The sequence below is a fragment of the Leptosomus discolor genome, unplaced genomic scaffold, assembly GCF_034619465.1.
Source record: "Leptosomus discolor isolate bLepDis1 unplaced genomic scaffold, bLepDis1.hap2 HAP2_SCAFFOLD_35, whole genome shotgun sequence".
Lineage (NCBI taxonomy): Eukaryota > Metazoa > Chordata > Aves > Leptosomiformes > Leptosomidae > Leptosomus > Leptosomus discolor.
In genome coordinates this window covers 541,450-611,284 of record NW_028237764.1, presented here as the reverse complement: position 1 = coordinate 611,284, position 69,835 = coordinate 541,450, and the positions used below count along the sequence as shown (strand labels likewise).

The 69,835-nt window shown below is 50.7% G+C and overlaps 4 protein-coding genes across 4 annotated transcripts in view; 2 read left to right on the top strand and 2 right to left on the bottom strand.

Moving 5' to 3' along the window:
- Positions 1–916: 916 nt before the first annotated feature.
- LOC147412897 (olfactory receptor 6E1-like) lies at positions 917–3,631 on the bottom strand. The gene is made up of 2 exons (XM_086480773.1): positions 3,468–3,631; positions 917–1,904 (listed from the first exon to the last, which is right to left on the bottom strand). Exons 1-2 carry the CDS (start codon positions 3,629–3,631, stop codon positions 917–919), a joined length of 1,152 nt encoding a protein of 383 aa, XP_086336899.1.
- Positions 3,632–7,380: 3,749 nt separating this feature from the next.
- Positions 7,381–8,349, bottom strand: LOC147412896 (olfactory receptor 14C36-like). The gene has a single exon (XM_086480772.1). It carries the CDS (start codon positions 8,347–8,349, stop codon positions 7,381–7,383), a length of 969 nt encoding a protein of 322 aa, XP_086336898.1.
- Positions 8,350–25,773: 17,424 nt separating this feature from the next.
- LOC147412895 (olfactory receptor 14A16-like) lies at positions 25,774–26,739 on the top strand. Its single transcript, XM_086480771.1, has one exon. The coding sequence runs from the start codon at positions 25,774–25,776 to the stop codon at positions 26,737–26,739; it is 966 nt and encodes a 321-aa protein (XP_086336897.1).
- A 39,834-nt stretch (positions 26,740–66,573) lies between these two features.
- LOC147412894 (olfactory receptor 14J1-like) overlaps positions 66,574–69,835 on the top strand; it is a 4,779-nt gene continuing 1,517 nt past the window's right edge. Inside the window, exons 1-2 of the mRNA XM_086480770.1 lie at positions 66,574–67,552; positions 68,683–68,752. Of these exons, the coding sequence (XP_086336896.1) occupies positions 66,592–67,552; positions 68,683–68,752 (1,031 nt within the window). The 5' untranslated portion in view covers positions 66,574–66,591. The remainder of the gene's footprint in view (positions 67,553–68,682; positions 68,753–69,835) is intronic.

Sequence of the window (69,835 nt, the reverse complement as noted above, 5' to 3'; positions counted from 1 at the left end):
TTGTAGCCCCCTCCCTACTGAACCATTCTGTTCTATAGAGGTACCTGTACAGGGTGGATCCCTCCAGCACCCGGGCTTTGACACTCAGTCTCCTCAGTATGAGCCCCTGAGGCTACAGTCCCATTCCAGATGTTGGTACAGACCACCTCAGTCTCACACACACACCCACATGCAAACTCTGACGTCCATTTACTCCGGTCTCTCGGTTGCTGGCACAAATGACACAAGGGCTGTCTGACCCCCTCGTCCTGCTGCAGTTGCTGCACTCACACCCCTGTGCTCATAGATTCACACAGAGGAGAGATTGACTCACCCAGGAAAGAGTTAGAAATAAAGTTTCATGAGAAGACAGAACAGGTTACACTGGTCGAGGGCCTCCCCTAAACTTCCCATAATACGTCCTGTGCAATCCAAAAATGCTCCTGCCCTGCATCCCAAAAGGTGTCCTCCACCTCCAGGCAACAGTCCCCTTAGCCCAAGTGGTGATCCAGAAAGCTGCTCTCAGTGACTCCTCTTGATGGGTTTGACACCTGGAAACGGGGCTGATGGCTCTCCCAGGGCAGCCCTGGAAGGAGCTGGGACAACTTGTTCATGCCTCAGGAGCCTGTAATTTGGGTTCTCATCTGCCACTGTGCCTCTGTGCTCTTCTTAGTTTGCAGAGAAGGGCTCTTGATGAGCTGGTGGCTCTCCTGGGATGGGTCTGGGAGAGCTGAGGCAGGGTATTAGCTGAGCTACTCCTTCTGCCGTTGGTAATGCTTTCTTTGACTGTACAGATGAGCTTCGTATCACTTAGCCTGACACAATCCCACAAGAAATTCAGCCTCCCAAGGCATCTGTGTTTGGAGGTCACATACATATGCACATGTATCATTTAAGAGGTGACAGCAGGTCGCTGGAATCACTGTCCAGAAAGGCATCATGACGAGGGGAAAAGCTGTACTGTTGCACGGGCAACGGCTTTGTTCAGGGCCAGCATCACAGCCTTGTTTCTAAGGCTGTAGACGAATGGATTTAAGAACGGGTACAGGATGGTGTTCAGCAAAGCTACGATTCTGTTTGTCTGCAAGGAAACATCTTCGGAAGGACACACATAGAGAGCAATGCAGCTCCCATATACAATGGCCAAGGTGGTGAGATGGGAAGAACATGTAGTAAAAGCTTTTTTCCTCCCAGAGGCTGCTGGAAGGTGTAGAATACAGAGAAGGATGCCCATGTAAAATGCCAGAGTTAAACATAAGGAACCCAGTACGACAAATGGCAATAAAAAAGAGTCTAGTTTCCAAAGCAGGCTGGTGTCAGAGCAGGACAATTTGAACAAGGGGGAGTTGTCACCAAAAAAATGGTGGATCTTGTTGGAGCCACAGAAAGTCAGCGCGTAGAGGAGGACCAGAAGGTAACTCATGAGTGTGATGCTCATGACCCAAGCAGCAACAACCAGGCGGATGCAGAGCTGAGGCTTCATGATGGCAGCGTAACACAAAGGCTGGCAGATGGCAACATAGCGGTCAAAGGACATGACAACCAGAAGAGCAAACTCTGTGCAGCCCAGGGCAAAATAGAAATAGGATTGGGCAAAGCAGCTGCTTAGGGAGATTCTTCTCCTCCCAGAAGCCAGGATCACAACGAGTTTGATGCTTGTGGAGGATGTAAACCAGATCTCCAGGAAGGACAGGTTGCTGATGAAAAAGTACCTGGGGGTTTGCAGGCGGTGATCCTTACACACCAGGAAAATGATGGTCGCATTCCCCATCACTGTTGTCAGGTAGACGAGCAGAAGGACCAGAGAGAGAAATAGCTGTAGTCTTTGGTCAAGCCCTGAGAAACCCTCTAGGACGAACTCAGTAACTGCAGTTTTGTTTTCTGCTCCCATGCTCAATTTCAGTTCATCCTGAGGAGACAGGAACCTGGCAAAAACCAACTGTGATAATTTCACCCTCTGAGAGAAAAGTTCTGTCCTTCCTTCTCTGCTGCTTTCCTTTCTTGCAGTCTTCCTATATGACACAGACAGAGACAGTCCTTCAAGCATTTCTCCCACCTAAATTTTTCTGTTTCGCATTTCAGTGGGAGTCCTCATAGAATTTGTTGTCTCTTTTCTGCCCTTTCCAAACACTCACAAAGGATTTCTTTCTCCAGAACACATTTTAAAGAGGCTGTTAGCTATTTCACTCCGTTCCTAGGTAATCCCAAATCCTCCAAACGTCTGTCACACTTATGTGCCAAACTCTCCTCTCCTATTGCACAAATACTAAACAATCAAAACAAATGAAATCAAATCAAATCTGTATGTTGAAAGCTGTTCTTTCTATTTTTCCATACTTGCCTTTTTGGGCTAGGAATCCCCGAGAATCTGTTGATTTTAAAATAAGTAATATCAAGTATCTCTTCTGTAATCCCCCACTATCTTCCATGGCTTCTTGTTCTCTGTTTCTTCAGGAGAGGACAGGGGTGGGAAGGGGGAACAAGGACCAAGTCTAACTTGTCTTCCTTAGTACTCTAAATAGTGACTGAAATTTTCTGTGGTTCCACACAGTCTCATCTGACATCCGCCTGCACTCAAATGCAGTTGTTTCCAAACAGCTGCTCATTGCTATTACCCTCAAATGTCCTGACCTAAACACAGAGCAAGGGTGTCTGGAAGAGATTTGTAAGCTTTGTTTTGCATGCCAGTTATAGGCTGGGAGGACCCAGCCTCTAGTGTTTTCTCTTGTCTCCATTGAGTATAGAGGGAGCCTCTGGGAAACAAGTTCTCACAGGCACCTGCAGCACAGTCGAAGACACTCACTGTTCAAGTCTCAAATCTCGGATGTACCCAGTTATTATTTTTTAAAATCAAAATACGAATCTAACAGAAGGAAGCACAAGAAAAGTATACATAATAACGACCAATGTTTTTCCCTTCATCTTCACCGTTATTTTTAGACATAGAAAGGAGCAGAGCAGATGAGACCAGACACAGGATGATTCACAACGCAAGGGGAGGAGAGTGAGGGGAGGAGCTGGTGGGTTTGAAGCAGTGAAACAAAAGTTCTCCACAGGCTGTGTTGTCCCCTCAGGCTCTGTCCCAGGGCAGAATGGGTAGCATTACCCAAGGAATAAAATGGGAATTTCAACATAGGGTGGTGCTCCACGTTGGCACGACATTTCAGCTTGGGGCTCAGGCTAGTCTTACATCCCAAATGCCCGGCTTATTCTTTGCCTCTAGTCTGGCAGAGGGGAAGCTCTGCACTGGGTTTGTCTGGAAAACTTTCTGAGGTTGAATCACCGGCTGCATTTGAGCAAAATCTCAAGCTCAGTCACCTCCAGCAATTTGAGCGTGGTGAAGCGGTGAATCAGACGTGGCCGCCCCAGTTTCCATTTTCTGGGTCAGTTCACACACTCAAGGGCTGGTGTCTTCTTACTCTGTTGGGTGACACCTAAATTGTCTAAAATTATTCTTCTCCTGAAGGCACCTCCTTAGGGGAACCTACAGATTTGCAGACAGACTCTGTTCAGGCCCTGCATTGTCCAACACACAGCCACCATATGAGATACAGAGTGAAGAAACAGAGGATATGCAGGCGAAGGATATCCGGGTGAAGAAGGCCTTATTGTGGCTTTGCACAGAGGTTATCCTCAGGATGGTGCCTATCATGGAGGCATAAACCACAGCAGTCCCTGTGAAGGAGCTCAGCAGCACAGCGGAGGAGAGAGCAACGCTCCTGGTTCATAGTAGCTGGTGCCCGTGCGGGCTCCTCTCAGCAAAGGGATGATGCCCCAGAAGAAGCAGTCTCTGCACTGGGCACAGAGGGTCGGGTGGCACACAAGATGGTGAGGCTGAGCATGGGCAGAGGAGCCATTCCCCAGCAGGTGAACACGAGCACAGAGCAGAAGCAGGAGTTTGCAAAGACAAGAGCAACGCGAGGGCTTGCAAATGGCCCTGCAGCCATCGAAACACATCGCAACACCTCGGTTAAACTCAGCCGTGCCCAGGGAGACAGAGAATGTCTGCGGCTCGTGAGCAGCCACAGAGATCTCTTAGTCTGCAACACGGGACTGACAAACATATCAGGGGGAAGGACCAAAGTGAACCAAATCCATGGGTTGATGCTGCAGGGGATGCAAGGCCCCTTCATGACCTTCACCCCAGATGAGCCTGAGAGGGGAATGGGATGGGACCCACTGTCTTCCCAGCTGTGTATGTGCTGCTGCTGGTGTGGTGGCTTTAAAGGAGAGAAGGGATGGAAAGAGGTAACAGGATTGAGGCAGCTCCTGCCCTGAGCCTTGAACAAGAGCAAAGGAAGAGAACAGGGAAGTAAATGGGTGCAGACCATTAGACACGAGAAGAACACAAACCTGCAGGACAGCAGCCAACGGGGCTAGCGGTAGTGGCCTGTGGACAATGCCTGTACACCAACCACAGCTTTCTTAGTGGCGCGTATACTAGTAGAGAAAAGTATATAATGATGCTGTAGCAAACAATAAAGGTCTTCGATTCATCCTCTATCGGATTCCATGCCCTCAATCTCCACAAATGGCGCCCGAACAGGGACTTGAATCGCGGCAGTGAGCGACCGGTGGAGAGCCCAGCCGAACGAATAAAGCAGCGGATTGAGAGCTGCCGTCCGGACAAGTAATCACCTAGGAAAAAAGGTGAGCGGCTGGGTATGTAACTTAAGGAGTAGCTGATCCAGTGGCAACCCCGTTGAACTCCCCAGGCTGCTGAAAGGAAGCAGGATCGCGGAGTCACATTAATCTTCTCTGCAGGACAGGGGTGAGCAATGGGGCAGAATGGGTACCTCTGTGTCTGGGGAGGAAAAGACTGTCATGAAGATCTAAATAATCTGAAGGAGCAGCTGGATAAACAAAGCAAGAATCTCAATAGTTTAAAAAGTGAATTGGAACGAAATGTGCAGGAGAGAGAGGCCAAAATTGAGTCCCAACTTAAGTGTATCTTGAAGTGGGTCAGGATCGCAGGCCCCGGAGTGGACTCATGTACTATCTATTCCCCTGAGATATGGGACGAATTTCGCCCCAAGGCTTGGGAAGAGGGGGACTTGGAAATGTTGCGTGCCTTGCTGGTTAAGTACAGGCGCCAGATGGACCCCCTGGAGTACCCCCTCTCCGAGTACCCCTGGTTCCATGGGACGCTGTCACGGCTGAAGGTGGCTCAGCTGGTGCTGGTGGCGGCGCCGGCTCCCACGGTGTCTGCCTGGTGTGGCAGAGAGAGACGCGCCCAGTGAGAGCGTCCTCCTCTTCAGCTGCCAGGGCCGGCCGGCCCCGACCCCTGCGGCCCCGACACCCATGGCCTGGCTGAGCACCTCCCATTGCCCACCCCCGGCGAGGAGGAAGGAGGACAAGGACGATGCCGAAGGCTCATGGCGGGGGAAAGGGGACCCCCGGCATCACACCTGGGGTCACCCCAACCCTTCCCCCTCCCCCCAAAAATGGATCTCATCCCCCCACCCCCCAAAAAACGACCTCCCCCCTCCCCTCCAAAAACACTGCAGTATGGACCTGCCCCTCCCACCCTGGTCAATTTTCGGGGGGCGGGAGGGAAGTCTGTTGCTAAGAAAATTGGGAAAAAAAAAAAGAAGGAAAAAAAAAAAGAAAAAAAAAAGAAAAAAAGAGAGGGAAAAAAAAGAAAAAAGAGAGAAAAAGGGTAAAAAAAAGAAAAAAAGATAAAAGGAAAGATATAAAAGCCTTTGACAGATTTCTAGAAGTGGATTCCTGCTAGCTAGGAATAGTCTGAGTTACAGGTGCTGAGCTTGTTTTCCTGTGTTTGCTTTACTTTGCCTTGGTCACGTGTGTTTCCTTTGATCTGTAACTGGTCACTCAGAGCGAGCACCAGTGCAGTTGTTCTACAGAAGCCTGTGTAATAGTTGGGCATGTCATGCTGCAAAATCGTACAGCTATTGGTGTTTTGCTTTTAGCACAAGTCATGGATGTGAGGATTTTGAAGGAATGTGTTGCATGAATTTATCAGATCACTCCGAGTCAATCCATAAAAGTATCCAGATGCTGAAGGTCGGAGTTCTCAAGCTATGGGTTGATGAAACATGGAAATGGCTGAATGAGCTTTTAGAGGGATGGGGTTTTGTTAGCTGGTTTAAATCACTTATTAAGTTGTTGTTAGTCTGTCTGCTTCTCTTCCTACATATCCTTCTCTGTATACCATGTCTCCTGCAATGTATTAAGCGTTTAACATATGACTGTCACAGCTGTCTTGGTTGTAAGCAAAGGAGGGGGAGACATAGGAGTAAGTCAGAGGCGACCTTTGGAAGCCGGCCAGGCACTGTTGCACTGAGGAGGAACAAGGAGAGAAGGGATGGGAAGAATTAACAGGATTCAGGCAGCTCCTGCCCTGAGCCTTGAACAAGAGTAAAGATAATACAAAAGTAAAGAGATCCTCACCGTTAGATAGGAGAGGAACTCAAGCCTGCACGACAGCACCCAATGGTGCTAGTGGTAGTGGCGCATGGACAGTGCCCGTGAACCAATCACAGCTTGCTTAGTGGTGCGTGTGTTAGTAGAGAAAGTATATACTGATGCTGTAACACACAATAAAGGTCTTTGGTTTATCCCCAATCGGAGTCCGTGCCCTCAATCTCCACACCGCTCTGCGCATCCTTCACGACCCAGAGCAAGAAATAGGCCACTGAGAACATTCATCCAGCCGGCATGCTGAGGAGATCCCCACCGCGGGCACTTTGCAGCCCCACGTGCCAAACTTGCTCCCCAGGACAGCAGGAGACAAGTGGCCCGGGGGATCCTCAGGAAGGTCCTTTTGCCCCAGGGAAAGGGCAGCCTGACCTGAGCTGCCACCCACACCAAAGGGTTTCTCTTTCCATGTCCCCCCTGCACACACACACATGGTGCCCTGCTCTTCTCCCGGGACAGCCCATCTCCCCACAGAGACTTTTCCCTACAGAGCTCATCTCTGCTGACCTGGACGGCCATTCCTGCACCCCCTCCCCAGGCTCCCCACAGACCCTGAACTGCTGGTGCTGCTCTGCAGAGCAAGTGGGCTGTGGTGGCCATAGCCACGCTGGTGAGGCTGAGAGGCAGACCCAGCTCAGGGTGGCTACTGTCCCCTCCACCTCAGCACACAGATGCTTCCCCTGCAGCTCCACAGAAGATCTTGCAGAAAGGAACTCAGACAAATAAGTCAGTGCAGGGTCCTTTATTTGGATTAAACACACGGAGAGCACAGCTCCTTATTTACACAAAGTCTCTGGAGCACACAAGACAGGCAGACACTGACATAGAAATAGGACGAGGAATGATAACATTTTCTTGGACATTAGTTTAATGAAATATTTCATACCGCCTAGAAAAGCTAAAACGCCAAGAAACCAAAGCAAACAATTCATCAAAGACAGACTGGGCCGGTAATGAGTTCCATTACTGGTGATAGGCAGAGGAAGATGGGCAGTTCATTGCTGCTTTTGCAAAGAAACCAGTCATCAGTTTCCTCAGGGCGTCCTTGAGCTCCTGGCTCCTCATGCTGTAGATGAGGGGGTTCACTGCTGGAGGCAACAACGAGTACAGAACTGCCATCAGCAGGTTCAGGGATGGGGAGGAGATGGAGGGAGGCTTCAGGTAGGCAAACATGGCAGTGCTGACTAACAGGGAGACCACGGCCAGGGGAGGGAGGCAGGTGGAAAAGGCTTTGTGGCGTCCCTGCTCTGAGGGGATCCTCAGCACGGCCCTGAAGATCTGCACGTAGGACACCACAATGAACACAAAACAACCAAAGGATAAACAGACACTGACCACAACAACCCCAGCCTCCCTGAGGTAGGTGTCTGAGCAGGAGAGCTTGAGGATCTGGGGGATTTCACAGAAGAACTGGTCCACAGCATTGCCTTGGCAGAGGGGCAGTGAAAATGTATTGGCCGTGTGCAGCACAGCATAGGGAAAAGCAGTGCCCCAGGCAGCTGCTGCCATGTGGACACAAGCTCTGCTGCCCAGGAGGGTCCCGTAGTGCAGGGGTTTGCAGATGGCAACGTAGCGGTCGTAAGCCATGACGGTGAGAAGATAAAACTCTGCTGCAATAAAAAAGAGATTGAGAAAGACCTGGGCAGCACATCCAGTGTAGGAGATGGCCCTGGTGTTCCAGAGGGAATTGGTCATGGCTTTGGGGAGAGTGGTGGAGAGGCAGCCCAGGTCGATGAGGGAGAGGTTGAGGAGGAAGAAGTACATGGGGGTGTGGAGGTGGGGGTCACAGGCTACAGTGGTGATGATGAGTCCGTTGCCCAGGAGGGCAGCCAGGTAGATGCCCAGGAAGAGCCCGAAGGTCAAGAGCTGCAACTCCCGTCTGTCTGCAAATGCCACCAGGAGGAATTGGTTGATGGAGCTGGCATTGGACATTATTTAATTGCAGGAATGAGGGACTGCTGAAAGAGAAAAAGTCATTGATAAGTGAGGGCAGATTGCGCTGAACCAGTCTTATCCCTTTTCCCATAGATATCTCCCACAATGGCTTCATTTTTGAGGGAACTTCAGACAGTCCCTTTTTGTGAGGTCAGCATTGACGAGCAGGGACTCTACCCATGGGCTCCAGAGAAGTCAGACCTGTGCTATTGCAGTGGTGTCAAACAGCCCGTGCATTCAATAGCTGTTCCTGGCAATGGGTGCTTCACTTGAGTGAGAGGTATTTGCCTCGGTGACCGTGTGACAATTGTCCCTATTTATTGCAGTGTGATGGAGTCAGCACCCAGACTTGCTGTGTCTGAGAGGGAAGAGCCCAGGGAGGGACCCAGCCCTTCCAACTCTGCTCTCCTGAACAGCAAAGTCTGGGAAGGAATCACTGTAGACTAAGAGAGAATATTTCTCACCATCATTTTCCGTCTACAGGCTCTCTCCTGACATGATAAGAGCAGCGTGCCTGTGGGGGAGAATGGGCCTGTCACTGGGTTCCCATCCCTGCTGCTGAAGTGCTCCCAGCATGGGGGAAGGGCACTTCAAGCTCTTCAGCCCAGGGAGTTGCTCACTTGCTCGAAAGACAGTGCCCAGCATCTCCTAAAGAGAGACTCACCTTGTTTCAGGTTACTGCACTCTACATTATCCAAAGCCCCCAACGTTGAGTGTCTCAGAATGCATCTAAGACAATCCCCTGACGTCCAATGCCCAAAACCCAGAGCTTTCAAAAGCAAGAACAGGAGCAGCAGGAATTGGAGAAAAAACCACAAAGCAATACCCTGATCCTTCTGCAAATGGGGAACAGGAGAGGAAGGCAGCTGGCACTCGGGAAAGCCTTCTCCTTACACAGCAGAGCACAGCACCTCCATGTTGGTGACATCCCAGGCATGTTGCTCTCAGTCCCTTTTATCTGCAGAAGGAAGAGGTTTATGTGTCAGGAGAGATGCAACTTTGCTGGGGATTTCTCCTTCCACCCACAGCTTCCCCCACAGATCCGTGAGGAACTCCCTGGCAGGATGAGTGCTGATGCCAGCTGGTGACAGAGTCCATGCCCCAGGTAACAGCCACCTGAGGTGAAGAGACACAGCTTGGAAGGACAGCCCTGGGCACCCCTGGCTGCACACCCACCTTCACACCCCACAGCCATCCCCACTAGAAGGCAGCCGTCATGCCCTGTCCCTCTCACACTGCACGAGGGAAGCCCTGCTCTGCAGCCCGGCTTCCTCTTCTCCATCACAGACAGATCCCAGAGGTTGCACACATTCAGGAGATCCTGCAAGGAGCCACCGACACATCACCCTGCACCCAGAGACTTACTGTGTCAGAGGCTGGGAAGAGTTCTCCTCCAGTGAGCTCTCAGCCATCCTCCCCCTCTCCCCTGCCTTCAACCTCTCTCTGCCCCGCTCCTTTCTCCTTGGTGCCCACAGGCAGCCCCCTCAGCCCTGCTGCGCTTGGCAGAGCAGCTGCTGCTGGGCAGAGCTGTCTCCCTGCAGCTCTGCCTGCTTGCTAGGAGCTCTCTCTGTCCCAGGAGCCCAGCCCAGATCAGCAGCACAGCAACAGCCCAACAACTTTTTAATCATCTCTCTGGTGGTTTAGTGTGAAGTTCATAAATCACAGAGACTGTGAGGAAGTTGAGGAAACCTCTCGAGGAGTCAAAGTCAGATGCAAACTCTAAAGTTTCTTGGAGTGCTAATGGTTTCCTCTGAGGGAGGTTACTGACAAAGTCTCCCTGGGGGCTGGTTAAAAAGGAAAATGTGAGGCAGTGATGACAGGTAGGCAAAGGCAACATGAAGGTGGCTCAGATGATGAGTAAACCTTGCTGTGCTTTATCAAGACAAAAGACCAGGCCCTGAACCCCAGGCCCTGCAAGGCAGACCCTGTCCCTCAGCCATTCCTCACGGTTCTTCCTGGGGCAGGGTGATGTGGGGATGTGCAGTGCCAAGGGCAGGGCCAAGGTCCTCTGCTTCTGAGATTGTCCTGGGTGGGCTGAGGAGGCACTGAGGTGCTGGTGCCGTAAGGTGAAGGAGTCTTCTGGTAGGCCTTGGGGGTTGAGACAACAGCCCTAGCCAAGGGGAGAAAGACCTCGGCTCTCTTGGGGGCTTTTCGTCTTGCCAGAGCCCTTGAGCGTCTCCACCACAGGATGTCCTACAGTGTCCCACACCTGCGCTTGCCATTGCACCGTGCAGATCAGACTGTGCCCAGGAGAGGCCTGAGCAATGCCTGAGGGACATGTGGCAAGAGGACAGTGCTGCCAAGAGCTCTGGTGTGTCACCCTGTTCCCAGAATCACAGAACCAAGGAGGCTGGAAGGAAGCCACCCACCACCTTTTCTAGGCTTCCCCTTCATGCTTGGTTTTAGCCAGCAGCTCCTTTCTCAGCCATGCCAGCCTCCTGCCACCTTGATGTGACTTCCAGCATGTCAAGGTGGACTTTTCTGGATTGTTAAGAGGAGATCCTTGAGTATCAAACAGCTCTCTGGACCTGTCCTCTCTGCTTGGCTGTAGCCCATCCGTTCTTCTAAGAAGGTCCATCAGCAGGACAAAGTCTGCCCTATAGTAGCCCTGTTCTTTCTTTTCTTCCCTTTTTCTCAGTATCCTCAACTCTACCTTCTCCCCCTGGACTTGTCCATTCCTAGCCAGCTCTTCCTTGTTTGTAAATGTTGTGTGTTAAACCCAGCAAGAATTTAGGCACAACCCTGCAGCTTGCACACCTCCCTCCTCCAACCTCTGTGGAACAGCGGAAAAGGAAAGAAGAGTAAAAGCAAGAAAACTTGTGGGTAAAGATGGTCACTTGGGGTCATTGCCCTGATTGTGTCCCCTCCAAACCTCTTGTACTCTAACCCCCCCAGTCTATTCACTGCTGGAGCACAGTCAGAAACAGAGCAGGCCTTGACGCTGTGCAAACACTCTTCAGCAACAGCCACAACATTACTGTGTTCTCAGCATAGTTTTGGTCACAAATCAAACGCAAGACGCTGGGATCTTCCATGAATAAATGTATCTCCAGCCCAGCCAGACCCAGTCCAATCTCCACCCCTTCTCCATCCCCTTACTCTCATACTCAAGTCCCACACTGTGCAAAAGCACCTCATCTGCCACCACCCCTTCCCATCACATGACTGACAGCTATTATTGCCTTATCTATGGGTCATCCCTCTCACATGTCCATGAAAAGATCCATAAAGTGTCCACTGATTTAATGTTGTCCATGACTTGGGCTCCATTTGGTATGGCGGTTACTGAGGACAAGAGAGGTGTGATGTGTGGAGTTACTGGTCATGAAACCAGCTCAGGTTGGATCATTGCTGCACTTGCTCAGGTTTTTAGAATGCTCATTTAGGTGATATGTGCTGTAGAACTTTCTAAAATGTACAACTCAAATAGGGAGTTTTTTTCTACCCAGGTTAAATCTACTGCAGGTACACATCAGATTTTCCAGAAATAAACCCAGTGCACCCACATCTTTGAGAAAAGAAATCCCACAATCAGGTTGGCCTTTTCCTGAGGAAGGAGCAACCTGTGCTGTCTTTCCCGGACAGTTCCCTACGTGCACTATAGGGACATTATCTCTTTCTGCAATAGGCAGGTTTTTGTCTGGGCAGGGCCAGGTCGGTCAGTCGATCCTCTCGTATTAACTACGCAGGTGGCTTCTGCCCACTCTGCATCCCACCGCTTGTATTTCCCAGCCCCCTTTGCTCTCACTCTTGTCCTTAACAGTCCCTTCTCTCGGTCAATCATTCCAGAGGCTGGTGTGTGACAGGGGATGTGGCACACCCAATCATTGCCACATTCCCTGGCCCAGGGGCTTCTGAGGGTGTTTCAGAAAGGAATCCTGCTCTCTGCCTCAGGTCTTTCTGGGGTGCCACAGCACTTGCTTTTCAAGGCACAGGATGGTGTTTTGGGCGGTGGTTTGCGTCACAGGCCATGTTGCCAACCATCTGGTTGTCACTTCCACCACAGTAAGGACATGTCACTTGCCTTGGCAGGTTCGTGGCAGTGTGATATAACCCATCTGTGAGGCCTCTCTGGATTGATATCGCACCCACCATCCTTCACACCACAGAGGCTTTGCTCGCTTGGCTCACTTGACTATGGCGCATGTGTCACACTCCTGAATAACACCTGCAATGGCTTCAGTGGTCAAGTCCACCCCTCCATCTCAAGCCCATCTGGACATCTGCTAGGGTGATTACTGAATTGGGGCTTGTCTTCCTGTCTCATCCCTGGTTCCCTCAGGTGTCATTTGGGTTCCCATCCCAAACATGGTGTACTCCATTGTTATGTCAATGTCACAGTCATGGCATCCTCAGAGGTGGCTTGGGTCCATATCTCAACCATGTTGTTCTGACAGCACCAAACAGTGACTAAATGGGTTTCACTGGGTTAGGCAAGACACCCTTCTGTTAGGCAGTGTGTCCATGGAGCGGGATTACCTGCCTTTTCAGGCTTCAAAGCACAGGCACTGGGAGGTGATAACCACCCTAGGGACCTGCCCACACACCCTGACACCCAGAGACTGGTTGCCTCAGGGCATCTCTCAGGATCTCCTCACCGCTAACTTCTCTCCTCTGATGCCACAATTCCACACCAGATTGCACAGGCATTAGGAGACAGGAACAATGTTCCCATAAAATTGCTGCATCATTATCTGGAGACCCAAGACTTATCACCTCCCCTTTCTGAGAAGAACAAGTGGGCAACAAAGAAAAGGACACCTCTGGTCTCCCAAAAGTAACAGATGGATCCACATTGAAGAGAAACACCAGTTACTAATGCCCAATGACTTTGCAGAAGTCAATGATGTAAACATAGTATCATAGAATCATGTAATTGTTTGGGTTCAAAGGGACCTCAAATATCACCTAGTTCCAACCATTCTGCCATGGCAGAGACACCTCCTACTAGACTAAGTTGCTCAAGGTTCCATCCAACCTCATCTTGAAGACTTCCAGGGATGGAGCTGAGGCTGACCGGTCTGTAGTTACTTGAGTCCTCCTTCTTGCCCTTTTGAAGACTGGAGTGACATTTGCTTTCCTCCAGTCCTCAGGCACCTCATCTGTTCCCCACGACTTCCCAAAGACGAGGAGGAGTGGTCTAGCAATGACTTCCGCCAGCTCCCTCAGCACCCATGGGTGCATCCCATGAGAGCCCATGGATTTGTGTATGTCCAGCTTGCTTAACTGATCCCAAACCCAGTCCTCATCAACCAAGGCAAACTCCTCCTTTCTCCTGATTTCCTCTGGGGCCTCAGGGGTCTGGGACTCCTGAGGATTGTTCCCAGCAGTATAGACAGAGGCACAGAAGGCATTCAGTAGCTCCACCTTCTTTGTATCCTCTGTCACCAGGGCACCTTCCTCATTCAACAGTGGGCCTGCATTGCCTCTGGTATTAGTTTTGTCTGTAGTGTATTTGGAAAAGCCCTTTCTGTTGTCCTTGACCTCCCTTGCAAGGCTTAACTCCAAGGAGGCCTTAGCTTTCCTAGTTGCCTCCCTACATCCTCTGACAACACTCTTACAGTGCTCCCAATTGGCCATCCCCTCCTTCCAAGATCTATAGAATCTCTTCTTCCACTTGAGTTTGCCCATCTCGTCCTAGTTTTGACATGCAAGTCACCTGGCTCCCTTTCTTGATTTCCTACCCACTGGGATGCTCAGATCTTGAGCTTAGAAGAACTGGTCCTTGAATAAAAAACAACTCTCTTGGGCCTCTTTACTTTCTAGTACCCTGTCCCGTGGGAATTTCCCTAACAATTGCTTGAAAAGGCCAAAGTTGGCCCTGCTGAAGTCCAGGGTTGTGATCTCGCTTGGTATTCTGGTCCTACCACACCAGATCCTGAACCCCACCATCTCATGGTCGCTGCAGCCAAGGATGCCCTCGACCTTCACTGCTTCAACCAGACCCTGCTTGTTAGTGAGGAGGAGATCCAACAGTGCTCCCCTCCTAGTTGGCTCATCCACCAACATTGTATCAAGAAGTTATCACCGATGTACTGGAGGAATCTCCTGGGTAGTGAATGGCTGGCTGTGTAGGCCTTCCAGCAGATATCTGGGGAGTTAAAATCCCCCATGAGAAGCAGGACCTGTGATTGTGAGGCTGCTGTCAGCTGCCTGTACAAGGCCTCACCAACTTCCTCATCCTGGTCAGGTGGCCTGTAACAGACACCCACAACAGTATCTCCCATGCTAGCCTGCCTCTTGAGTCTCACCCAAAAACTCAGCTATCTCCTCATCCACTCCTGGCCAGAACTCCATACATTCTAGTTGCTCTCTCACGTAAAGAACAACTCTTCCACCTCGCCTTGTTGGGTTGTCTTTCCTAAAAAGGGCACAGCCATCCATGACCACATTCCAGTCATGTGAGCTGTCCCACTATATCTCTGTAACTGCCACCAGATCATAACCTCTGGACTGCACAAGGGCACATTGCTGGCTCATGGTCATCCTGCTGCCCACCAGGACCCCTGCCTGTCTTTCCTAAAGAGCCTATACCCATCTGTTCCTGCATTCCAGTTACAGGAGCTATCTCACCACCTCTCACTGGTACCTGTAACATCACAGCCTTGTAGATGTGCACACATCTCTCACGCCTCTTGTTTGTTCCCCACGCTCCATGAGATGCATAGAGGCATTTATGTGGGTCCCTCCCCCTGTTGAAGCCGACTTCCCAGCTGGAGTGCTTGCTGGCTGGAAATCATTCTCTTACACTTGATGTGCTCTCTCGTTGGCCTGGGATCCATCTCCAGGGAGAGGGCATGTATTTCTGGCACATGGCCTTGAAGTGGGATGGATTGAGGATCCCCTCCCCCAGCCAGTCTAGTTTAAAGCCCTCCTTCCGAGATTGGCTAGGCTTTGTCCAAAGATGTTCTCCCCTTCTCCGAGAGAATGTCCTCCAGCAACCCCCAGGAGACCAGGCTTCTCAAAGCGAGTCCCATGGTCTAAGTAGCCAAAGCCCTGGCTGTGGCACCACTCCTTCAGCTGTTCATAGATTTTCATCAATCTGATGTCTCTTCCAAGCCCCTTGCCTTTGACTGGGAGGACTGGTGAAAAGATGACCTTGGCCACCGAGTCCTTCACTGCCTCTCCTAGGGCTCTGGAATCCCTCTCGATGCTCCTGACATTGCTTCTGGCTGTGTCACTGTTGCCCACGGGAAACAGCAGCGATGGAGAGTGCTCCATGGGAGGTACCAGGTCAGACAGACTCTCTGTGACATCCCTAATCCCAGCCCCTGGTGAGCAACAAAACTCTCTAGACAGCGGGTCAGCAAATGGGCGCCTCAGTACCCCTCAAAAGAGAGTCTCCCACTACTGTTACCCGTTGCATTTTCTTGGATGCAATTGTTGTAATTCGGGGAGCTGATCTATCCGCCTTCCCCAACTCTGAGGTGTTGTCTATCTCATCATCCTTCTTTCCCTCCTCATTCTGCAGAGCCATGAAGAGGTTCTGTAGGAGCATCTCAGGCTTTGAGGAAGGCTTCTTCCTCCTTCTAGATCTTCCCTGCACCAGTTCCCAATCCGCACTAGGGTTGGCTTCCCCCTATTTTGGGTGTGCCAGTGGAAGAGTTTTGGCTCTTTGGCCAGAGGGAGCGGTTTTGGGTGTGCTGGTGGAAGAACCTCAGGCTCTTTGGCCAGAGGCTGTGGTTCCGCTGCTGCGTTCCCCTGCATCCAGCTCGCTCTCTCCTTCTCTGCCTCCCTGGTGCTCCGCAGCCTTGTGACCGTCTCCTGCAGCTCAGCCACCTGCCGCAGGAGGTCCTCCACCTGAGCACAGCTTTTGCAGCTGCGTTTGTTCCCCACCCCTTCCCCAGGAGGAAGGTCTAGGCACTTCCCCCAGGCTGAGGGCTGAACCGCAGCCTCTCCCTTCAGCAGCTCCGTCTGGCTGGAGGCACTGGTCCCCGCCGGGGCCGGTGGTGCAGAGTGTCCAGCCAGAGCTGCAGCCTTGGCTCTGCCACGAGTGCCCACCCTTCTGCCTCGAGGGTCAGGGAGGATGAGCGCCCTTGGCCTCTCCAACTGGCGGAGCTTCAGCGCCCTCCCCGCACAATGCCGCGGGAGCTGCTCGCTCCGCTCCTTTGCTCCCCACAGGCTCCTGTTGTGGGCAGGCAGTGACAGCCGGTGACAGCCGTTGCTCTGGCCATGCCGACGGCCCCTCCGCCTCTCCCCGCAAGAGCTGCCGGCTCCAGGCGGGTCTCACCGTTCCCCTGGCGTTTCCCTACAACCGGAAAAACCTCAGGAAACCTCCTGAACACTGAGATCCGCTGCTGGGCCCGTCCCCAAGCAGCTGATCTCAGCGACTGATGTTTAATATGTTTAAGTTTCCTCTTGAGAACATGTCATGTTCTGTGTAACCAGACTCACACTTTCTGTATCTGCCTTCCTGTTTGTAGGGACTGGATTTGTTGCTGACAATATCTATTTCCTGAAATCCTCGAGTGTGAGGTTTTTTTGGTTGAATTTTTTTTTTTAAAGACTACTCTAAACTTTCTATTAAACTGAGGCAGCTGCTTCTTTACAGTTTCTTCATATATTTGTTGGTAAGAAATGGATCTTATGAATCAGAAATCTTGGAGGAAAGCTCTGCTTTATTCAGTATAAGCTTGCTTCTCAAATCCCAGTTATATGGAGGATTTGTCAGCTTTCTTTTGTAATGCTTTTTATTATACAGAAACTATGTGCGTGTTCCAATTGGTAGCAGAGCGCGTTTTTAGCCTTAGTTCATCCATCCAGAAAGTGTCAAATTCAGTAGTAAGAGGGGAGGTTACAGGCAGGGCCTTAATCATTCCTCAATGTGGAATCTTTCATCCTAGTCAGGTGTCTGCTTGTTATGGAGTGTCTGCGTTTGTGGGGCGTGTAACAGTGGTCAGCTCGTAACCTTTGGAGTGAATCACTGACATGTGACGCACCGCAATGAAGTAAAACATCCCGTGAGCTGCCTGAAGAACTTCTCTGGGGGAAAACTCACCCCCATGACTGCTCTGAAGAAGCTGCGGTTGGCTGAGGCAGACGTGGTAACGGGCTCCGTAAGGTAGTGTCAGTGTCAAAAGTGCAAGTGGAGCATTCCCCACCTCTGGTTTTTTGAGTGAGGTACGTGTGAGTAAACTACACTCGCAGCTCAGACATGAAGGCTTTTATTGCCTGGAACAGGCTGCCGGAGGGCTAAAGTACTGCATGGGTCGCTGAGAGCCGCCAGACTCTCTGGAGTGCTCTGAGGTTCCTTTGTGGTAGGAAAATGAAGAATATTTGGGTCAGTGCTACCCCTGCTGTTCTTGCTTCACATTAAAACAGGACACTAAGCTAAATGGGTCGTGCTGGGTGACGTCATAGGTGGCTGCACAGGTGACAGGTGAAGAGCAGCCCCTGCCTTGTGCAGCTCCTCCTGCTGTCCCTGATGGCTCAGGAGCTGCTAGGGCAGGAGTGTGCAGCAGGCTTGTGCCGCTGCTGGGGATGTCACTGGAGGCTTTGTGTCAGTTCCAGCAGGAGCAGGCAGCTGGCTTGTTCTGGTGCTTGTGATGTCCCCTGTGCCTGAGCAGGAGATAGGGCAGAAGCAAGGTCCTGGCAGGTGGAGGTGCCTGTGATGTCCAGGGGGTTGAGGAAATGGGAGGCCAGGAGGCAGCCCCTGGGTTTGCAGCTGCTGCTGAGGTCCCAGGTGCCTGGGGAGTTGGGAGAGCAAGAGCTTGGAGCTGGGTTGTGCAGGGGCTTGGGATGGCCATGGTGGCTGAGGAGGTGTGAGGCCAGGGGCCAGCTGGGTCTTTGCCAAAGCCATGGTGATCTTCCTCTGTACCTGCATTACCACTACTCTGCCTGTCACACGCTGTATTTGATTTCTCTGCCTTTTCATGGATTTTCACCTGTCCTGATAAAATGACCATTTCTAAAGTCACCATTTCAGATGACAACTGCCCAGGCAAACGCCTTTTCCATCATTCTCCATGTTTCTCCTTCCTGTCCATTCAGACAACTCTCACCAGTGCAACTGCTTTGAGATTCAGCAACTAAAAGAATTTCAGTAGTCTAGTTTTCTCTCACCAGCTCTTTTATTAGGTTTATACCTACCTTTGTGTATGTATTGATCTAAGACATTTCTCATAGTATTATCCCTTGTCGAAAGGCAACCTCATTAGAGACACCTTGTACTTAGCACACGGTTGAGGAGTGTGTTTTATTGTTGATGAGACTTGGTCCTGCTTTCCTTTCCTTTCCTTGCCCATGGGAGAAGGCCTTCTGAGCCTGTGTGCAGGCAGTTCTCTAAGGAAAGCAGGTGGGAGATGGTGCAATGGAGATGTAACAGTTGTCTGCAGACTTGAGTGGAGAAGTCTGAGGTAAGACAGGATGCAAATCCCCGTTGAACAAAGACAGCAATGAGGAGGTAGAGGAGGTGAGGAGCAAAGCTGTCCGGACAGTGTCAGACCTCAAGGGACTGCTGTTCCTACCTGTCCAGACCTGCTGAGGAGACACTCTGCATCTATACCAATTACAGAATCCTACTATCACGTCTTCCTTAAACTGAAAATTGATTAAAAATACACTTTTAAATTAATTTTAATTAGGTGCACTTTTCAATTTTCCTCTGTAACTACATTCTGAAAGAGCTACAATTAGCTGTAGAAATCTCGAAGACTTGAAAAAATGAAAGGAAGAGAAATATCTCCTTAGGGCTTTATGTCTATTAATGAGCCCCATGGGGTATTTGGCCTTAAGTAAAGGAATCTCAGCTACTGAGAGGAAACTGAGCAAACTGTTCAAGTCGTCAAAGTCAGAAGCAAACCCCAAAGTCCCTTGAAGGACTGTTTGGCCCCAATGAGGGCCACTGCTGACAAAGCCTCCCCAGGGACTCGTTACAGCAGAGAACTGGAGGCTGTGCTTGCAGGTAGGCAAAGGTCCTGTGCAGGGGGCTGGAGTGCTGAGAAAACCCTGGCTTGGTTTCACCCAGCAGAAAGTCCAAACCCTGACCTCAGGCCCTGGGCAGGCAGATCCTGCCCCTCATATGGGGCTCAGGGCTCTTCCCGGGGGCAGTGGGGCATGAGTGGGAGCAGTGCCAAAGGCAGGGAAACTGGACAAGCCCTCCCGCCTTCCCCAAGCAACGGGGAAGGAGAAACGGAAAGTTCTGCCTGGGAGGCCTTGGTGGCAGAGGCCACTGCCATAGCCAAGGGGCCCAAGGCCTTGCTCCTGTTGGGCCTTTGAGCCTTGCCAGAGCCCTCGGCCATCTCTGCTGCAGGCTGTCCTGCACTCTGCCACGCCTGCACCTCTTCCCTTGCAGGCTGCACTCACCCATCTTGCTTTCCCACACAGCTCTGCCCTCAGCATTTCTAGACCTTTACAGATGTCTCTCCACCCTCACTGCCTGTTCCTTGAAACACAAAGCCATGGGCTGATCCAGACTCCCTCTGGGGGACCTCTTGCACCACAAGGCTGCCCTTTGAGGGAGAGTTCTTTTTCCTCACATGCAGTCTGAACCTTCCAAGCGGCACTTTGTGGAGGTTTCCTTCTCTTCCCACTACCCAGAAAAGCTCCATCATCTCTGGAACCACCCTTCAAGCAGTTATTATAGAGCCCTGGGCGTGCACTTCATCAGCCTAAAGAAGCCCAGGTCCCTCAGCCCTCCACACAGGCCCCAAACCCCATCCTGGCAGATCCCATCTAGAGCCTCTCCAGCTCCTGCCCATTCCTCCACAATAGAGCGCCCCACATGGAGACACACTAGTCCAGATGTGGCCACACCAGTGCTCAGTCAAGGGCCATGATAACTCCTGTCTGGCTGGCCATGATGCCCCTAATACAGCCCTGTGTGCAGCAGGCCTTATTCCTGGTCAGCATATGCCACTGGCTAATGCAGCATCCCTCATCATGCCCAGGCTCCTCTCCTCAAGGTCACAGAATCACAGAATCACAGAACAGTGGGGGTTGGAAGAGCCCTCTGGAGGCCCTGGCCACACTCTTCTTCACACACCCCAGGATACCACTGGTCTTTTTTGCCACAAGGGCACGTCTGGCTCATGGTTAACTTGCTGTCTACTACAATTCCCAGGTCTTCCTCTGCAGAGCTGCTCTCCAGCAGGTCAACCCCCAGCCTCTACTGGTGCAGGGGGTTATTCCTCCCCATGTGCAGGACCCTACTCTTGCCATTATTGAACCTCATGAAGTTCCTCCCTGCCCAGCTCTCCAGCCTGTCCAGGTCTCGCTGAATATCACACAAGGCACAGCCTTTGGGTTTGTCAGCCACTCCTCCCAGTTTAATTTCAACAGCAAGTTTTAGTTGTATATTTTAGCAAGTACTGCAGCAGATATCACCTAAATGAGAGTTTCAAAAAAATCTAGGCAAGTGCAACAATCATAGAATCATGGAATTGTGTTTTTTGAGAACCTCCAGGGATGGTGACTCCACCACTTCCCTGGGCAGCCTGTTCCAGTGTTTGAGAACTCTTTCAGGAAAGAAATCTTTCCTCATGTCCATTCTAATCTTCCCCTGGTGCTACCTGAGGCCATTTCCTCTTGTCCTATGACTTGTTACTTGGGAGAAGAGACTGACCCCCACCTCACTACAACCTCCTCTCAGGTAGTTGTAGAGAGCGATGAGGTCTCCCCTCAGCCTCCTCTTCTCTGGACTAAACAATCCCAGTTCTCTCAGCTGCTCCTCACAAGACCTGTTCTCCAGACCCTTCATCACCTTTGTTGCCCTTTTCTGGACACGCTCCAACGCCTCAATGTCTTTCTTGGAGTGAGGGGCACAAAACTGCACACAGAAGTTGAGGTGCGGCCTCACCAGTGCTGAGTACAGGGGCACGATCACCTCCCTGCTATTGCTGGCCACACCATTGCTGATACGGACCGTGATGCTGTTGGCCTTCTTGGCCACCTGGGCACACTGCTGGCTCACGTTCAGCCTCCTGTCGAGCAGTACACCCAGGTTCTTTTCTGCCGGGCAGCTTTCCACCCACTCATCCCCAGCCTGTTGCAGTGTGTGGTGTTTTTGTGACCCAAGTACAGGACTCGGCTGCTGGCCTTGTTGAACCTCATACAATTGTCCTCAGCCCATCGATCCAGCCAATCCAGGTCCCTCTGTGGAGCCTCTCTACCCTCAAGCAAATCAACACTCCCACCCAATTTAATGTCATCAGCAAACTCACTGAGGGAGCACTCAATCCCCTCATCCAGATCGTCGATAAAGATGTTAAACAAGACTGGCCCCAACACTGAGCCCTGGGAGACACGGCTTGTGACCAGTCACCATCTGGATTGAACTCTGTTCACCATCACCCTGTGCTTGACCGTCCAGCCAGTAACCTCACCCAACCTGAGCTACTTGTCATGACCAGTAACTCCACACAACACACCTTTCCTGTCCTGTGTAACCACCATACCAAATGGAAAAGAAGATATTGACGAACTCAGTTGACACTTCACGGACAATTTCATGGACATTTGAGAGGGGTGGCCCACAGTTAAAGCAGTGATAGCTGTCTGTAAACAGTATGATTGGAAGGGGGTGGTTGTATATGAAGGTCTTTTGGATAGTGTGGGACCTGAGTATGACAGAAATGGGATGGAATAACGGGTGGAGATTGGACTGGGCCTGGCTGGGCTGGACTTACTTCTCTTCATGAAAGCTCCCGTGGTGCTATGTCTCAGTCTTGTGACTAAAACCATGCTGAGAATACACAAATGTTCTAGCTGTTTCTGAAAAGTGTTTGAAAAGACTCAAGGCCAGCTCTGTTTCTGACTGTGTCACACCAGTGAATAAAGGGATGAGGGTGCAAGAGGTTGGGGGGAGAAACAAGAAGGCCATTGACCGCAAATGGTCACCTTAACCCGCAAGTATTCTTGCTTTTACTATCCTTTAGTCTTCCCCTGTCCCATAGAGGTTGATGAGGGATGTGAGCAAGCCACAGGGTAGTGCCTAATTTCTTGGGGTTGTTAATCCACAATACATACAAAACAAGGAAGAGCTGTCTAGGAAGGGAAATGTCAGGGGTGAGAAAGCAGAGTTGAGGATCCTGAGAAAATGGGCAGAAAGTAAAGAACAGGGCTTCTGGAGGCCCTGCTGAGGGACATCCCTAGAAGAACCCACGGCCTCCAGCCCTGAAGAGAAGACAAGTGCAAAGAGCTGTTTGATGCTGAAAGGATCTCCTCTTCATGACCCAGAATGTTCCACCTTGACATGCTGGAAGTCACATAAAGGTGGCAGGAGGCTGGCACGGTTGAGAAAGGAGCTGCTGGCTAAAACCAAGCATGAAGGGGAAGCCCAGAAAAGGTGGCAGCTGGCTGCCTTCCAGCCTCCTTGGTTCTGTGATTGTGGGAGGAGAGGGATACTCCAGAGCTCTTGGCAGCACTGCCCTCTTGCCAGGAGCTCCCTTCATCCTAAGCAGGCAAAGGCACGGTCAAGGTCGCTCTGATGGTGAGGAAACCTGGGGGTGTTCCATGAAGGCTACAGTCCTGAACTCCAGCCTCTGGGAAAGGAGAACAGGTCCCTCTCAGGCATTGCTCAGGCCTCTCCTGGGGACAGTCTGATCTGCAAGGTGCAATGGCAAGCGCAGGTGTGGGACACTGTAGGACATCCTGTGGTGGAGATGCTCAAGGGCTCTGGCAAGACAAAAAGCCCCCAAGAGAGCCGAGGTCTTTCTCCCTTTGGCTATGGCTGTTGTCTCAACCCCCAAGGCCTCCCAGATGACCCCTTCACCCTATGAAACTGGGACCTCAGTGCCTCCTCAGCCCACCCAGGACAAACCCAGAAGCACAGGACCTTGGCCCTGCCCTTGGCACTGCACATCCCCACGTCACCCTGCCCCAGGAAGAACCCTGAGGAACAGGTGAGGGACAGGGTCTGCCTTGCAGGGGCTGGGGAGTCAGGGCTTTCTTTTGGCTTGATGAAGCACACCAAGGTTTACTCAGCATCAGAGCCACCTTCACCTTACCTTTGCCTACCTGTCCTCACTGTCTCCAGTTTTCTTTTTTAACCAGCCCCCAGGGAGGCTTTGTCAGTGACGTCCCCCAGTGGAACCCATTAGTGCTCCAAGAAACTTTACAGTTCGCATCTGACTTTGACTCCTCGAGAGGTTTCCTCAACTTCCCGTCAGTGTCCGAGTTTCACGGACTTCGCACCAAAACCTTTAGAGAGATCATTAAAAAGTTCTTGGGCTGTTGCTCTGGTGCTAATCTGGGCTGGTCTCCTGGGACAGAGAGAGCTCCTAGCAAGCAGGCAGAGCTGCAGGGAGACAGGCACCAAGGAGAAAGGAGAGGGGCAGAGAGAGGTTGAAGGCAGGGGAGAGTGGGAGGATGGCAGAGAGCTCACTGGAGGAGAACTCTTCCCAGCCTCTGACACAGTAAGTCTCTGGGTGCAGGCTGATGTGTCGGTGGTTCCTTACAGGATCTGCTGAATGTGTGCAACCTCTGGGATCTGTCTGTGATGGAGAAGAGGAAGACGGGCTGCAGAGCAGGGCTTCCCTCCTGCAGTGTGAGAGGGACAGGGCATGACGGTTGCCTTCTCCTGGGCATGGCTGTGGGCTATGGACCTGGGCATGCAGCCTGCGGTGCCCAGAGCTGTCCTCCCAAACAGGTTGTCCTCACCCAGGGGGCTGTGACCTGGAGCAGGGACTCTGTCATCAGCCAGGATCAGCACTCAGCTTTCCCACTGAGCTCCTCATGGAGCTGTGGGGAGAAGCTGTGGGTGGAAGGGAGATTCCTAGCAGGGCAGGGCAAGGATCTTCTGCTGTTCAAAGGGTGCTGTGCTGCTCAGGACTTCTCACTGCTCCAGATCACCCCCAGAACAATGGCAGAGGCAGCTTCTCAAGAAACACATCAAGGCAGTGCTTACCTGAATGGGATGGAACCTGTGCTTTCAGTCTTCTACTCTTAATCACCTCAGGGGTGGAGGGAGGGTTTGGACATGGAAATTATTCTCTCCGTTTGGGAGAAGGCACTGAAACTCCAGATGTGTTTCACTTGGAGCATTCTAAATCCGGGAGTATCAAAAACAAACCACCTTTGGATTACAGGCCTTCCCAGCATCAACTCTCCATCCTCATCAGCAATGAACTCATGTTCCCATCAGAGCCTGGTGCCACGGAGGTGCCCCTGGGCAGTTCTTGGCTGCCAGGAGGTGTATGCAAGGCTGAGCTGCGTACACAGAGCATGGGATGGGGTCTGTGGGTACTGCCGGGGAGGAGATGTGGGGACAGAGAAAGAGTTCCTGACAGGGACAGCTCCAGGCAGCAGAGACCAGGGCAGAGAAAACTAGAAATGTCATGGCAGTGGGAATTCAGAAAGCTCCTGATCCAATACAGAGAGGTGCTTCTGAGCAAGCCTCCCTAGTCAGCTCTGCCCCACAGCAGACCCTCTGCCCTCAAGCTGAGGGGGGTCCAGGGCAGATGCTGTCTCTTCTGCAGCAAGAGCTGCAGTAGAGCAAAGGTGCATCTCTCCTGACACATAAACCTCTTCCTTCTGCAGAGAAAAGGGATTGAGAGCAACCGGCCTGGGATATCACCAAAGTGGAGGTGCTGTGCTCTGCTGTGTAAGGAGAAGGTTTTCCCATGTGCCAGCTGTCTTTCTTTCCTTTTCCCCATTTGCGGAAGGATCAGGGTATTGCTTTGTGTTTTTCTTCTTTGTGCTGCTGTTTTTTCTTGCTTATGGAAGCTCTGGGTTGTGGGGATATCTCAGATGCACTTTGAGATACTGGCCCTGGGAGGCTGTGGGCAACGCAGCGTGTGGAAATTACAAACAAGCTGACTCTCCCTTCAGGAGAAGCTAGGCAGAATTTTGCAGGCACTTGAGCATCTCCCAGAGGTAAAGGGGTTGAAGTGCCCTTCCCCCGTGTTGGGGGCACTTCAGCAGGGGAGGATGGGAACCTACTGACAGCCCCATTCTCCTTGACAGGTATGCTGCTGGTATCATGTCTGGAGAGAGCCTGGAGATGGAAAATGGCTGTGAGAAAGGTTCTGTGTTGGCCGTGAGTGATTCCGACCCAGACTTTGCTGTTCAGGAGAGCAGAGTTGGAAGGGCTGGGTCCCTCCCTGGGCTCTTCCCTCTCAGATACAGCTGGTCTGGGTGCTGACTCCATCGCACTGCAATAAATAGGGACAATTGTCACACGGTCACTGAGGCAAATACCTCTCACTGGACTGAAGGCACCCATTGCCAGGAACAGCTATTGAATGCACGGGCTGTTTGACCCCACTGCAATAGCACAGGTCTGACTTCTCTGGAGCCCATGGGCAGAGCCCCTGCTCATCAAAGCTGACTTCACAAAAAGGAAATGACTGAATTTACCCTTAAAAAAGAAGCCATTATGGGGGTTATCAGAAAGAAATTGCATAACACTGTCTCAGAAAAATCTGTCCTCACTTGTCAATGTCTTCTCCTCTTTCAACAGTCTCCTATTCCTGCAGTGAAATAATGTCCAATGGCAGCTCCATCACCCAGTTCCTCCTCCTGCCATTTGCAGACAGACGGGAGATGCAGCTTTTAACCTTCGCGCTCTTACTGGACATCTACCTGGCTGCCCTCCTGGGCAATGGACTCATCATCACTGCTGTAGCCTGTGATCACCGCCTGCACACCCCCATGTACTTCTTCCTCCTCAACCTCTCCCTCCTTGATCTGGGCTCCCTCTCCACCACTCTCCCCAAAGCCATGGCCAATTCCCTCCGGAACACCAGGGCCATCTCCTACGCAGGATGTGCTGCCCAGGTATTTCTGTTTGCCTTCTTGCTCACAGCAGAGTATTGTCTCCTCACAGTCATGGCCTACGACCGCTACGTTGCCATCTGTAAACCCCTGCACTACGGGACCCTCCTGGGCAGCAGAGCTTGTGTCCACATGGCAGCAGCTGCCTGGGGTACTGCTTTTCCCTATGCTCTGCTGCACACGGCCAATACATTTTCACTGCCCCTCTGCCAGGGCAATGCTGTGGACCAGTTCTTCTGTGAAATCCCCCAGATCCTCAAGCTCTCCTGCTCAGACACCTACATCAGGGAGGCTGGGGTGGTTGTGGTCAGTGTCTGTTTATCCTTTGGGTGTTTTGTGTTCATTGTGGTGTCCTACGTGCAGATCTTCAGGGCCGTGCTGAGGATCCCGTCGGAGCAGGGACGCCACAAAGCCTTTTCCACCTGCCTTCCTCACCTGACTGTGGTCTCCCTGTTTATCAGCACAATTTTTTTTGCCTACCTGAAGCCCCCCTCCATCTCCTCCCCATTCCTGAACCTAGTGATGGCAGTTCTGTACTCGTTGTTGCCTCCAGCAGTGAACCCCCTCATCTACAGCATGAGGAACCAGGAGCTCAAGGATGCCCTGAGGAAACTGATGACTGGTTGCTTTGCAGAAACAGCAATGAACTGCTCATCTTCCCCTGCATATCACTAGTAATGGAACTCATTACAGGCCCAGCCTCTCTTTGGTGGGTTGTTTGATTTGATTTCTTTGGGGTTTAGCTTGCTCGGGGAGTATTCTGTCCTCAAAAATGTTGACATTCTTCATCCTATTTCTCTGTCAGTCTCTGCCTGCCTTGTGTGCCTCAGAGTCTTTGTGTAAATAAGGAACTGTGCTCTCTGCGTGTTTAAACCAAATAAAGGACCCTGCACCGACTTGTTTGTCTGAGTTCCTTTCTCCAAGTTCTTTTCTGGAGCTGAAGGGACAGCATCTGTGTGAAGAGGTGGAGGGGGCAGTAGACACCCCGAGCTGGGTCTGTCTCTCAGCCTCACCAGCATGGCCCTGGCCACCACAGCCCACTTGCTCTGCAGAGCAGCACCACCAGTTCAGGGTCTGTGGGGAGCCTGGGGAGGGGGTGCAGGAATGGCCGTCCAGGTCAGCAGAGATGAGCTCTGTAGGGAAAAGTCTCTGTGGGGAGATGGGATGTCCTGGGAGAAGAGCAGGGCACCGTGTGTGTGTGTGAAGGGGGGACATGGAAAAAGAAACCCTTTGGTGTGGGTGACAGCTTGGGTCAGGCTGCCCTTTCCCTGGGTCCAAAGGACCTTCCTGAGGATCCCCTGGGCCAGTTGTCTCCTGCTGTTGTGGGGAGCAAGTTTGGGATGTGGGGCTGCAAGTTCCCCAGGGTAGGGATCTCCTCAGCATGCCGGCTGGATGAAGGTTCTCTGTGGCCTCCATTTCCTTCTGTGACACCAGTCCTAGCAGGGCTGCTTTGCTGGGCTCAACTGGGGAGACGGCAGAAAGGAGTCAAGATTCAGGGAAGGGCTGGGCTGGCTGGGCTGGCGAATGCCCCCGACAGGAAACAGCATTGAGCTGGGGCGGATTTAGGGCACAGACTCCTATTGGGGAGAAACTGAAGACCTTTATTGTTTGCTACAGCATCAATATATCCTTTTCTCTACTAGTACAACCACCACTAAGTAAGCTGTGACTGGTGTACGGGCATTGTCCACCCACCACTACTACTAACCCTATTGGCTGCTGTTTAGGGGGCTAGTAGTAGTAGTAGTTGTCATGGTAGGGACCGGCACCGACAAAAATATATGTAAGAAGGCAGCATTTATTAAGTTACAGAAAGCCAAGATGGCCGAGATGGCGCAGCAGCAAAAACATACCCTTTTATAACCTTTCTTATCTGTCCACCGGTTCCTGCGCTAAGGCTGCTAAAATGATTCGCTCAATAGCTCTGTCCATTCACCTCCATTCACATAATGATTGTCTGGAGCTCCTACTGTATTTCCCACTTCAATCTCTTGCCAAATTTCTGCTCTGTGGTATTCACTTGTTTAGTCTCTTATCACCTCCTCAAACCTGTATGCAACATTCTTCATCCACTTCTTTCATCTTTTCAGGGATATACTGGGATGCTGCCGAGGCCAATCTCACCTTCCTCAGTCAGGCTATCCCTGACAATTCCCCCTTTTTGTATTTGTGTAAAAGCACGGTCACAATTACCAAGATTATTACCCTCACAGTTTGAAAGATACTAACTACCCAGACCGCCCCCACCCTTTAAACATCCTTGTCAGTCAGTCTAAGCCATTATCCTCTGTCAAACGCTTAATCCCATCTTTTAGCTGCTGTAACCTCTTGAAAATAAGTTCTGAATGGTCAGATGTCTAGTGGCAACCCGACCAAACACGTGGAGAATGGATTTTCAGGGTTCGCAGTAGAAAGGCACAAAGCTTCTTTATGCATCATGTTTGCTAAAGTTACCCAGATATTCTGCTTGGGTTGTGAAACTACCCATTCTTCACCCTAATGCAGGTTCCAGCACAGTCCAAACACACCGAGCAGGAACCCAGCGAGGGCCGGCATCTGTAGAGACACAAGCATAACCCCTGCCCCAAGTTATTAGCTCCCATGGTCCGCTCCACTGGCCAGTAACTAAATCTTTAATGTGCACTTTGATGCCCTTTTGCAAATCCTGTTTTGAAAAAGGAGAAGAAAAATGTAGAAAAAGAGGAGGTAGAGAAGAACTGTCCCCATAATGAAGAAAGTTAAGAACATAAACTGCTTTATCTCAACATGCCTGGGGCGGTTCCCCAGTCATTCCCCCTTTTTGTTTTTGAAGCTGCCGCTTCAACGTGCCGTGTGGGCGCTCAAGGATGGCTTGTCCTGCTGGGGAATGGGGAATGCCTGTAACATGAGTAACACCCCATAAACTAAACAATGTGTGAACTTTCCGTGAAGCATATGCTGGGCCATTGTCCTTTTTAATTTGGCGTGGCACCCCAAGCATAGAAAGAGCCCTCTGTAAATGTCGAATCATATCTTTTCCCGTTTCTCCGTTATGTGCTGTTGCTACCAAAGCGTGAGAATAAGTATCAATAGAAACATGAACATACTTCTGTCAGCCAAACTCATTAATATGAGTAACATCAGTTTGCCAAATCTGCAAGGCTTTCATACCTCTGGGATTAGTACCAAAACACACTGGGGTGTGAGTTCCCTGGCAATCAGGGCAGGCAGCTACAACAGAACGAGCCTCAGTACAGGACAAACCAAACTGCCGTCGCAAAGCTCGAAAACCTGGATGAAAAAATTGATGTGACAATACAGCTTGACGCTTCTTGTTAGGAACAGTACTCAGGGCCATGGCAGAAACAAGAGCATCCGCTCTTGCATTACCTTCTGTCTAAAATCTGGGTAAAGTGATATGAGTACGAACATGCATAACAAAATTATGTTCTCTTTGTTGTTGAATGCTCTTCCAGAGTTCCAAAAGCACCTCAAATAAGATTTGATTGTCTGACATAGTCAAGACCACTTTATCCAATGGATTAACCACATTGGCTACATATGCTGAATCAGTGACAATATTTACAGGAGAAGTAAAAATAGAAAAACAACAGCCATGGCACGCAGCTCTACTACTTGTGGAGAACCTTTTTAATACACTACTTTGTCGTTCCAGTTGTTGTTTTCATACCATACTACAGCTTCTTTACCTGATTTTCCTGAACCATCTGTAAGGACAGTGGGGCCTTTTACAGGTTCTGGCTGGCTTAAGTTGTTCTGACCAAATAGTACTTCTCGAGCAAATTTCAGTAGTAAGTGTGATGGTAGATGGTACGATATTTGCCCTTCAAAACTCACCAAGGCTGCTTGTAGCTCATAATTATTTCCCAGACACCATTCAAAATACCAATTTTGAACAGGAAAAGCAATTGTAGCTGCATCACGCCCTGTTAGTTCTAGATATCTCTAGCTTTTATGATAACAGCAGCAGTAAGTTCAAACAATCTAGGAGCGGTTTTTCGTGGCCGGAATGATAAAAACATCCATTCTAAACTGTGTAATGGGTCATCCCACTCAGGATTCCACTGCACCAAAGCACCAAATGGTGCAGTTTTGTCAATTAGTACAAAGATGTGTACCAATTGAGACAAGTCTATTCGAGAGACAAATTTCTCACGTATCGATTGTTCCACCACATGAATTACACGTAGTGCTTCCTCATTTAATATTCTGTGTTCTGCTGGATCAGTAGAATTTTTTTTAATAATTCCAATAATGGTTGCAACTGCAAATTTGTCAGCCCAAGATGGGGTCTGATCCAATTCAAGGATCCCATCAGTTTCTGTACATCATTAAGGTTGAGTTTCACCGGCTGAGACACAGCCTGTTTGCTTGTAAACGTCATTCCCAAATATTTCCAGGGTTCCACCTTTTGTACTTTTTCAGGGGCAATAACTAATCCATATTGTTGTAATGAGTCTCTGGCCAAATTCTCCATGTCTCTCAACTGCTCCTTGCTGCTTGATGCTAACAGGGTGTCATCCACGTAATGGTAACAATAACTAGCAGGGAATTATTCTCTCACAGGCGACAAAGCTTGTGCTACAAACCATTGACAAATTGTTTGTGGATTTTTTTGCCGTGGCTGGAGAGGGATTCTGTATCTTCGCGCACTCTCTCGCGCTCTTCTTGACGTTTCCCTGAAGCGACTGTCCCACGTGTCCTTTTCTATTTCATCTAAAAGCAGCAAAGTGCGGTTAACAAAATATCATCTATATAATGATAACAATAACACTGCGTCTCACTCACGCATTCAAATACTGATAACCAGTTTTTACACTATCACACAAGGAGCTCCTTTACACCATTCACACAAAAGACATAAGAGGACACTTGCAACTGTGATTACTACAACAGCACCTATAGCATTGAGCAGACTAAGATCCAATATCATACCTATGTCAGACGACTTCCAATTCATGTAGTCAAATATCAGTGCAAGTGGTGAAAACACACATTAACGTCAATGCTGACCAGTGCACAGTGCGAGCATTGAACAAATTACAGAACCAGAACCAGAAAGAACACCTTTTTCCGTGGATGGTCCTTGTCTGCCCCTGCAGCGAGCCAGGTGAGTCAGGGAGTCCCTCCGAGAAAAGGTCCTGGAGCGCGTCTAGGGAGTCCCTGTCCTCAGTGGCTCCTGCAACTGGACAGAGATTGTCACCTCTGGGTTGTCAACTGAGTCTGAGAAAACTCAGTAACAACCAAGTGTTACCAGGCAGGTATTCTCCATTGCACTTCAAGAGTTGTTTTTTTCTTTTCCTATGTGAGGTGCGTTTTGTTTTTTCTTTGGGGGGGTTAGGGTGACCCCAGGGGTGGCACAGGGGGTCCCCTGTCCCCTCCCTACCAAAACCTTGCCACACACACACAAACCTGTTACATTCCACCATTCGGCTCCGTGAATCACGTATTTAAGAATTACCATTAAAATCCGCATTTGTCACAGTCTTCACAAACTTCACTCAACATCAACAAAAAGAATTCCCCACATCAAAATTAAATTAGCATCATCACAACACTGAACAAAAGTGGATAATTTACACACAATCCACCCCTCGGCCCTTCACCACAATTACAACAGCATAAATTTTCCACAATCATTCCACCCCTCAATGCCTCCGAATCCATACTCTGCCTCCCATCCCCCTCACCATCATTCTTGTCTCATAAAATCAAATCCCAAAACACCTTCCTCGCACCCCTTCCCTCTGTCCCGGGTTTAACCGCATTCCCGATTTCTCTCCCTTCTCCCCGCGAGCGGCGCAGGGGGGGAACGGGGATTGGGGGTTGGGGTCAGTTCTTCACTCTGTTGTTCCTGCCGCTCCTTTCTCTTCACCGGGGGTGGGGGGGGATGGGGTGGGGGCCAGGGGAGGTGCTCGGTCAGGCCGTCGGTGTAACAGTTCCAGTAGCAAGGGGTAGGGTCCACAGTTGAGCACGTCGGTCATGTGAATTAGAAATTCGCAAAGATTGCAGAGCCGCATTCAAATCTAGTTCCTCATCTTCTTCACTATCATCATTTTCTTCCCTTTCCCCCCGCAGCTTCTTGCTCCTCCGGTGGAGGTGCCGAGGGTGTTAACCCAATATCATCTTCTACATTCCTTAAGGGGGGGGAAACCACTCGAAATAGGTGGAGTAGGGGGTGGGCGGGCGGGGGTGGCGGCGGCTGCGGCAACAGCGGCAGCGGCGGCGGCGGTGTCGTCGGAGGGAGGAGCGAGGGGGAGCTTACAAGGGCAGGATCTCATCTTTCCAGTACATGGTTTTCTCCCCGCCACTGCAGAGAGCCTGGAACGATCTCCCTCCTGTCCTAAATTACTTGTAGTTCCTCTTTCCTCTATTAGCGACTTTTCCTTTTCATCACATTCAGCTTGCCATTCTTTCAGAGTCTCGCTTAATAGCCGCCACATAATGGCTAATTCTGCTGCATCCTTTTGCCCCTTTGAAATTGCACTCCATAGTTTCCGCCAAACTTCTTCCCAGGCAGTCCCACTAAATGCAGTGGCTGAAGTATCTTCAAATCCCTGCATTTCACTCCATATTAACATTCTCTTGGACCCATGGTTGGTGGGTTTCACACCTTTTCTTTCTAATAGGGCCTTCCAGGTAGACAATATTGTCTCTTCCTCTTTTGTTATTTGTTGGCCCAAACTATAGTTCTTTTCCCGGTGGCTCACCTTATCAGGTGCGAAGCGAAGCTCAGGTCCGGATCAGGCCGAGTCCCACAGCTCTCAAGTTTCACCGGGATCCGTCCCCGCTGCAAATTGCCACACAGCCCAGGCTGTCCAGCAGCCCACACGGAATCTCTTTGTGTCGAAGTGAGGTCGAACTGTTCGGCAGCCCTCACTGAATCTGTGTCAAAATTAGGTTGAGCTGTCTTGCAGCTCAGGCTGTCTTGCAGCCCGCACAGAATCTCTGTGTCAAAAATCAGGTCGCCTTCAAAGATCACATCGGGGTCACCATTTGTCACAGTAGGGACTTACACCGACAAAAATACGTGTAAGGCAGCCTTTATTAAGTACAAAAGCCAAGATGGTTGAGATGGCACAGCAGAAAAAGTGTTCCCTTTTGTAACCTTATCTGTCCACCCCTTCATGCACTAAGGCTGCTAAAATGGTTCGCTCAATAGCTCTGTCCATTCACCTCTATTCACATACTGATTGACTGGAGCTCCAACTGTATTTCCCACTTCATCTACTGTTCTCTTGCCAAATTTCTGCTCTGTGCTATTCCCTTGTTTAGTCTCTCCTTGCTCAGTCTCATATCGCTTCCTCAAACCTGTTTACAACATTCTTCACCCACTTCTTTCATCTTTTCACGGGTATACTGGGATGCTGTCGAGGCCAATTTCATCTTCCTCAGGCAGGCAATCCCCAACACTGCAGTTCAGGAATTTGGCACCAGAAGACTCATTCATGTGCAAAAACGCCCCAACAAGCCAAGCCTGTGCATCATTTTCCACAAGTCTTTGAGTCTTCTGTGGTGCATTTGAGACATTTCAGGAGCGCAGCCAAAGAGAGAAGGTTTCAGTAATAAATAATAATCTATCAGGATGTCTTCTTTTTCCACTTGTCTTTATTTTTCCCTTTACAAGGCAAGCACTATCAGCCTTCTCCAATTCATACTGATCCAGAACATCTCCCGAGGAAGCCTGAATACGATCATCTCTGTCAGACGCCGTATAGGCCATCTTTGTCCTGTGTCCCATCGTCATCATCGGTCTCCCTCCACCAGCCATTTTTCTCAGTAGCCGCCTGCAACTTGCATCAGGAATTCACGAATCTACAGTTTTTTCCACTAAAGGCTGTAGCTGAACTGTTCAGCTCGTTTCCACCGATTCCCATCTGCTTTACTTGGAGAACCAGCTACACAGTCATGGAAGAACAGAGTCATGGAGTCGTTCAGGTTGGAAAAGACTTTAAGATCATCGAGTCCAACCGTTAACCAAGCACTGCCAAGCCCACCATTAAACTGTGTCCCTAGGCACCATGTCTACACGCCTTTTAAACACCTCCAGGGATGGTGACCCCACCACTTCCCTGGGCAGCCTGTTCCGGTGCCTGACAACCTTGTCGGTGAAGAAATTTCTCCTAATGTCCAATCTAAACCTTCTCCCTCAAGCCTGTGGCTTTGTGTGGGGTTGATGGGGGGGAGCTCTTGTGGAGACATGCTACAGAGGTGACACGTGGCTGGACATGTGCTCTGGAAGATGCACTCCATACCCAAAGGCTGAACCGGTAGTGGTTTTGCCTGGGATGGAGTGGAATTTCTTCCTAGCAGCCCACAGGGTGCTGCAGTTTGGATTTGTGACCTTCCTGGCTGAAGGTGCACGAGAAGTTGGGAGGGGACACAGCCAGGACAGCTGACCCCAGCTGACCAAAGGGATAGTCCAGGTCGTATGACGTCACGGTCAGCAGTAAAATGGGGGGTTAAGGTTAGCGTGGGAGCTGCTGCTGTGGGACTGGCATCAGTCAGTTGGTCGTGAGCAACTCTTTTCTTTTGCATGGCTGTTTTTTCTTGGATTTTTCTCTTTCTTGGTTGGTTTTGTTTTCCATTACTTTTGGGTTTTAATGTCTTTTTAATTATTAAACTGTTTTTATCTCAACCCACAAGTTTTTCTCACTTTCACCCTTCTGATTCATCCCCCACTGCCACAACAGCACACCCAGCGTGGGGATCAAAGGGTTTGAGATAACAATAGGTTTAAACAGAGCGTATCACAAGGAATTTTTAATTATTATATCTGTTAAAAATTGCTGGTCACAGTATTGATTTATCTGATCTTGATAGTATTTTATCTGATCTGTGCCACACTCCCTTTATTGCTGGTTTGGGCTTTTGCAGTTTGCTGTGCTCTGTCGGGCTCAGTGGTGTTTTGCCGGGAAGATTTACTATAAAACAACGCCCTTGAGCTTGGTCTGGTGTTCAGGCTCTGCACTGATGCCATGACTGTACTTCGAGTACCATCGCGTGGAGACAATTGGTAATTACACTTCTTCCTCTGAGAAGTTTTTTTGTGGATTAATACAGAATGGCCTTGGAAGATCAAAACGAGAGTTTAGGCCCCAAAATGAGCTTTGGACCTTGCAAATAAGGCTTTGGGCTCTATAAATGAGACATTGGACCTGCAAAATCGGTCCTGGGCCCTTAAAAATGACACTCTGGACCCTTCAGGTGAAGCTCTGGACCAAAAAATTGGGGCTTGGAGCTTAAAGTAAGGGTTTGGATTCTAAAAAGTAGGGTTTGCACCCTAAAAGGGAGACTTTCAACCCTGGAATTAAAGCTTTGGACTTGAAAAATGAGGCTTTGGAACATAAAGAAAGGGATGGGTGTCACAAAAACGAGGTTTTCGACACTCAGGTTGCAGCTTGGCTCCTAAAGATGACTGTCTGGATCCTAAGAATACTGCTTTGAAACATGAAAATGAGGGTCTGGGAACTGAAAAGACAGCTTTGGACCCTAAAATGAGGCTTTGGGCCTTAAAGGAGGCATTTGGACCATAACAATGGGGCTTTGGGCACACCAGATGCAGCTTGGACCCTGAGAACAACAGGCTGGATCCTAAAAATGCCACTTTGGAGCTTGAAAATGTGGCTTTGGACCCTAAAATTGTGTCTTTAGACCCTCAGAAATGAGGCTTTAGGCCATTCAAATTGCAGACCGGATCCTGAAAATGAGGCTTTGATCCCTGAAAAGGAGGCCTTGGAATCTCAGGATGAGGGACTGGGCCCCAACATGAGCCTTTGGAGCCTACAAATATGGCTTTGGACTCTCAAATTGACGCCTTGGACCTGCAAAATCAGATTAGGGCCTTAAAATGATGCTCTGGGCCCTTCAGGTTAGTCTCTAGACCTTAGAAGAGGGACTTTGGACTTAGAAGTGAGGGTTTGGATCCTCAAAAGAAGAGTTTGAATCCAAACAGGAGGCTTTCAACCCTAGTAGCAAAGCTTTGGAACTGAAAAAGAGGCTTTGGGACTGAAATATGAGGCTTTGCAAGCAAAGAGTGAGGCTTTGGAAGCCAAAAGTAAGAATTTGGAGAGGGAAAATGAGGCTTTGGATGCTATCAATGTATTTTTGGAACCTGAAGCAGGATTTCTGCCCTAAAAATGAGGGTTTAGACTGTAAAAAAGGCTGACCCTCTTCTCTTTCATCTCCCACCCACTGTCTTTTGTTCTCCCACTGCACACCATGCTGAAAGAGCTTGTCTATTAGTCATAAAGTCCTTTTAGGTACTGGCAGGCCGCGATGAAGTCCCTCTAGCCTTCCATTCTCCAGGCTGGACTTGCTCAGCTCCCTCAGCCTCTCCTCTTGGGAAAGGTGCTCCAGTCCCTGACCATCTTGGAGGTCCCTTGCTTCAAGCAAAGTGATTCAAGCACTGATCCCCGCAGGAGGATGGAAATGGCCAAACAGGAAAATTCACCCATAGACTTGGTGTGTGCTGCCAGTGCTGGAAATGACCACTGAGAAAGGCTGGGGGGTTGCAAGTGCCCTGAGGCACCTTCCCCAACCATCCATGCCACCAAAGGCCCAGACCAGGCTCCCTTCTCCTGTGTCTGCGAGTCTCAGCTCCCTCCCATGAGCCCTGGTGCGAGTTCTCCCCCTGCATGGTCAGACAGCTCAGCTACCTTCCGTGTGTTCCTCTCCTGAGCACTTTCCAGCCCATCCCAGTCCCTCCCTGGTTCTCCCCTGCCCATCTCTCCCCTGTGCAGCCCAGAGAAACAGCCCATGCTGGGCTGACCCCGTGGCAGCGCCCGCTGATGGGTGCTGCAAAGCCCTGCGCACTCAGCTCCTCAGCCCCAGGCCCTCTGAAGGTCACAGGAGCTCCCGGAGGGCAGAGAGGTGTCTCAGCCTCCCCATCAGCCCCCTCAGGGACGAGGGCCAGCCATGGCCTGAGGAGGCAAGATGACCAGGGTCTCCCTGTGTCCCCAAGACATCCTTCTTGTCCACTGTCAGCAAGCCCCTCTGTGCCAGCCCCTCTCCCAAGAAAGGACTCTTGGCCCAGGGACTCCTCAGGCTGCTCCTGTTCCACCATCCATAGAGAAACCTGCCCTGAGCTGGGGCATGCAGAAATAGATTTCTTTTCTTGTCGTTTATTACTCTTCCGGAATCACAGAGTTTCTCCTTTGCTCTTCTCCAGGGATGTCCCTCTCCCCTGACAGCCTGTCACCAGGAGAATTCTGTCTTTGCTGGCCTGACTTTGCCGCTCCTGCCCCCTCCCTGTGCTCTCCACAGGACCCTGAGCTGTTGGTGCTGCTCTGCAGATGAGCAGGCTGTGGCGCCCAAAAGCCATGGGGTGACCGCCCCAGGCAGACCCCTGTAGATCACTCACTATTTCCAGGGGCACTGGGCACCCATAGGTGAAGGCTCAGCCCAGGCCCCTTCCCTAACATGTTGTCTCATGCCATTCTCCCCTCAGCTCATGGAGAACCCAAGCACAGCAGCACGGACATGTGGGGCAATCTCTTCATCCTATCCTCAGCTCAACCTCCAGACAGAGGCACTGAAGAAATCCCCTTTTATTACAGAGATACAACACGGGAGGTTAGCTGTACCGTTGGGCCAGACACACGTGAACAGGCCTCTGGGTCAGACAGGGAGGGTTCATGTCTCTGTGGAAGTGAAGTGGATACAGATGCTCCTGGACAAATGCCATGCCCAAAGCACAGGACGTTCCCAGGATGAATTTGAAGTCACTTCTGAAGAGACACGGGCAGGTTAATGGTGCTGAGAGACTAGTGACAGAATCAGCTTCCTCAACGTGTCTTTAAGATCCTGGTTCCTCATGCTGTAGATGAGGGGGTTCAGTGCTGGAGGCACCACAGAATACAGAACTGCCATCAACAAGTCAATAGCTGGGGAAGAAATAGAGGGGGGCTTCAGGTAGGCAAAAAAAATAGTGCTTAGAAACAGGGAGACCACGGCCAGGTGAGGGAGGCAGGTGGAAAAGGCTTTGTGGCGTCCCTGCTCCGAGGGGATCCTCAGCACGGCCCTGAAGATCTGCACATAGGACACCACAATGAACACAAAACAAAAAAAGTCAAAAATTACGCTAACCACAATTACCCCAGCCTCCCTGAGGTAGGTGTCTGAGCAGGAGAGCTTGAGGATCTGGGGGATTTCACAGAAGAACTGGTCCACAGCATTGCCCTGGCAGAGGGGCAGTGAAAATGTATTGGCCGTGTGCAGCACAGCATAGGGAAAAGCAGTGCCCCAGGCAGCTGCTGCCGTGTGGACACAAGCTCTGCTGCCCAGGAGGGTCCCGTAGTGCAGGGGTTTGCAGATGGCAACGTAGCGGTCGTAGGCCATGATGGTGAGAAGACAATACTCTGCTACTATAAAAAAGAGAAATAGAAAGACCTGGGCAAGACATCCTGAGTAGGAGATGGCCCTGGTGTTCCAGAGGGAATTGGCCATGGCTTTGGGGAGAGTGGTGGAGAGGGAGCCCAGGTCGATGAGGGAGAGGTTGAGGAGGAAGAAGTACATGGGGGTTTGCAGATGGTGGTCGCAGGCTATGGCGGTGATGATGAGTCCATTGCCCAGGAGGGCAGCCAGGTAGATGCCCAGAAAGAGCCCGAAGGTCAAGAGCTGCAGCTCCCGTGTGTCTGCAAATGGCAGGAGGAGGAACTGCGTGATGGAGCTGCCATTGGACATTATTTCACTGCAGGAATGGAAAACTTGAAAAAGAAGACATTGACAAGTGAGGACAGATTTCTCTGAGCCAGTCTTATGCCATTTCCCATAGACACCCAACACAAGGACTTCTCTTTGTTTTGGGGGACCTTCTGTCAGTTCCTTTTTGTGAGATCAGGATTGACGAGCAGGGGCTCTGCCCATGGGCTCCAGACAAGTCAGACCTGTGCTATTGCAGTGGTGTCGAACAGTCCCTGCATTCGGTAGGTGTTCCTGGCAATGGGTGTCTTCAATCCAGTGAGACATATTTGCCTCAGTCACTGTGTGACATTGTCCCTATTTATTGCAGTGCGATGGAGTCAGCACCCAGACCAGCTGTATCTGAGCGGGAAGAGCCCAGGGAGGGACCCAGCCCTTCCAACTCTGCTCTCCTGAACAGCAAAGTCTGGGTCGGAATCACTCACGACCAACACAGAACCTTTCTCCCCACATTTTCCATCTCCAGGCTCTCTCCAGACATGATAACAGCAGCGTGCCTGTGGGGGAGAATGGGGCTGTCCGTAGGTTCCCATCCTCCCCTGCTGAAGTGCCTCCAGCATGGGGGAAGGGCACTTAAACCTCTTATCCCCATGGAGATCCTCAGATCCCAAGAGACAGAGCCCAGCTTCTCCTGAAGAGAGACCCAAGTTATTTCCAAGTCCCACACACTGCATTGCCCAAAGGCCCCTAGGTTCAGTTTCTCAAAATGCGTCTGAGACTCCCCTCACTCCCCCACCCCACACAACCCAGACCTTCAACAACTAGAAAAGGAGCAGCAGGAATTGGTGAAAAAACCTCAAAGTAATAACCTGGTCCTTCTGCGAAAGGAGAACAGGAGAGGAAGACAGCTGGCACTCAGGAAAGCCGCCTCCTTACACAGCAGAGCACAGCACCTCCATGTTGGTGACATCCCAGACCTGTTGCTCTCAGTCCCTTTTCTCTGCAGAAGGAAGAGATTTATGTGTCAGGAGAGATGCATCTTTGCTCTACTGCAGCTCTGGATGAGAAGGAGACAGCTCCTGCCCTGGACCCCGCACCTTGAGGGCAGAGGGTCTGCTCGGGTTGAGGGTTGATCAGGGAGGCTTGCTCGGAAGTACTTCTCTGTGTTAAACCAAGAGCTTTCTCAATTCCCACTGACATGACTTTTCTAGTTTACTCTGCCCATGTCTCTGGAGCTGTCCCTGTCAGGAGCTCTTTCTCTCTCCCTACATCTCCTCCCTGGCAACGCTCACAGACCCATCCCACACGCTCTGTGCTCAGCTCTGCCTTGCAGACCCCCTCCTGGCAGCCAAGCACATCTCCGTGGCTGCAGGATCTGATGGGAACATGAATTCATTGCTGATGAGGATGGAGAGGTGATGCTGGGGATGTCTGAAAGCCAAAGGTGGTTTATTTTTGATAATCCCAGATTTAGAAACCTCCAAGTGAAACACATCTGGACTTTCAGTGCCTCCTCCCAGACTGAGAGAATAATTTCCAGGTACAAACCCTCCCTCCACCCCAGAGGCCACTCAGAGTAGAAGACTGAAAGCACAGGCTCCTTCTCATTCAGGTAAACCCTGCCTTGGTGTGCTTCTTGAGAAGCTGCCACTGCCAATGTCCTGTGGCGATCTGAAGTTGTGAGAAGTCCAAAGCAGCACAGCATCCTTTGAACAGCAGAAGATACCTGCCCTGCCCTGCTGGAGAGCAGTCCTTCCACCCACAGCTCCATGGAGTGCTCCCTGGGAACAGTGAGTGCTGATTCTGGCTTGTGACAGAGTCTCGGCCCCAGGACACAGTCTCCTGTGGTGAAGGGACCACGCTTAGAAGGTGCATGGGCAACCCTGGCTGCACACCCACCTTCACACCCCACAGCCATCCCCACCAGAAGGCAGCCGTCATGCCCTGTCCCTCTCACACTGCACTAGGGAAGCCCTGCACTGCAGCCCGTCTTCCTCTTCTCCATCACAGACAGATCCCAGAGGTTGGACACATTCAGCAGATCCTGCAAGGAGCCACCACCACATCACCCTGCACCCAGAGACTTACTGTGTCAGAGGCTGGGAAGAGTTCTCCTCCAGTGAGCTCTCAGCCATCCTCCCCCTCGCCCCTGCCTTCAACCTCTCTCTGCCCTGCTCCTTTCTCCTTGGTGCCCACAGGCAGCCCCCTCAGCCCTGCTGCGCTTGGCAGAGCAGCTGCTGCTGGGCAGAGCTGTCTCCCTGCAGCTCTGCCTGCTTGCTAGGAGCTCTCTCTGTCCCAGGAGCCCAGCCCAGATCAGCACCAGAGCAACAGCCCAAAAGCATTTTAATCGTCTCTCTGGTGGTCTAGTGTGAAGTTCATGAAACTCAGACACTGAGGGGAACCTGAGGAAACCTCTCAAGGAGTCAAAGTCAGATGCAAACTCCAAAGTTTCTCGGAGCACTAATGGGTTCCCCTGAGGGACGTTACTGACAAAGCCTCCTTGAAGGCTGGTTAAAAAAGAAACCTGGAGGCAGTGAGGACAGGTAGGCAAAGGTAAGGTGAAGGTGTCTCAGATGCTGAGTAAACCTTGGTGTGCTTTATAAAGCCAAAAGACCAAGCCCTGACTCCCCAGCCCCTGCAAGGCAGACCCTGTCCCTCAGCCATTCCTCAGGGTTCTTCCTGGGGCAGGGTGATGTGGGGATGTGCAGTGCCAAGGACAGGGCCAAGGTCCTCTGCTTCTGAGTTTGTCCTGGGTGGGCTGAGGAGGCACTGAGGTGCTGGTGACATAAGGTGAAGGGGTCTTCTGGTAGGCCTTGGGGGTTGAGACAACAGCCCTAGCCAAGGGGAGAAAGACCTTGGCTCTCTTGGGAGCTTTTTGTCTTGCCAGAGCCCTTGACCATCTCCACCACAGGATGTCCTACAGTGTCCCACACCTGAGCTTGCCATTGCACCGTGCAGATCAGACTGTCCCCAGGAGAGGCCTGAGCAATGCCTGAGGGACATGTTCTCCCTTCCCAGAGGCTGGAGGTCAGGACCTGTAACCTTCATGGAACACCCCCAGGTTTACTCAGCATCAGAGCCACCTTGACCGTGCCTTTGCCTGCCTGGGACGAAGGGAGATCCTGGCAGGAGGGCAGTGCTGCCAAGAGCTCTGGAGTGTCATCTCCTCCCAAAATCACAGAACCAAGGAGGCTGGAAGGCAGCCAGCTGCCACCTTTTCTGGGCTTCCCCTTCATGCTTGCTTTTAACCAGCAGCTCTTTTCTCAGCCATGCCAGCCTCCTGCCACCTTGATGTGACCTCCAGCATGTCAGGTTGGACCATTCTGGATCATGAAGAGAAGATCCTTGAGCATCAAACAGCTCTCTGAACCCATCTTCTCTGCAGGGCTGTAGCTCCCTGGCAGTCTTTACGTAGGTCCCTCAGCAGGCCAAAATCTGCCTTCCAGAAGCTCTAATCTTTTGTTTCCTTCATTTTCTGAGGATTTTAAACCCAAACTTCTCACCCTGGACTTTTCCATTCCTCACCAGCTCTACCTTGTTTGTAAATGTTGCGCATTAACTCCAGCAAGATGTTAAGCACCACCCTGCAGCTTGCTCACTTACCTCTTCCAACCTCATTCACAGAGTGGAAGAGCATGTTCAGTTGCTATATTGACCTGGTTATGTCCACTCCAAGGCTTATGCACCCCCACCCCCCCAGTCTATTCACTGAAGGGGCAGAATCAGAAGCAGAGCAGGCCTTGATGCTGTGCAAACCACTAGAACATCACTTTGTTCTCAGCATTGGTTTTGCCACAAATTATCAATTAAATATCTCTCAAATATCCAATAAATTGCCCATGAAGTATCCACTGAGTTCATGTTGTCCATGATTTGGGTTCTATTTGATATGGTGCTTTCTCAGGACAAGAGTGATGTGTTGTCTGGAGTTTCTGAACAGGGAATCTAGCTCAGGTTGGGTCAGCTTTTTACGAGGTACATTTAGGAGGTATCACTGTAGAACTTCCTAAAATATGTAACTATCATAGATCATTTCTGACCCAGGTTAAATCTACTGTAAGTACAAGTCATATTCCCCCATCATTCACCCAGTGGACCTGCATCCTAGAGCAAAAGCAATCCCACAATCTGGTTGGCCATTTCCAACCCGTGCTGTCTTTCCCAGCCTGTTCCCTACATGCACTATAGGGATCTTATCTCCTTCTACAACAGGCAGGTTTTTGTCTGGGCAGGGCCAGGTTGATCAGTCCATCCTCTGGTATTAACCAGGCAGGTGGCTTCTGCCCAGGCTGCATCCCACCGCTTGTATTTCCCAGCCCCCTTTGCTCTCACTCTTGTCCTTAACAGTCCCTTCTCTCAATCAATCATTTTGGAGGCTGGTGCGTAACAGGGGATGTGGCACACCCAATCATTGCCACGTTCCCTGGCCCAGGGGCTTCTGAGGGTGTTTCAGAAAGGAATCCTGCTGTCTGCCTCAGGACTTTCTGGGGTGCCACAGCACTTGCTCTTCAAGGCCCAGGATGGTGTTTTGGGGGGTGGGTCACGATGGGCACGGGGCATGTTGTCAACCCTCTGGTTGTCACTTCCACCACAGTAAGCACATGGCGCTTGCCTGGGCAGGTTCATGGCAGTGTGATATAACCCATCTGTGAGGCCTCTCTGGATTGATATCACAGCCACCATCCTTCACAGCACAGAGGCTTTGCTCGCTTGGCTCACTTGACTATGGTGCATGTGTCACACTCCTGAATAACACCTGCAATGGCTTCAGTGGTCAAGTCCACCCCTCCATCTCAAGCCCATCTGGACATTGAAGCTCTCCCTTGATGTCCTGACCCTACAGGATTCCACCAAGTTATGACTAGTTAACTCTTGTGTTCCCAGACTCGGTCCACCTCAGCCACTTCCCCTGTTGCACTTGGTCTGCTTGCTTGTTGTGTTGATGTTCCTCAGGGATTTCTCTGTCACTTCCCTTGTTCCTGGTGAGTGACTCCAGCTGTTGAGCTTCCTTACCCTCTAGCTCTTGGCCGGTGGCCCCACCACTCCAGCAGTGGAGGAGCCAGGCACCGCTCTGCTTGCCTTTCTGGCACCTGTTATATTGCTGCATTTCTCCAAGGTCTCTCAAGTTCAGTGACCTGGTAGTTTTGGTCTGTTTTGGTGATTTTTCTCAATTCTTCCTTCTATTCCATCCCAAACAACAGTTTCATGCTTTGACTTGTTCTCCTCCCTTACTATTAGGTGGTACAGACCTGTCCACCTCTGTGTCTCGCATTACTCTTTTACTGGTGGGGTGATTCCTCCAGTGTGTTGGGGCTTGGGTTCCTATCTTATCCCTGCTGCCCTCAGGTGTGGTTTGGGTTCCAATCCCAGCTACGGTGTCCCTGAATGTTATCCTTGTGTCACAATCACGGCATCCTCAAGAGTGGCTTGGATCTGTATCACAGCCATGCTCTGAACAGTGTCTCAATACACACAGGGCAAGACCAGTACAGCCCTGTCGCAGTAGGGACCGACGTAGACAAAAATATATGTAAAAAAGAAGGCAGCCTTTATTAAGTTACAAAAGGCCGAGATGGCGCAGCAGAAAACTTCCCTATTCCCTTTTATAACCTTTCTTATCTCTCCACTGGTTCATGCACTAAGGCTGCTAAAATGATTCGCTCAATACCTCTGTCCATTCACCTCTATTCACGTACTGATTGACTGGAGCTCCTACTGTATTTCCCACTTCATTCTCTTGCCAAATTTCTGCTCTGTGGTATTCACTTGTTTAGTCTCTCCTTGCTCAGTCTCTTATCACCTTCGCAAGCCTGTTTACAACATTCTTCATCCACTTCTTTCATCTTCTCATGGGTATACTGGGATGCTGTCGAGGCCAATTTCATCTTCCTCAGTCAGGCTATCCCCTACACGGCCCTAGGAGCTGCTGGGTTTCACTGGGGTAGGCAAGGCACCCTTCTGTTAGGCAGTGTGTCCATGGAGCGGGATTACCTGCCTTTTCAGGCTTCAAAGAAAAGGCACTGGGAGGTGATAATCACCCTAGGCACCTGCCCACACACCCTGACACCCGGGGACTGGCTGCCATAGGGCATGTCCCAGGATGTCCTCACCAACAACTTGTCTCCTCTGATGTCACAATTCCACACCATACTACACAGGCATTAGGAGACAGGAACACTGTTAGCATATAATTGCTGCATCATTATCTCGAGACCCAAGACCTTAGCTTTCCTAGTGGCCTCCCTACATCCTCTGACAACACAGACAACAGTCCTCCCCAGTGGCCATCCCCTCCTTCCAAGATCTATAGACTCTCTTCTTCCACTTGAGTTTGCCCATTAGTTCCCTGTTTAGCCCCGTGGGTCTCCTGGCTCCCTTTCTTGATTTCCTACCCACTGGGATGCTCAGGTCTTGAGCTTAGAAGAACTCGTCCTTGAATAGAAACCAACTGTCTTGGGCCCCTTTCCCTTCTAGTACCCTGTCCAATGGGATTTCCCCTAGAAATTGCTTGAAAAGGCCAAATTTGGCCCTGCTGAAGTCCAAGGCTGTGACCTTGCTTGGTATTCTGTTCCTATCAGACCAGATCCTGAACTCCACCATCTCATGGTTGCTGCAGCCAAAGCTGCCCTCGACCTTCACTGCTCAACCAGACCCTGCTTGTTAGTGAGTAGGAGATCCAGCAGTGCTCCCCTCCTTTTTGGCTCATCCACCAACATTGCATCAAGAAGTTATCACCGATGCACTGGAGGAATCTCCTGGACTGTGAATGGCTGCCTGTGTAGGCCTTCCAGCAGATATCTAGGGAGTTAAAATCCCCCATGAGAAGCAGGGCCTGTGATTGTGAGGCTGCTGTCAGCTGCCTGTACAAGGCCTCACCAACTTCCTCATCCTGGTCAGGTGGCCTGTAACAGACACCCATAACAGTATCTCCCATGCTAGCCTGCCCCTTGAGTCTCACCCAAAAACTCAGCTAGCTCCTCATCCACCCCTGGCCAGAACTCCATACATTCTAGTTGTTCTCTTACGTAAAGAGCGACTCCACCACCTCACCTTGTTGGCCTGTCTTTCCTGAAAAGGACACAGCCATCCATGACCACATTCCAGTCATGTGAGCTGTCCCGCCATGTCTCTGTAACTGCCACCAGATCATAACCTCTGGACTGCACAAGGGCACATTGCTGGCTCATGGTCATCCTGCTGCCCACCAGGACCCCTGCCTGTCTTTCCTAAAGAGCCTATACCCATCTGTTCCTACATTCCAGTTACAGGAGCTATCTCACCACCTCTCACTGGTACCTGTAACATCACAGCCTTGTAGATGTGCACACATCTCTCATGCCTCTTGTTTGTTCCCCACTCTCTGTGAGTTGTATAGGGGCATTTATGTGAGTCCCTCCTCCCATTGAAGCCGACTTCCCAGCTGGAGTGCTTCCTGGCTGGAATTCCTTCTCTTACACTTGATGTGCTCTCTCACTGGCCTGGGATCCATCTCCAGGGCGAGGGCATCTGTTTCTGGCACTGGCCTTGAAGTGGGATGGATTGAGGATCCCCTCCCCCAGCCAATCTAGTTTAAAGCCCTCCTTCCGAGATTGGCTAGGCTTTGTCCAAAGATGTTCTCCCCTTCTCTGAGAGAATGTCCTCCAGCAACCCCCAGGAGACCAGGCTTCTCAAAGCGAGTCCCATGGTCTAAGTAGCAAAAGCCCTGGCTGTGGCACCACTCCTTCAGCCATTCATGGATTTTCCTGAATCTGGCGTCTCTTCCAAGCCCCTTGCCTTTGACTGGGAGGACTGGTGAAAAGATGACCTTGGCCCCCGAGTCCTTCACTGCCTCTCCTAGGGCTCTGGAATCCCTCTCGATGCTCGTGACATTGCTTCTCGCTGTGTCACTGCTGCCCACGGGAAACAGCAGCAATGGAGAGTGCTCCATGGGAGGTACCAGGTTGGGTAGTCTCTCTGTGACATCCCTAATCCCAGCCCCTGGTGAACAATAAAACTCTATAGACAGCAGGTTATAAGATGGGTGCCTCAGTACCCCTCAAAAGAGAGTCTCCCACTACTATTACCCATCGCTTTTTCTTGGATGCACTTATTGTAATTCGGGGAGCCGATCTAGCCGCCTTCCCCAACTCTGAGGTGTTCTCTATGTCATCATCCTTTTTTCCCTCCTCATTCTGCAGAGCCATGAAGTGGTTCTGCAGGAGCACCTCAGGCTTTGAGGAAGGCTTCTTCCTCCTTCTGGATCTTCCCTGCACGACTTCCCAATCTCAGTATGGTTGGCTTCCCCCTGTTTTGGGTGTGTCAGTGGCAGAGTTTTGGCTCTTTGGCTGGAGGGAGTGGTTTTGGGTGTGCTGGTGGAAGAACCTCAGGCTCTTTGGCCAGAGGCTGTGGTTCCGCTGCTGCGTTCCCCTGCATCCAGCTAGCTCTCTCCTTGTCTGCCTCCCTGGTGCTCTGCAGCCTTGTGACCGTCCCCTGCAGCTCAGCCACCTGCCGCAGGAGGTCCTCCACCTGAGCACAGCTTTTGCAGCTGCGTTTGTTCCCCACCCCTTCCCCAGGAGGAAGGTCTAGGCACTTCCCCCAGGCTGAGGGCTGAACCGCAGCCTCTCCCTTCAGCAGCTCCGTCTGGCTGGAGGCACTGGTCCCCGCCGGGGCCGGTGGTGCAGAGTGTCCAGCCAGAGCTGCAGCCTTGGCTCTGCCACGAGTGCCCACCCTTCTGCCTCGAGGGTCAGGGAGGATGAGCGCCCTTGGCCTCTCCAACTGGCGGAGCTTCAGCGCCCTCCCCGCACAATGCCGCGGGAGCTGCTCGCTCCGCTCCTTTGCTCCCCACAGGCTCCTGTTGTGGGCAGGCAGTGACAGCCGGTGACAGCCGTAGCTCTGGCCATGCCGACGGCCCCTCCGCCTCTCCCCGCAAGAGCTGCAAGCTCCGGGCGGGTCTCGTCGCTCCCTTGGCGTTTCCCTACAGCAGGAAAACCTCAGGAAAGCTCCTGAACATTGATATCTGCTGCTGGCGGGGCCCGTCCCGAAGCAGCTGATCTCAGTAACTGATGTTTAATACATTTAAGTTTCTTCTTGAGAAAATGTCATGTCATTTTCTGTGTAACCAGAGTGTCATTGTTGGTGTCTGCCTTCCTGTTTGCAGGGACTGGATTTGTTGCTGACAGTATCTATTTCCTGAAATCCTCGAGTGTGAGGGATTTTTGATTATTTTTTTTTTTTTTAAGACTACTATAATCTTTCTATCACATTGTGGTGGCTAATTGTTTACAGATTCTTCATGTATTACTTGGGAAGAAATGCATCCTAGGAATCAGAAAACATAGAGGAAAGCTCTGCCTTGTTCAGTGTCAGCTTGCTTCTCAAATCCCAGTTGCATGAAGGATTTGTCAGCTTTCTTTTGTAATGCTTTTTATAATATTGAAACTCTGAGCGTGTTCTGACTGGCAGTAGAGCGCGTTTTTAGCCTTAGTTCTTGCATCCAGAAGGTGTCAAATTCAGGAGTAATAGAGGCGGTTACAGGCAGGGCCTTAATCATTCCTCACTGTGCAATCTTTCATCCCAGTCGGGTGTCGGCTTCTTGTGGAGTGTCTGCGTTTGTGGGGCGTGTAACAGTGGTCAGCTCGTAACCTTTGGAGTGAATCACTGACATGTGATGCACAGCAATGAAGTAAAACATCCCTTGAGCTGCCTGAAGAACTTCTCTGGGGGAAAACTCACCCCCATGACTGCTCTGAAGAAGCTGCGGTTGGCTGGGGCAGACGTGGTAACGGGCTCCGTAAGGAAGTGTCAGTGTCAAAAGTGCAAGTGGAGCATTCCTCACCTCTGGTTTTTTGAGTGAGGTGCGTGTGAGTAAACTACACTCGCAGCTCAGACATGAAGGCTTTTATTGCCCGGAACAGGCTGCCGGAGGGCTAAAGTACTGCATGGGTCGCTTAGAGCCGCCAGACTCTCTGGAGTGCTCTGAGGTTCCTTTGTGGTAGGAAAATGAAGAATATTTGGGTCAGTGCTACCCCTGCTGTTCTTGCTTCACATTAAAACAGGACACTAAGCTAAATGGGTCGTGCTGGGTGACGTCATAGGTGGCTGCACAGGTGACAGGTGAAGAGCAGCCCCTGCCTTGTGCAGCTCCTCCTGCTGTCCCTGATGGCTCAGGAGCTGCTAGGGCAGGAGTGTGCAGCAGGCTTGTGCCGCTGCTGGGGATGTCAGTGATGGCTGAGGAGGGGACAGGACAGAAGCATGTCCTGGATCTCTTCCCGTTTCTGGCTAGCCCCTCTTGGCTGAGGAGCCAGGAGGTGCGGAGCAGGACCACGGCACGTGCAGCTGCTGGGGATGTCCCCTGTGCCTGAGCAGGAGATAGGGCAGAAGCAAGGTCCTGGCAGGTGGAGGTGCCTGTGATGGCACAGGGGGATGAGGAAATGGGAGGCCAGGAGGCAGCCCCTGGGTTTGCAGCTGCTGCTGAGGTCCCAGGTGCCTGGGGAGTTGGGAGAGCAAGAGCTTGGAGCTGGGTTGTGCAGGGGCTTGGGATGGCCATGGTGGCTGAGGAGGTGTGAGGCCAGGGGCCAGCTGGGTCTTTGCCAAAGCCATGGTGATCTTCCTCTGTACCTGCATTACCACTACTCTGCCTGTCACATGCTGTATTTGATTTCTCTGCCTTTTCATGGATTTTCACCTGTCCTGATAAAACGACCATTTGTAAAGTCATCTTTTCAGATGCCAACTGCCCAGGCAAAGGCCTTTTCCATCATTCTCCAGGTTTCTCCTTCCTTTACACTTTGTTCATTCAGACACCTCTCACCAATGCAGCTGCTTTGAGATTCAGCAAATAAAAGAATTTCAGTAGTTTAGTTTTCTCTCGACAGCTCTTTCATTATGTTTATACCTACCTTTGTGTATCTATTGCTCTAAGACATTTCTCACAGGATTATCCCTTGTCGAAAGGCGACCTTGTTAGAGACATCTTGTACTTAGTATAGGGTTGAGGAGTGTGTTTTATTGTTGATGAGACTTGGTCCTGCTTTAATTTTCTTTGCTTGCCCATGGGAGAAGTCCTTCTGTGCCTGTGTGCAGGCAGTTCTCTAAGGAAAGCAGGTGGGAGATGGTGCAATGGAGATGTGACATTTGTCTGCAGACTTGAGTGGAGAAGTCTGAGGTAAGAAAGGATGTAAATCCCCTTTGGCCAAAGACAGCAATGGGGAGGTAGAGGAGGTGAGGAGCAAAGCTGACCGTATATTCAGACCTCAAGGGACTGCTGTTCCTAGCTGTCCAGAGCTCCTGAGGAGACACTCTGCATCACTGCCAATTGCAGAATGCTACTATCATCTCTTCTCTGAAGTGAAAATTAAATAAAAGTACACTTTAAAATTAATTTTAATTAGGTGCACTTTTCAATTTTCGTCTGTAACTACATTGTGAAAGGACTCCAATTAGCTGTAGAAATCTTGAAGACTTGAAAAAAATTAAAGAAAGACAAATAGCTCCTTAGGGCTTTCTGTCTTTTAATGAGCCCCATGGGGTATTTGGCCTTAAGTAAAGGAATCTCAGCTACTGAGAGGAAACTGAGCAAACTGCTCAAGTTGTCAAAGTCAGAAGCAAACCCCAAAGTCCCTTGTAGGACTGATTGGCCCCACTGAGGGCCACTGCTGACAAAGCCTCCCCAGGGACTCCTTAGAGCAGAGAACTGGAGGCTGTGCTTGCAGGTAGGCAAAGGTCCTGTGCAGGGGGCTGGAGTGCTGAGAAAACCCTGGCTTTGTTTCACCCAGCAGAAAGTCCAAACCCTGACCCTCAGGCCCTGGGCAGGCAGATCCTGCCCCTCGTGGGGGGCTCAGGGCTCTTCCCGGGGGCAGTGGGGTGTGAGGGGGAGCAGTGCCAAAGACAGGGAAACTGGACAAGCCCTCCCGGCTTCCCCAAGCAACGGGGAAGGAGAAACGGAAAGTTCTGCCTGGGAGGCCTTGGTGGCAGAGGCCACTGCCATAGCCAAGGGGCCCAAGGCCTTGCTCCTGTTGGGCCTTTGAGCCTTGCCAGAGCCCTCGGCCATCTCTGCTGCAGGCTGTCCTGCACTCTGCCACGCCTGCACCTCTTCCCTTGCCGGCTGCACACACCCATCGTGCTTTCCCACACAGCTCTGCCCTCAGCATTTCTAGACCTTTACTGATGTCTCTTCACCATCAGCACCTGTTTATTGAAACACAAAACCACGGGTTGATCCAGACTCCCTCTGGGGGACCTCTTGCACCACAAGGCTGCCCTTTGAGGGAGAGTTCTTTTTCCTCACATGCAGTCTTAATCTTGCAGGCGGCACTCTGTGGAGATTTCCTTGTCTTCCCACTTCCCAGAAAAGCTCCATCATCTCTGGAACCAGCCTTCAAGCAGTTATTATAGAGCCCTGGGCGTGCACTTCATCAGCCTAAAGAAGCCCAGGTCCCTCAGCCCTCCACACAGATCCCAAGCCCCATCCTGGCAGATCCCATCTGGAGCCTCTCCAGTTCCTTCCCATTCCTTCAGAACAGAGCAACCCACATGGAGACACACTAGTCCAGATGTGGCCGCACCAGTGCTCAGTCAAGGGCCATCATAATTCCTGTCTGGGTGTCCACGCTCCCCCGAATACAGCCCTGTGTGCAGCAGGCCTTATTCATGGTCAGCATGTGCCACTGGCTAATACGGCATCCCTCATCATGCCCAAGCTCCTCTCCTCAAGGTCACAGAATCACAGAATTACAGAATGGTGGGGGCTGTAAGAGACCTCTGGAGATCATCTAGTCCAACCTCCCTGCTAAAGCAGGTTCACCTAGAGCAGGTGACACTTGACTGTGTCCAGGTGGGTTTTGAATATCTCCAGAGAAGGAGACTCCACCACCTCCTTGGGCAGCCTGTTCCAGTGCTCTGTCATCCTCAATGTAAGCGAGTTTTTCCACATGTTGAGGCGGAACTTCCTGTGCTGCAGTTCTTGCCCTTTGCCTCTTGTCCCGTCGCTCGACACCACCGAGAAGAGCCTGGCCCCATCCTCTTGAACACCTGCCCTTTAGTTATTAATAAGTGTTGATAAGGTCCCCTCTAGGTCTTATCTTCTCCAGGCTAAATAGTTCCAGGGGTCTCAGCCTTTCCTCAAAAGAGAGATGCTCCGGTCCCCTCATCATTGTAGCCCTCCACTGGACTCTCTCCAGTAATTCCATGTCCCTCTTGAACGGGGGGGCCCAGAACTGAACAGACCTCCAGATGTGGCCTTACCAGGGCAGAGTAGAGGAGGAGGAGAACCTCCCTCCACCTGCTGGCCACACTCTTCTTCACGCACTCCAGGACACCACTGACCTTCTTGGCCACAAGGGCCCATGGCTGGCTCATAGTTAACTTGCTGTCCACCATAATTCCCAGGTCCTTCTCTACAAAGATTGTCTCCAAGACGTCGATCTCCAGCCTGAGCTGGTGCATGGGGTTATTCCTCCCCAAGTGCAAGACCCTCCACTTGCCCTTGTTGAACCTCAGGTTCCTCTCTGCCCAGCTCTCCAGCCTGTCCAGGTCTCGCTGAATGGTAGCACAGCCTTCTGGCATGTCAGCCACTCCTCCCGGTTTAGTACCGACAGCAAGTTTTAGTTGTCTATTTTAGCAAGTACTGCAGCAGATATCACCTAAATGAGCTTTGCAAACATCTGGGCAAGTGCAACAATCATAGAATCATGGAATCGTGTGGTTTTTAACACCTCCAGGGATGGTGAGTCCACCACTTACCTGGGCAGCCTGTTCCAATGTTTGACCACTCATTCAGTAAAGAAGTTTCCTAATGTCCAAACTAAACTTGCCCTGAAGCAACTTGAAGACATTTCCTCCTGTCCTATCACTTCTTACTAGAGGGAAGAGACTGACTCCCACCTCACTACAAACCTCCTCTCAGGTAGTTGTAGAGAGCAATAAGGTCTCCCCTCAGCCTCCTCTTCTCCAAACTGAACAACGCCACTTCCCTCAGCTGCTCCTCACAAGACCTGTTGTCCAGACCCTTCACCACCTTCGTTGCCCTTCTCTGGACACGCTCCAGCACCTCAGAGTATTTCTTGCATGGGGGGGCCAGAACTGCACACAGCATTTGAAGTGCGGCCTCACCAGTGCAGAGCACAGGGGCACGATCACCTCCCTGCTCCTGCTGGCCACACCATTGCTGATACAGGCCAGGATGCTGTTGGCCTTCTTGGCCACCTGGGCACACTGTCAGCTCATGTTCAGCCAGCTGTCAAGCAGCACCCCCAGGGCCTTTTCTGTCAGGCAGCTTTCCAGCCACTCATCCCCTAACATGTAGTGCTGCGTGGGGTTGTTGTGACCCAGAGCAGGACAATCATCCCATTGATTCAGCCTGTCCAGGTCCCTCTGCAGAGCCTCTCTACCTTTCAGCAGTTCAACACTCCTACCCAATTAGCTGCCATCTGCACTCACTGAGGGAGCGCTCAATCCCCTCATCCAGACCGTCGATAAAGATGTTAAACAAGACCAGTCGCAATACTGATCCCTGGGGGACACTGCTTGTGACCAGCCACCATCTGGATTGAACTCCATTCACAGAATCACAGAATCACAGAATCACAGAATCACAGAGTCACAGAATGTTTGGGGTTGGAAGGGACCTTGAAAGATCTTCTAGTCCAATCCCCCTGCCAGAGCAGGACCACCTAGAGAATGTCACACAGGACGGTGTCCAGGCGGGTTTTGAATGTCTCCAGAGAAGGAGCCTCCACCACCTCTCTGGGCAGTCTGTTCCAGTGCGCTGTCACCCTCACAGTGAGAAAGTTTTTCCTTATCTTTATCGGGCTATTCTTTAGTGGTTTTACACCTTATGCTACAAGGGTATGATACGAATCACCAAGCTACCTACTAATGCATGGTACTAATTATCGAAACCTTAAATGGAGTTCAGAATATTTTTGTTGGTCTTGCAGCATCACCACCCAGGACCATTCTTGCGGTTTATCTCTTAGTCCAGATGTTCCATCACTCATGTCTGCAAAGTCATCAGGAGTCATCAACTCCTGTTTCTGTTTGATGAAGATACTGCTGTTGATTTTGGGAGAAGAGAGGTTTCTTTATCTTAGTTGGACAATTCTTCTTCTCAGTAAGGGTAGGTGATAAGTCTTGAGTCTGGAGATAACGATGCAGCAATTATATGCTAATACTGTTCTTGGCTCCTCAAAGGCCTGTGTGGCCTCACTAATCTATATCATAGTTTGAAGAATCTCTCGGCCCTATCCACCCTACGGATCCTTTCCGGGTGGAATGGGGGTACGTCATGTCAGGGTTGTCAATACACAGATGGAAACAGGGCCCTGAGGGTCCAACCCGGCCCGTGGGATTGTACTCCCGTGGATTTAAGGATGCCGAGAGGAGATATAGTGATTGGGAGAGAGGTTTGTTTGTGGTTAGCCTGGCTCTCATAGAAGTAGGGAAAATCGCACGACAACAGCCAATCGTATTAAGAGGCCTGTTTAAAGTTATAAAACCAGTTACTACTGGGACCTCCCCCCATGACGGGGTGGCCCAGAGAGCCTCGGTACGAAAGAGGTATGCCCAGATTGAACACTATTGTGACATTTTCTCAGTGACCGAAGTCACCTTCACTTCGAGCTTCTACCAGGATAACCCGTTTCCAGAGACTGTCCCACCGGATTTTCTGCCACCTCTGACATCACAGGCACCTTCACCGTGAGTTTCCACCACCATAAGCCTGCTTCCAGTGCCTTCCACAATGGATTTCCAGCAACCTGTGCAATCACAATCACTGCCATGGCAAGATTTCATGAGCACAGGCCTGTGTCCAGAGCCTGCCACACCACATTATTAAACCGCCTGTGCCATCACACACACAATCGCCACCAGCTTCCGCCACCATAACCCTGCTTCCAGAAACGGCCACACAAGAGTTTCAACCATTGTGACATCACAGGCACCTTCACAGCAAACTTCCACCAGCAGAAGCCTGATTCCAACACCTCACACATTTCTTCAATCACTTGTTGCACAACCAGAACATTCACAGAAAACTTCCACCAGTATAAACCTCCTTCCAGCACCTGCAACACCACATTTTCAACCTCCTCTGACATCACAGGCACCTTCACGGCAGGCTTCCACAGCCTTAAGCCTGCTTCCAGTAACTGCCACACCACATTTTCTGCCTCTGTGACATCACAACCACCTTATTGGCAAAATTCTACCAGCATAGGCAGGAGTCCAGGTCCTGCCTTGCCATATTTTAAAGAACCTCTGAAATCACAGGCACCTTCACTGCAAGATTCTACCACCATAAGCCTGATTTCAGTGACTGTCACACCAGATTTTAACTCTCTGTGACACCACAGGCACTTTACAGTAGCTTTCCACAACAGTGAGCCTGCTTCCAGCAGGCTCACATTTTCAACGTATGTGACATCACAGGCACCTTCTCTACAAGCTTCCACCAGCAGAGCCCTGCTTGCAGCTCCTGCCACAGCTCTGAAATAACAGGCACGTTCTCAGCAACCTTCCATCACCATAAGCCTGCTTCCAGCGACTGCCACACCATAAATTTCAACGTCTGAAATCACAGGCACCGTAATGGCAAAATTCCTCCTGCATAAGACTGGTTCTACCACGTGCCACACCAGTTTTCTCTTCCACCTGTGAAATCACAGGCACATTCCCCACATCTTCCACCAGGATAAGAATGGTTCTACTGCCTGCCACACCAGATTTTCAACCTCTGTGACATCACAAACACATTCATAGCAAGCTTTTAGCCGCATAAGCCTGCTTCCAGTTCCTTCCACACCAGATTTTCAACCACCTCTGACATCACAGGCACCTTCACAGCCACGTTCCAGCACCACAAGCCTGGTTCGAGTGACTGCCACACCAGATTTTCAAACTCGGTGACATCACAGGCATTTTAGTCACCTTCCACCACTGTAAGCCTCATTCCAGTGACTGCCACACCACATTTTCAACCACATCTGATCTCAGAGGCACATTCACGGCAAGATTTCATCAGCATAGACCTGTTTCTAGCGACTGCCACACCATGTTTTCAATCACTTCTGACATCACTTATTTCCCATCCGTTACCAAACACATTACAAAACCTGGGTATCCCACAGGCTGTCTCCTCACGGGATTGCACTTTTCACTATCAGGTGCCTTAGGCTTAGCCCAGTCCTGTGGGGTTTCCACCACGCCTTACGGACAGGCAGTTACCAGTCCCCAACCCAATAATGACATAACGCCTTTAACTTCTCCTGGGGAACTTGCTTGAGCAGTGCGGTCTGGGGATCAGTGGTTCTCCCCGAGAAGTCCTCGGTGCCGGCTGGAGGTCCTGCGATCCCCAGGATCCGCTGAGGTTAGCAAGAAGTGTCCCAGTTACTGGTTATACTGGATACATAATACATGTTAAACAGGTTCCATACATAAACATGTTCATTCTTGTAACTCACTATCATCTCACCCCCTTCATCCGGTTGTGCGCAGTAGGTTCTTGAATTGAGTCGAGAGGCTGTGCTGCGACCACCCGCAGACCCCAGATTCAAATGTGCGACCCTCCAATGTCCTTGAGTCAAAGCCTTTGGCTCAAACTCTCCTTTGGTCACGATTCAAAGACTGTTAACAAAAAGTTAGAGTAATAAATCCCACCCAGCAAACATCCCTAAAGAAGAACATATTACCTTTGCCCTTAACCATGAACAGACCATCGGTTAATGAACACCTCTGGTCTACATAGCTTGGGACTCTACAGGGTATCCTAACAGAATATATATGATTGATTTTTATACATACAATTAATTTTTATACCTGTTTGATGCCACTGGGAGAGGCTGGGGGCGAACAGGGGGATCTTGGAGGCCAGTGCCTTTGCAGAGATGCAGCAGGTAGAGCAACGTCATGTCTGCCCTGACCACTTGAGGCCACGTCCTTTAGGTCGCTTTAGGTTTTAGAAGAGTGAACTGAAATCTTTTTGTAGAAGTAATTGCTGATGGATGTGAAAAAAGTCTTGTGCTATTTTTGGCTTTGGTTGGATCTGCTGCTGCGTTGGTGCTTGATGCAGAGACCTGGGGCTTAAGGAACTGCAGTGCTGCTTTTCCTACTGCAAAGAAGCCGGGCTGTTGCCATTTCTTATATATTGGAATGAATCGTTACACTGAAAAAAAAAGTCAGAGCTTCCAAACCCCCCTTGCTTTCTAACGCTCCTCACCGAGGTGGGAGGACAGCTGCGGCCGGGTGAGGGTTCTGAGATGAACGCTCAGTAACAACAGGGTGTTATGAAGCAGCGTTCTTTGTTGCAGCACTGGGCAGCACTGGGGATCGCTCCGCCACGATTGCTCCACTGAAACAGTTTCACAAAGTTGCTTAAGGACAGTTTAACTGGTGCCTATTCATTACATCTCTCTGAACTAATTATAATAGTCAGGACTTTCCTAGAACTCATTACTATACGCTAATAATTTTGGAACATGGGCAGTTAAAGTATGGTGGGGCCTCTTCTCCCTCTGGTGGTCTTCTGTAGTCTTCCTCACATTGTCCTTCCTTTAGCCCCAACTGGTGCACATGTTTAAGTTGTCCTTTGAACATATTTTTGTGTCTCCTGGTCTTGTACTGTACTTGGATGTTTTTCCAAGTTCTTGTTATTTACACACGTCGATATGTCTGTGTCTTCCAGACACCAAAGGCCACACAAACTGTTCGTCCTTGACACAAACACATGATCAAGTTCCCCATATCTTAACTTGTAAAAATATTATTCTCTGACAAACAGTGTAAACTACAGACAGAGAGTATAAGATCGAATGTTTCTCAAAGACTATACTACGTAGTTTAAAACAACCAGGCTTAACATGGTAAATACAAGGAAATCTTAGCCCTCTCATTCAACCCCTTTTATTTAATCTCTGCAAACTCTTTTACAGATCTTCTAAATTCTCATACTTCATTACTTTGGGTAATGCTCATATTCTGCGAGTAAGAGTTCTAAGCTTACACCACATATAACAATTAAATTGGTAGCGAGGCAGGGGTCGGTCTGTTCTGCCTAGTAACAAGCGATGGAACAAGGGGAAATGGCCTTAAGCTGCACCAGGGGAGGTTCAGGCTGGAGATTAGGAAGAATTTCTTTACTGAAAGGGTTGTCAGGCATTGGAACAGCCAGCCCAGGGAGGGGGTGGAGTCACCATCCCTGGAGGTGTTGAAGAGACGGGTAGATGTTGTACTTAGGGACGTGGGTTAGTGGGGTTTGTAGAGCAAGGACAAAGGTTGGACTCGATGACCTCGCAAGTCTCTTCCAACCAAAACTGTCCTATGATTCTAAAGAAGGTCTTTAGAGTCACTACTTTGATCAGGATCAGGATAGGGTGCATCTGCCCAAAATTTTCTGGGTGGAAGGTGAATAACCTGAGACAATGTCCCACTAATTATGAGCTGTATCACCTACTCTCTGGCTTTATCGTTTTACTAATTTGTCCTTGGTGATTATTGTCTCTACTATGGCCTCAGCCAGGGTCTTCTTTCTTCTTCTCCAATGTTCCTCTAATTCCACGGATTCCTTTAAAACCTTATTTGATTTTTCTGAAGAGAGGCTCGTATGACTTAGGTTCAAGCTTTCAGAACGCCAAGACATACTAGTTTGCTGCTCGGTATGGGCGTAAGGTACACATTTGCCCATGCCAGTTTAAATGAGTGAGATTTCTCAGGCACCCTACAAATGCAGTATCTAGACCAGATTTCTCTACTACTGCTCTGTTATTTGTTACAAAGCAAACATACCTTGCATTGACTTCCACCGACATTTCAAATTCTTCAGGGGATAATACTGTCCATTTGCAGTTATTGATAGACTCTTCCCGTAGGCAGGGCTCATAAAGCTGAGACTGTTGGCCACATCCTTTCCCATTTAGGGTATCTTGACATTGGTCCAAATCATATGTTCAATTATCTGTCCCTATGTATTTACCTTTCATTTCAGGTAACCGATATTCATTTTTCCCAGACCCACAGAACAAAGTTGGTGATGTCAAAAACCTGCACAGGAGATCTTTCTGAGGGATGTTAAAATACATCATTTTTCCTGCACTCCATTGGATAGGACTTCACCCGATGCTGCGGACTGATCCACTGTTTCAATCATTGTCTCCACAGGAATTCACTATTCCTCATTAAGCCCGCCTGTACCTGGTCCTTTTGAGTAATTCCCCAAATAGTCTGTAAAGTACAAACCATCCAGCCCACGAATTGAGTTCGGGTTTTGGAGGTTTCCAATTGGTTCAGAATGCTCACCTCAAATAAATGTAAGAACCTGTGATCATAATTTAGGGACCGGATCTACGATTTAAAAGTTGTTGGTAACTATTCTGCCTGAAGTCGTCCAGATTGAGAAACATCGAACCCTGCTCTTCCTACTTTATTTTGCAGAGTTTCCAAATCCACAGCATTTAGAATCCCCATAACGGTCCCAGCTCCTCCGAATAATATCTCCTACCAGGTGTGCTTTATCCTACAGGGAGGGGTAGCTGGGAGAGAAATGTTGAAGTATAACAAAGGTTTCTGCTGGTTTGGCGCCATTTCCGCACAGGTAGGTGGGATTCTAACTAGCTGATCCTTATTAACTTTGCGTCTAGGATTGAGCATGGTAAGCATATCTCCCCACCAACTCCTGTTTTCTATAGGAGTAGCATTCATACAAAATAACGTCTCTAACTCCCTTGTTGATCAGGTGCGGGACAGAGCAGCATTAACTGCTTCATTTCTTGGTTGACATTGTGTTAAATCGGTTGATATGCCCATTATATTACAGTAAGAGATGGCTCCTTCACTAAGAATTGGGATATTTGTCTCGACTAGCCTTGGACATGAAATAAAGACCCTCCCCTGCCTTTCAGTTACGCTCCTGTTAGTAGGAGCTGGCCTCCAGCTTGAACAATTACCACTTAGGGTAATATTTAGAATCTTACTGTTCTGATTTGCTGGGCACATAAAATCATCTCCTTTCTGAATTGTGGTCACATTCACCCATCCACACGATCCACGCAGGCAACTCGAATAACCTCCTCCTGTTAAGGGCCAATCGGGAGAAAAGGCAACTCTTTCCATTCTCCACCCTAAAATGACACATACAGCTGTTAACTTCATCTCTTCAACAGTCTCATGGAAGTTGGCCCAGTGACATCAGGTCTTCACAGTGTTGGTGCTTTCTTAACTCTGGAGAAGCGGATCCACGCGGTGAGTTCCTGGACCTTCACAGCAGTGTAGGCAGTTAGCAGCGCTTGAAATGGTCCCACCCACTTCTCATCCAAGGCAGATCCGGAAATGCTCTTGACGTACACCCACCCTCCTGGTTTGTAGGAGTGAACAGGCGCATCCAGTCCTGCGGGATGACTAGATAGCACCAATTTATTAATACCTTTCAATACTGATCCCAAAGATATGAAGTACTGATTAATCTGAGCCTCTCCTACTCGTTGAATATTCTCACCTTTAGAGTGAGTCGGAAATGACCTGCCATACATTATTTCAAAAGGGCTAACCTTTTATTTGGTTCTGGGTTTTGTTCTTCATCTTGTTATTGTTAAAAGTAAAGCTTGGTCCCACCTTAGAAAGTTTGCTTGGCAGATTTTACTTCATTGTGTCTTAATGAGGCGATTCATCTTTTCTACCTGTCCACTAGCTTGGGGTTGGGATGCCGTGTGGAGTTCCCACATTATTCCTAAATATTTACTAGCCTGTTGAACTACTTGACATACCAAATGAGGTCCTCGATCCAAGGACATTGTCTCAGGTACCCTCAATCTTGGAATAATTTCTCTTAGGAAGTTCTTAGTTACTTCCCTATCCTTATTAGTTCTACATGGAAAGGCTTCAGGCCATCCTGAAAAGGTGTCAGTTGGTACTAAGAGGTATCTGGACCCTCCTTTTCTAGGGAGTTCTGAAAAATCTATTTGCCACCCTCAGCCTGGTACATTCCCTTTTCCTGTGTTCCCAAATTTAACTCTAGTCTCTGTCTTTGGGTTATGTCTTAAACAGAGCTCACACCTCTCGGTAACTGACTTGATTTCTGTAACGTGTTTCTGGCCACAAATTGTCGAGATAAAAAGGTGTAGAGTGCCTCTGTTCCCCAAGGAGTTTGACCATGTTCTGACTTTACCAAATGTCATAGAATATGAAAGGGAACTACTATTCTCCCTCTTTAGTTTTAACGCAACCTTGTTGTTCTCTTTGTGTGTCTAAGTCTTTTCTTAATTTTGGATCCTTGTCGTCATCCTTTACCTGTTCTAGTAGTGGCAAAGTTCTTTCAGGAATTAAATTTAATACTTCGCTTGGTTCTGCAGCCTCCTTTGCCCCTCGGTCTGCCAATTTATTTCCTAGTTCTTGGGCAGTATTCCCTTTCCGATGTCCTCTGCAGTGCATAATAGCTACTGCAGTTGGTGAGGACACAGCATCTAACAATCTCAAAACAACATCTGCAGGTTTAATATGTTTTCCTTCTGCAGATGAAAGTCCTCTTTCCTTCCAAATAACTCCATGGGCGTGTGCAACTCCAAAAGCACACTTGAAGTCTGTCCGGATCGTTACCCTTTTATCTTTCCCTGGCCCTGGGGCTCTCAGCAGAGCTCTTATTTCCTCCGGCTGGGCTGACGTTTCTTTGGGTAGAGACTTAGCTTCAACTACCTGTTCCTCTGTAGTTACCACTACCCAGCCATCCTTTTCCCATTTGGAATGAAGCTGCTCCCTGCTCCCAGGTTCCAGTTGGCATCTTCTTTCAGGTCCAATCTGCTCACCGGCCGATTCCTCGTCCTGCTTGGAGGAGGCTGTCCTGTAAGGCCTAGCAGGTTGCCTGAGCACCTTCACCCTTCAGAGCTGCTTCCCATGGCCCCACTCGTGTCAGTCTCCTGAGGACATCAAAGTCTTCTCCTCTGCAGTCCCAGGTCTGTGTTCTGCTGCTGGCCTTCCTCGCGCCCCTCTCCTGCCTGGGACCCCCCTATTCCCTGGTCACAACAGCCAAGGCTGACACGGATTATAGCGTCCTGAGCAGCTCTTCCTTGTTTGCCAGGACCAGGTCCAGGGGAGCATCCCCCTTGGTGGCCCTTGTAGCATCTCTGCTCAGAAGTCATCCCAGCAGCCTCCACACTATTGGCACTGGGTGGCTTTGTATGGCCAGGGGCTGCCAGGGCCCTTCCCGTTCCCAACAGGAACCTGCTTATCAACCTGGACACTCCCAGACCTTTTCTGCCTACCCGACCTCATCAAGTAGTTCATAACTGCCAAGACAGTGTCACCCTCACTGTCTTCTCCTCTAACCCTCACTCACACAAGCAGACGCAACCTGTTGCCCGTCTTGTTGAGGAGCTTCATGTATCTGAGCTGCTCCTTCACACTGGGGGCATGCCCCCACCCTCATCCTCCTTGCCACTGCCCCTGGCACAGCCTGTATCCTTCCAGCGCAGCACCAGCGCTCAGCAAGCTGTCCCACCACGCCTCGTTTAGTGCAGAAATGTCACAGGGCTGTGACAAGCCATGGGGGCTCCTCCTGGCCGTGTGTATTTGGGCCACAGCCCCTTGGCTGTGTCACCCTAGGGGAGCACAGACTTCTCAGAGGGAAACCTGGGCACTGATCCTGACCAGAACACCATTGTACCTCGGGCAGTTAGTGCTGTGCTGCACTGTGCTGCACGTACAGCGTGGCCTTCAAACCGGCGCTGTGCTGCCCAGATCCCTTGGAAGCAGGACTACCTCAGCAGCATGTGGTCACACAAGAGCCTGGAGGCAGCTCCCACTCTCTACCGGACATTACACCTCCTGCGTGGCCTTGCCTCTATCTAACACAGCACCAAATAGTTCTCACTCAAAAATCATTTCCATTTGACTGTAGAGGTGATCAATAGAGTTGTTTCCTCGTAAGAAATTCCTATAGCAGCTGGAATGACCAAAACTGGGGCCTGTCCTCTATGGATGGGGTCTGCATGGTTTGCTGCGTTCAGGTCGAAGGCCCGTTCAGTACCACATGCCCTGGGGTTCTCATCAGTTAAAGGGACCTACGGTTATCTGCATGATTCTTTCTTTATACTGTCAGTGCTAATAAATAGAGTTTTAAAAGATACCTCACAGAGTCTGAGTGCTGTTCTTACTGGCATTGTGATTAACCAGTGCCTCCTGGTTCAGCACCCTTGGATGCAGCCCCTCCAGTCCCGTGGCCTGGGAAGAGTGCAGTTTGCTCAAGTAACCCCTGCCTTGACCCCCATCCATCCCAGGTTGCTCTCCTTCAAAGGCTGCCTCAAAGCTCAAAGGCCTTGGAGACCTTGCTGGTGGCAACTGAGGCAAAGGGGTCACAGACTATCTCAGATCTATCCACACCTGCTCTCACTAAATTCAGCAGTGGCCCTATATTATCGCTTTTTCTTCTTTAACAGTTTCTGAAGGACCAAAAATTAATCTTGGTGCCCTTGAACTCCTCTTTGAGTTCCAGTTGGGTTATGATATGGACCCTTACTGTGCTTGGAGGACGCTGTCCTGGAAGACACAGTAGCCAGGCACACGGTTAAAATTCTTGGTCTTTGCATGGAATTTATCCTCAAGGAGCCAGTAAAGATCCCTGTGTGATCTGCTTTGTGCTCATGCAATGCCTGACGCTGGTGGGCAGAGAAGGGACAGTCCTTGCCGCTCTCATGGCATCTGAGGACTCATCGATCAGATCAGTCAGTGGCACACGGGCACCAAGTCAAGCTCTCGTCGATGCTGTCTGGGGCCTCTGTGACACACCTGCCCTAATGGGAATTGCTTTCCTGTAGGTCCTGTGCTGTCCTGTGCTCATAAATGATCCTTGAGATGTTGCCCTGTCTCTATAAACTTCTCCATTAGAGCCTGCAGTTACCTGTGTGCCTCTTGCATCACCTCTGGCAACTCAGATGTGGCCAGGGTTTTGCATCTGAACACCTCCCTCCTGTCTTTCACCTCCATGAATTCCCAGGGGAGCTGAGAAAAGACTTCTCATATGCAGGTGCTTATTTTATGCAGAGCTGAAGAGAGGCCAGAGGAATCCCACCTCCTGTGGGTCTGTGGCAGGCACGGGAGGGAGCTGAGTGTCCTTCAAATGGCAGGAATAGAAATGCAGGGTGAGATGTCTCCATTGATTCAGCTGAATCTCTTCCCTCATCAGGGGTAAAGGAGGTCCCTGCCTGTCACTGCCTCCGTGTCCTGTCTGATAATAAGACAAATAAGGGTGATTTTTAGATGTAACTTTGTCTCTGAAATCTTTTCTCTCTCCAGCTGAGAAAGAAAAACCTCAGGATGACTTCAGCCTGTTTGAGAGCAGGTTCCCCTGGAGCCCCAGGGACAGCTGGAGGGAACCCAGAGGGGGCAGAGAAAGGGCTGCCTTGGGCTGCTCCCCTGCTGCTGAGCTGGGCTGGGCTCCTGGGGTGGAGGGAGCTGCTGGCAAGCGGGCAGCGCTGCAGAGAGACAGCTCTGCCCAGGAGCAGGGCTGGGGGTGATGCCTGCAGGCAGGGAGGGGAGAGGAGCCAGGCAGAGAGAGGTTAAAGGTAGTGTGGGGTGGGAGGAGAGAGCAGAGCTCGCTTGGAGAAAAATCTTCAGAGCCCTTGACATGGTAAGTCTGTGGCTGAAGGACGGTGCAAGTGCCTGGAACGATCTCCTGAAGCTGGCCCACCCCACAGCCTGCAGCTTCCCTGCTGCACTGTCAGAGGGACAGGGCATGTTGGCTGCAGAGTGTGAAGCCGGGTGTGCAGCCAGGGGTGCCCAGGGCTCTCGTTCTGAGCAGGGTCCCTGCATCCCAGCAGACTCTGTGACGTTCCAGGGACTTTGTCTCCTGCCAGGGTCAGCACTCAACCTGCCCAGGGAGCTCCCAACAGCAGCGCAGGGAGAAGCTGTGGGTGGAAGCAGCAGGTGGTGGCAGGAGAGGGTCCTTCTGGTTTCACGAGGGTGCTGTGTGGCTCAGATCTCCTCACAGTTCCTCATCACCCCAGGACATTTCTGAGGGCACTTTTCAAGGGCAAGGCAGGGATCACTACAAAGGTAAGGGGCTCTCCTGAGTCTGTGTTCTCAGTTTCTTACTGTTGGGGATTTGGGGGGAGAAAAAGCAAAGGAGCTCTCTTGTTTGAACAAGTCACTCAGCCTGCTGAGCTGTAAGTGAGAGTCCCCAGTAGGTCTCAGCAGCCTCTGAAAGTGCCTCCAGCCACTCCTCTGCCTACAGACAGCACCAGCATCACCTTTGCTGGACCCAGCAGTGTTGGTCTGACCTGCCCTTTTCCACCTGCAAACAGGATCATGCATCCAGCCAGTGACCTGCAAGCAGTGTCTGTAGGGCCAAGGTGAGTGCACAGCGGTTGGGATGGGCTCTGTGAGCACTCACAGGGAAAAGGCATGGCACAGGGAAACACCTCCCAGAAGAAAACTCTCCAGGCAGCAGGGATATGATCTGGGAATGAGAGGAAACTAAAACCAGGAATGTTGTGGGAGGGAGAATTCAGAAAACTCCCGATCCTCCCCTCCCATGCAGAGCCCTTCCTCTCAGCCAGCCCCCTTGCCTCCCCTCCCACCCACCAAAGCCTCTGCCCTCAGGGCTCCGGGGGTCCAAGCCATGAAGCAGCTCCTCTGCAGCCAGAGCTCCAGCAGAGCCGTGCTGCAGCTCTCCAGCCCCGTGCCCAGGGCCCTCTGCAGAGCACAGGGGCTGAGAGCAGCTGCCCGGCCATGTTGGGGTCTGGGAGGTGGCGTGCCCAGCTGGGGCAGGGGGACGCTGCCCTGAGTGCGCGGCTGCCTCTGCCCTGGCCTCTCTCAGCTGGACCCTCCCTGCATTTTCCCTTCTCTCTCTTATTTGCGTTGTCCTCTTGTTCTTGCTGTCAGTCTCTGTGGGGATGGGAGCTTCATCTGCAGAGTCACACACTGATCTTGGGTGTGCTCCCATGCCGGTGTGTCCGTGGGAACGAGTGTCCCAGCTGTCCTGTCACCTCCTAGGGTCTGGTCCATGCAGTCCGTGGAGCCAGAGTAGGAGCTGACTCTTCCTTTTTGAGATGCCGTCTCTAGGGCACTTGGCTGTCTCCTTGAGGTGTCCTTCCCCGCTTTGAGCTGCCCTCCAGGATGCAAACCTGTCCCGTAGAACCTCTGCTTTATCTGAATGCCATGTGGAGAACGGAAAGGTCTCACAAATGTGGAAATACTGTTGGGTTGGTGAAACGAGGCAAGAGTGTCCTTGGATAGAAGTGGGGTGCTGGGACCTTGAGAAAGGGTGGGACATTGAGTGGTGTGCACTGGATCCCTCTGCTCCCAGCAGGGTCGAGTTGCTTTTCAGGGTAACATGGGATTGTGATCCTCCTGCACCTGAGAAAGGTGCAAGCCCAGGGCAGCTGGGCACAAGGCGGAGGGACAGACCAGCTCCCCTCCCTCTGCACTAAGCACAGGCAATCCTCCTGCCTCACAGGGCTCTGCCGTTCCCTTCCAGTGCAGCAGGAGTGCTGAGGGTTTCTGGCATCCAAGAAAATTGCCAGGGGAAATGGGAGAGCTGTAACCCCCCCCAACCCTCTCCGACTGCCTTCTGCCCTCCTGGTTCCTTGGCATGGGGAGTGCAGGTGCTGACCAGCCCTTTTGCATTAGGAGTGGTTTCTGCTGACAAAGTCAAAGCCCAGGACTGGTCTCTGCCCTCTCCGTTCCCGTGACCCCCTTGCTGCAGAGCAGGGCTGACTCCTTGGCTGCCAGCAGGCACAGGTCCTGCTCCCCATGAGACACCAACGAGAGCTGCAGCCACAGAGCTGAAGGAAGAGCTTCTAGAAAAGTGTGTGTGTGTGTGTGTAGACGGGAGAGGGGGTATGGGAACTGGCTTTCATGTTTTAGAACGTCTCCCCTAACTTAGTGTGTTTCCCTCCTTGAGCAGTCCCTTATGCCCAGAGGCAGCAGATGTCCAATGCCAGCTCCATCACCCAGTTCCTCCTCATGGCATTCGCAGACACACGGGAGCTGCAGCTCTTGCATTTCGGGCTCTTCCTGGGCATCTACCTGGCTGCCCTCCTGGGCAACGGACTCATCATCACCACCGTAGCCTGTGACCACCGCCTGCACACCCCCATGTACTTCTTCCTCCTCAACCTCTCCCTCCTTGACCTGGGCTCCATTTCCACCACTCTCCCCAAAGCCATGGCCAATTCCCTGTGGGACACCAAGACCATCTCCTACTCAGGATGTGCTGCTCAGCAATTTTTCTTTCTATTCTTGCTCACAGCAGAGTATTGTCTCCTCACAGTCATGGCCTATGACCGCTACGTTGCCATCTGCAAACCCCTGCACTACGGGACCCTCCTGGGCAGCAGAGCTTGTGTCCACATGGCAGCAGCTGCCTGGGGCAGTGGCTTTCTCACTGCTCTCCTGCACACTTCCAGTACATTTTCACTGCCCCTCTGCCAAGGCAATGCCGTGGACCAGTTCTTCTGTGAAGTTCCCCAGATCCTCAAGCTCTCCTGCTCACACTCAGGCTTCCTCAGGGAGGCTGGGCTTCTTGTGGTCAGTGCCTGTTTAGCCTTTGGGTGTTTTGTGTTCATTGTGGTGTCCTACGTGCAGATCTTCAGGGCCGTGCTGAGGATCCCCTCGGAGCAGGGACGCCACAAAGCCTTTTCCACCTGCCTCCCTCACCTGGCCGTGGTCTCCCTGTTCATCAGCACTGCCGTGTTTGCCTACTTGAAGCCTCCTTCTATCTCCTCCCCACCCCTGGATGTTGTGGTGTCATTTCTGTACTCGGTGGTGCCTCCAGCAGTGAACCCCCTCATCTACAGCATGAGGAACCAGGAGCTCAAGGACACGCTGAAGAAACATTTTCAATCACTTGTCTGTCAGCAGCAATGTAGCTGCCCATGGCTCATCACAAGTGATTTCCCATTCTCTCAGCAACCTCCTGGGCTTTGGGCATTTCACCCAGGAGAACTCTCTTTGCTCAGGAATGTCTGAAGCCATGCCACTTCTCCAAAGGCAGGAACCCAGCCTGTCTGACCCAGAGGCCTTTAGACGTGTGTCTGGCACGACGGTACAGCTGGTCTGCTGTGCTGTATCTCTGTAATAAAAGGGCATTTCCTCAGTGCTCCTGTCTGGAGGTTGGAGGTCTTCTTCCAAAGCTGCAAATGGGGACAGGCTGAAGAAATACCCGCCCTGAGGCCGTGCTGCTGTGCTTGGGTTCTCCATGGGCTCAGGGGAGGAGTGTACGGGGTGATGTGTCAGGAAAGGGCCGGTGCTGAGAGTTCACCTTTGGGTGCCCAGTGACTCTGGAGACGGTCCATGATCCATAGGGATCTGCCCGGGACTGCCTTCCCATGGCTTACGGGCCCTTGAATCCCCTCAGCCCACAAAGCAGCACCACAAACTTGGGGCCATGTGGGGAGCATGTGGAGGGCGCGGGAGAACCAGCCAGGCCAGCAGGGACACAGTTCTCTGTGGAAAGGCTCTCTGGGGGCAGGGACACCCCTGGACAAGAGAAATGAGCAACTTATGAGGACAATAAATGCCTTAATAAATGCTTAGGACGGCAATAAAGAAATATCCATCTTCCCCTGTAACTTCACTACCACTATTCTGCCTGTCCAACGGTGTATTTACTTTCTTTAATCTTTCAGATATTTGCATGTGCCCAGGATCCAATGATCATTTCTGAAGTCACCTTTTCAGATGCCGACTGGCCAGACAAAGGCCCTTCCCATTATTCTCCAGCTTCCTCCTCCCTTAATCTTTGTTCATTCAGATGCCTCTCACCTATGTTGCTGTTTGAGCTTCAGGGAGTAAAATCTTACATGTCTTTCAACAGTCTAATTGTCTATTTAGACAACACTTTCATTGTGTTTATAGCTCTCATTTTGTATCTACCTGCCTCAAATATTTCTCCTCAGATTATCGCTTGTAGAAAGTTCAACCTCATTAGAGACAGCTTGGACAGAACATGTGCTTGGGAGTGTGATTTATTGTTCATGAAACTTTATCGTGCCTCACTGTTCTCTGTTTGCACATCAGGAAAGTTCTTCTGTGCCCGCGTGCAGCCGGGTCTGTCAGGAGAGCAGGCGGGAGATGATGCAATGGAGCTGTAACATCCAGCTGCAGACTGCAGGGGAGAAGGCTGATGTCACAAAAGTGATGCAGGTTCCAGGGGACAATGAGGAAAATAGTGGGGTTGAGGAGGTGAGGAGCAAGGTTGTCCATACAGTGTCTGACCTCAAAAAAATGATTTTCCGCTCAGTCCAGACCTCCTGAGGAGACCCTCGGGATCATTAGCACTTGGAGAATGCTGCTCCAAACCCTTCTCTGAAAGAAAAGGCAGAAGGTGTAACCCTTAAAATAAAAAATAAATTTATTAGATGCACTTTGAAATCTTCCTCCTGAACTACACTATGAAACAGCTCCAGTTATCTGTGCAAGTTTTGAAGAGTTAAAGAAAACGACAAGGTAAACAGCTCATTAGGGCATTTAGGGCTCATTCCATGACCCTCAGGTACTGAGAGAAGTCTGAAGAAACCTCTCCAGAAGTCAAAGTCAGAAGCAAAGCCCAGAAGTCCCTCGAAGCCCTGACTGGCCCCCCTGAGGGCCCTTACTGACAAAGCCTCCCCAGGGCCTCCTTAGAGCAGATCACTGGAGGCCATGCTTGCAGGCAGGCCAAGGCCCTGTGCAGGGGGCTGGAATGCTGAGAAAACCCTTTGCTTTGCTTTAGGAAGCAGAAAGGCCAAGCCCTGACCCTCAGGCCCTGCCAAGGCCCATCCTGACACCCTCCATGTTCCATGTCACCAGCCTCGCTGGCAGAGGCAACTGCTCTAGCCAAGAGGACTAAGACCTCAGGCCTCTTGGACCTTTCAGCTTGCTACAGCCCTTGGCCATCTCTCCTGCAGCCTGTCCTACCCTGCCCCAAGCCTGCCCCTCTTTCCCTTCAGGCTGTTCACACCCTGCTTGCTTTCCCACCCAGCTCTCACCCCACCATTTCTCCACCTTCCCTCATGTCTCTCCACTCTCGCTGGCCATTCCTTGAAACACAAAGCCATAGGCTGATACAGACGCCCTCTGGGGGACCTCTTGCACTGCAAGACTACCCTCTGTGAGACATTTCTTTTGTTCTCCCCTCCAGTCTGAACCTTCCAAGCTGCACTTTGTGGAGGTTTCCTTCTCTTCCCACTACCAA

Excerpts from the sequence above, each read along its gene's own strand:
- LOC147412896 (XM_086480772.1), bottom strand. The coding sequence starts at position 8,349 with ATGTCCAATGCCAGCTCCATCAACCAATTCCTCCTGGTGGCATTTGCA.
- LOC147412895 (XM_086480771.1), top strand. The coding sequence starts at position 25,774 with ATGTCCAATGGCAGCTCCATCACCCAGTTCCTCCTCCTGCCATTTGCA.
- LOC147412897 (XM_086480773.1), bottom strand. The coding sequence starts at position 3,631 with ATGATAGGCACCATCCTGAGGATAACCTCTGTGCAAAGCCACAATAAG. Across the intron at positions 1,905-3,467 it reads CAGAGTCTGTCTGCAAATCT|GTTCCTGTCTCCTCAGGATG; the intron begins GTAGGTTCCCCT and ends GGTTTTTGCCAG.